Source organism: Aphis gossypii, chromosome 2, assembly GCF_020184175.1.
Source record: "Aphis gossypii isolate Hap1 chromosome 2, ASM2018417v2, whole genome shotgun sequence".
Lineage (NCBI taxonomy): Eukaryota > Metazoa > Arthropoda > Insecta > Hemiptera > Aphididae > Aphis > Aphis gossypii.
Window position 1 is genome coordinate 81,395,455 of NC_065531.1, and position 72,089 is coordinate 81,467,543.

The window sequence follows — 72,089 nt, forward strand, 5'->3', positions numbered from 1 at the left end:
ATTCATAAAGTATCTTTTCAACTATTATTGATTATTGGTAGTCCGAAATAAGAAGTTATTTTTTTGGCGATCCTTCCAGAATCAGAGTAAAGCTGTTCAACACGATTGCAGTGTTTTATCGCCCACACTCGTTTATACTCGTACATTACGTACATCATCGATCTACTTACATTTTATCACGCGCTGCGTGCGGTCTCGCGAGAGATCGCCGGCGAACGCGATCGTTATATAAAATAATAAAGTAGTCCAATAAAAAATGATTTATGTGCGTAGACACCCGCCGTTTATAATACGCCGTACACGTTTTTATTAATATATTATAATGACTATGGCGGTCGATGTTTTTTTTTTAAATTACGCTTATTTAATCCCTTGTGGATTTAGCGCACAGAGAGAAAAAAAAGTGCTAGAATAACAACCGCTAATATGTAACATTATATAATGTTTGTGTACGGACACATGTGTCGCCGCTATTTGGGGGTACGTACGTATAATACAAAATCATATGATATCGGTATCGGGTGCGCAGCCGCGAGGGGGATGGGCCAAATAAAAACAAGAGTGCTTACGAGCGAACATAATAGGTAGTCCGTTTATTTTTCATAATTTATTACTGTACATGTGGTAGTAATTTACAACGAACATAATATAATAATATTACATATTATCATAGTTTATTTACACATATAGCAATACTTACGAGTACCGAACAAACAATAAAAACCAACCTAATCCTACGATGATAATCTATAGTACAATATAATATTATGTATGTGTACACGCCTATATATTAATATGTTACAATAATATATTTGTGGTACGTACGAGAAACAAAAAGAATACCGGTTCGACTATATGCAGCATGATAGTGTTTATAGTTCAAAAATCGAAGCTAAATCGATATTTTGACGATACAATAACGTAGGTAAAATAATATAATATAATATGGTTTAACTGCATCAAATGTTTGATGTTGTGTCTTTGGTTAAAAGCCAAAAATAATAATAGTAATAATAATAAAAAAAAAAAGAGAACACGATTAATGAACAATATAATATTATCTAACAATAATAATGAGTATAAAAATAGTAATATTTTGTATTAAATTGATATAATATTGCAAAATGTAATTGATGGGCGTTTGCAGATCGGATATGTAATAAAATTAAACGAAAAAACTGTTTCGATAATACCTTTGCCGAAATGGCCAAAGAGTGTGTAATAATAATAATAATATAAACAATAAACATAAAAACAGATTAACAAAACAACAATAGTATAAAATATACATATATTTCATGAGTTTACACGAGGTGTATTGACATGTATTATACTACAGAGTGATTCAGTTTATTCTGTATAAACTAATTACTAATGATTACATCATGTCAGTTGAGCTCAATCGAAAACCTTCGTGTTTTGTGAATAATGTTGTATTTTCGGTGATGGTATTTACCGAGTGTACTTTTTTATCTTATTGAATCTCAAACTAACTCGTCATGAAATATTTCATAATAATTATCGTAGCCAAAACGGTTATTTTGGATTGGTATTTATCATGAGATTTTCAAAAATATCAGATACTGGTACGACACTTGATGCTGTAATATCTCAACAATCGTGTTATAAAGGTATCACTTTTGTATTACGCCTAAAAATGTTTCGAATTCACTCGCTGACATGATGTCATACTCAAAGCTTTTACAGATCCACATACAGTTGAAACACCCTGTAAGGATAAAGGTAACCTCAAGGTTCGGCTCGAAAACCAACCGATACATTTTGTAAGGGTCGGCCGTATTTTATTACTACTTTACATGACATATACATAACATAACATATCGCTAGTACGGTAACAACATTTTTATACATACACAATATTAATATAGTATGTTTTATGTGTGTCGATCACTCGACTATTGCGGACACGGATCGGATCACTGCGAATGATCATTTCCGTTGTTCAATATACATTATTTATTAATATTATTATGTTATGATATTAACAAGAATAAGACGTAAAATTGTAATAGTTTACATAAGTACCTAATATACACATTATCGTATAGATTTAAAGGGAAGATGGGCGCAGTAGGGGTATACGGAAAACATAATATTAGCTATGTAATACCATAACATCACGACGACATAACGTTATAATTATACGCGAGTATACGACTCGCCTATATATATATATATATATAATATGTAATTTAACGTGGTGGGTTCTGTGGGTATTACGGCCTTACCGGTAGTTTCGGTATCCATAACGAATAGATACCGTAAATACCGGGTTACAGTCTGGATTTGGATACTTCGATCGGTAAACGATTTTGTCGAGTAACAAAAGTGTGTTTGGGACGACCATACCACCACGCATATAATGTTGTTTTAAACATTAGAATTAAGCAGTCGCCGCTTATTGGATTTACTTTGGAAATCGTAGTAGCAATTGAATCCATTTATCGAAACCGAACGAAAAAAAATAAAAAATAAATTTTGGTGTATACCAATGAGTATTCGTTGTTGTGTATTGTTTACGTTGTCGTATTTTATAAACATTTATTACGATAAAAATATAAAATATCGACTTCAAATCGTGTGAAAAATAAATGCCAAAAATGTAGGTACATAGACGAGACGCGAAAATAGCGACGTTATCGTTAAAGAAATGTGCGTTAAAATCGGAAAAACGGACTAAACTTTTTTGGAAATTCGCTTACGCGAGATGTACACGTTGACACTTCCCCCCGAATTCGGGTCAACCCGCAGCAAGTCCAATATAGGCGGCGGCTGCTCGTACATCGTTACTGTCGTCGCGGTGTCTCGTCCGTAAGTCGTCGTCGGGGCGGTTTTACCGCGACCTTTTTTGACGCCGTCATACACAATTATTATATAATTTTTTGAGATCTAACGCCGTCTCGCGCCGCCGTCGCTATAATTTTGTATTCGCGCGATTCACATAATAAATAGACATTATAATATTATACACAGGAACAGGAACGGGTTCATTACGACGGCGGATGGTGACCGCCGATCGTCGAGTGGTGAGCGCCCAGGTGATGGAAGTACGCGGCGGCCGCGGCGGCCGAGTAGCTCTGCGTCTGGTAGTGGTGCGCGGCCGAATAGGCGAGCGGGTGGAAGAACGGCGGACCGCCGGTGGCCGACGACCCGGCCGGACCCGGCGGCGGCACCGTCGGGCTGTTCACGTCCAGCCCGGGGTTCTGCTTCTTCCACTTGGTCCGCCTGTTCTGGAACCATATCTTCACCTGGGTCTCGGTGAGCGACAGCGACAGCGCCAGGTTGAGCCGCTCGCACACCGACAGGTACCGCGTCGTCTTGAACTTGTTCTCCAGCGCCACCAGCTGTTCGTACGTGAACGCCGTCCGGGCGCGACGCGGTTTGCCGCTGCCTCCGTTTTTCGAACCGCCGCCGCCGCCGCCTCCTCCTCCTCCTCCGCCGCAGTGGTCGGAAGGTTTGGACTTTTTCGCGCCACTGCCTCCGACGCCGCCTCCACCGCCGGTCGACGAACTACCGTCGCCGCTGACCTTGTCCCGGTCGTCGCTCATTTCGCTGCCGCAACCGTCGCCGCTCACGCTGATGTCCTCGTCGTCCTCGTCCATTATGTAGTTGCGCGAACATTCTTCGCCTGCGAACAACAAACAACGACCATTTATTATGAGAGTGTGTGTGAAATATAATATTATAATCTTGTGTAAAAGTAAATCGTAGGTATACGTAATATAAGTAATACGATGGTTATGACCCGACCGGGGGACGATATGATTTTGAAAAATTGTGTTATTAATAACTATTATCGATATTTTTTTTAATTTTTTTTTTGAACTAATCATAATAATTTCGACCAGTAAAGATAACTACAACGAGACATTTTACGTGAGAAGGCCCACGAGTGTGGAAAACCCTCGATATTAATATATTTAGTATATACACGATTCCTAGCAATCCTTTTATTGTACGTCGTTGCCATTACATTTGTTGGTTCTCACGGTTTTTATGCATTTTTTAATATTTAAAATACGTTTACGCGAATATAATATAAATGTAAAAGGACTATAAAAGTCGAGATCTAATGAGTAACGAGTATATTCATTGTCATGTAGAAGAATAGATTATTTAAAATAGACTAATCGATTATTATTATATCCATATTTTTAAGTCCATACACTTATTTGTTATTATCTTTATTATTGTACAAAAACATTAATTTGCTATAGTGTAATATTATTAGAATGTGTTGGTGTTTTTTTAAAAAAAAATATACAGTATAAACGTAAATTAATAAACTTTTGACGATTTATAATGTCGCTGTCATTCAAAAAAACACGATGTTTTAGTATCATTTTGTCAATCTCGCGACAACCGACTTGCCTGTATTATAATATAAGACTACGCTTACGACACGAATTTACACTTTTTTTCCGTTCCGGCGTGCAGGTTTAAATGTTTAATAAGACGTATCACCAGCAGTCTATTGGCTTTGTTTTTTCGATATATCAGAATGACGGGGATGGTAATAAAATACAATGAAAAAAGTCGTGATTTACAATAGGTGTGGCCCTGACACCTGAACCGACAAATATTCGAATCATCTTAAGTATACGCAGCTCGAGATTTAGTATTATTGTGCGTAAATTGTATGCCCTCATATAACTTGTTTTTTTTTTTTTTTTGGAACAATACTACTAAGTTCACACGGCGTTATGGATAGACTATTCAATTACAAGACAATTATTATATTTTTTGGTTTATTTTCCCAATTATATAATAATCGATATATTTCCGGTCAGAGAGTAGTGACAATTACGATAAACGGATCTAAATTCCGAATAAAATAGCTATTCGCGATTCGTATCCGATTATAGTAACGGTTACTAGTATTATATGCCAATTAATCGATAACTGTTGGTAATATTGTTTCGTATTTATTACCGCCCAATTATTATAAACAGTAATTATTTCAAATCGATAAAATATATAAAATAATGTTCAGATATTTATAATAACACTATAGGAGGTATAGCTGTGACTTGACTTTGGAAAACACAAACAATTATGAAATGGGCTGTTACATATAAGACAGTGTTACTCCTTGTGTACCTCAATTCCCGGAAAAATTAGCATCGGTGTGTCTCGATTTGTGAACTAATTGGAAAATTAAAACTGAAGTCTGTAACCACCTGTGGCTGATTGATTATAGCATTTGGTATATTTTAAAATACGTTTCAAGTTATTTTTTTAAGTATTTCCGATGTAAATAAAAACAATCTTTGGAATTTTTGTCAAATAATTTTCGAGTGTATAAACTACAGACTATAGTTTAAAGTCAGGAGAGCAAAGTGTGATTTACGAACGGGGATTTTATTTTTGCACTCACAACGTCATTCGCCACAAAACACCGCGTTTCCGTGGTCCATGTATACAAGTGTATCGTACAACATTATAAACATTTTATACGGCGTGTTTATACGAAGTCGGTCGCTTCTCCAGAGGGGTAACTTTTTGTTTTCAAAGAATCGCCGCGCAACGCGTATATAGGTACTATATTATTATTGTAACGCAGTTGTCGCTGTCGCCGTTTTAAGGGTTGTGTTTGAATGAATCTTAAAAGAGACGTCGAAACGTTGTGTTCTGTCGACGACAATGACTAATTTATCGAGTTGCCTTTATTTTTTTTTTCATACACATTTATATATACGAATACTTTCGCAATTCCAAACAACCGATAAAGTTTACGTGTTTTCGACGAAATTAGCTACATGTCGTGCATACCGTTTTTTTTTTTTTTTTAATGATCACCGAATAATGGAATACCTCGCAGTGTGAAACTGTTTTTCAGTTTCTCCGTCTGATTTTCTTTTATGCAGAAAGTCATAAAATATTCCATTAAAAATTCAAACGACTCAACTAGATTATTATTTGTACTTACACAATCCAATTTCGTTTTCCCGGAAAACAAATGGCATTCGTTATTTGTACAAGTTAAAACGCAAACCGTACCTAATGTAGATATATAATAGGTAGGTACATAATAATATTTATTTTGAGAAATTAACTTTATTGCAGTGAATTGTGTTCAGTATTTTACTTCCATTTTCAGCGTAAAAGTCTATAATGCTATATAATTTGAAACTGTAAGAAGTGTCCGCAAATGCGATAGCGAATTACAACCATTGCAGCTAAACGCCGTTCTCGTGACAGACGACCGTACTATTATAAAATACACGTAAATTAGTAAATTATATCGTTTTGTGTATATGGTTCTTTTTTATTAAATTTTCCGGACGTCCGTATAATGCGAATAATAGTCGCACGCCATGTCTAACTGTTGAATATAATCAATTATTATTAGTTCTCGTTCCGTCGATTTTATAACGAAATCAAACATTTGTTTACCAGGCTCGTATCAATTAATAACAGTTTGGTGCGCTGTATATTATACTACGTATTATGTACGTCATAATATTGAATTAAATACGCCGCAGAAATGTCAGACGAGATTGCGCGTTATTCGTTGGTATAATATCTGCGTACACAAAGGACCGTACCGAAAATATAATGACGTGACGTAACAATAATATGACAATAAAACACAGTAAACAGTTGTTGCGATTAAATTGATGAAAACCGAAATATTTCTGACCGAATGCGTGCACAACGGTTAAATTAATAATATATTGACTCGTTGTATATAGCTTGGAAACGCGATGAGAGATTACTGCGCAAAAACGGATCATAAATATTTATGGAAACGGTATAAATAACCGTTAGGGTATATATATAGGTACTTCCCCTAATAATGTTATAATAGTTACGCGTATTTTACAGGCGTAGTTAAATACCTCGTGCGGTGTATTGCACACAGATTTAACGACGACGGATATCCAAAATGACGTAGAGAAAAGGACTCTGTGAAGGTATGATATTAAAACTATAATATGTATTATATAATATAACTGAACAATACTCCTTTACTCTCACTACGCCCACACGCCGTAATGGCAGTGCGCCTATATAAAATATAAACGATTATAATAATATATTATAATATTGACACGTCGCGGCGATACGGTCGGATGGAAACGGTCGCTAAGGTAACGTCGTCGTCTCACATAATAATGTATATAACTTAGGGTAATCGCATATACAGGGCGATTCACCGAGCACGCTGAGTGCTCACCCTCTTTTTTTTTAATAATGCATTTTTTCAAACTCTGATTTTTAGTACACTTAATAAGGATAATAATTATTACTTTCTTACTATACTTAAATTTTTTAATAAAAGATTGTCCCGCGTTTTTTTCTTCAAATGAAAACTTTTTTTTTATAAATAAATTGCTTACCTAGCAGATAATTATTTTTGAAAATGTTTGTGTATTTAAATCGAAATTTAAACGAGTAATTTCTGAGTTATTAGAAAGTATGTACCAAGAATAATAATATTAAAAAAAATATTTTAGTTTTACATAAAATATAAAATTAATATAATTGATAATTATATTCGTAGTGTTTAGAGTAGTGTTTCTAAAACTGTGGGTCACGACCCACTGGGGTGTATCTCAAGCTTATTATTTATATTAATTGCTATAATATTTCCAAATGGTCGTTTGATAAATTACCTCAATATTTTCCAAGAACCTGTTATAGTATGCTCCTATATTACCTTAAGTAAGTATATAATTAACAAGGATCACCAACTATTTATTTAATTTCAACTAACATTTTGATTTAGATAAATATATCAATACATTTTCAAAAACTCATCTACTCAATAATTTACACTATAAACTAGCGAGGCTTTCCATTTGGAAAAAAACATAAGTTTTTATCGTCACGGGACACTTCATAAATGATACAAACGATTCAAATATTTGAAAATTAAGCACACTTAAGTAAGATAATATGTATTTAATATTATAGTTAAAAAATATTTTCAAAAAAACAAAGCTTTAATATACTCGTCATTACAAAATTAAACCGCCCTGTATGTACGAGTACCCGTAGTGTCGATTAAGTGCACACGAATATTATGCTTGTGCTCGTGAAATAGTTAAGGGATGGTGCAGAAGGGTTGTTATTGTATATTAAGACGGATTCCCGTCGTCTGGCGTCGGGTCAACAGCACGCTCGCACACGTCGAGATTGAATATACTCGTATACAACACCACGGCCGTCAAGTTTGCGTTGCCAACACGTCGTATTTTATTATTATTATCATTATTATCGTCACTGTTGTAATATTATACGACGTATTGTGATACAGTTTACGCACTTGACGATATTTTGTATTATATGTTATATGACGTAGGTATAATGTGGACGGAATTTGGGCTGCCGTAGTATACTTGATATTTACTACAGCCTCGACAGGATTCTACTTTACTCGTCCCAATAAGAAAGTACTGTAAAAAAACCTCAATTCATTTCGGAAATATATTGTTTTACCCGTGGTCACCCGGTGACGACGTTAGGGGCGCGCTAGGGCGTTGATTATAATACATTTATATTATATAAAATATTATACATTTATAGAAACCGGCAAGTGAACAGTCAAATTATAATAATATTTTGAATATTTTAGTTTGTTACCTACTATTATTATTATTATTATTATTGTTATTGTTTATATTATTATGTATATAATGTATATATATATACATAGGTAAACACAATTATTTACCGCTTATAATAGGGTCCGCCGCAGCCGCCACCGCCTCCATGGTAACCATGGTAACGTTATCGTATGTTTACACAGTCTCTATTGTTTTTCCGGAGGCTTCTGTCGCCCACCCCTTCATCGTTAGAACCACCCCCACCTCATTTTCGTGTAGCTCTCCCGCTTTCTCACCCTACCGATCAGTCACTCCTGATTTGTCGGGAAACGATTCGCACGCCGTTCGTGCCACCGCCCTCGACGAGTACTTTTCGAAAGCCTTCCAAACGGTGTAACGATAATAACAATAATAATAACAACGGAAATAACAACCGAATACTCCGAGCTTGACACAGCGTTTAAAAATGCGTTTGACCAAAGCTCGCAATATTTTCTGCCAGACAACGATGTCGTTCTATTTGCTACATACCAATCGACTGTTCGTTATAAACATTAAAAAAATATCTAACACTATCGTTGTTTATTAAATATTATGTATTTATTCATTCAACTTCTAAAACAATAGTTTCACAAAGTAAGACTCAAATAATTTCTTAGATTTTTGAGAGGTATTGATTATCTTGTATCAAAATTATCTATAATTATAATACCTAAAAAACTATCCGTTAAGTTTGGTTTAACAAACTATTCCGTGTTAATAGTTACTCGTTCGGTGAATTTGGTTTCCCCGCCAGAACTTGTGACATAAGTTTAATTGGTATAATATAATATTATTATTTATGACGTTCAATCCAAAATCCTTACACTTTAGATAAAATACGCGACAAAACCATTTACAATTAACTTTTTAAGGTTGTTGTATCCTAAAACCAAAATATGTAATGACTGAAAAGTGTTTTTGTTTTTAATGACTGGCCAATGGCTATGTAAAATATATTGTTTATTATTATATTATTAATATACTTATCTGAGTAAAAATGTAAAATAATTTTCGAAAAAATGTTATACATTGTTTTTACATTCACAATAAAATATATATACATATATATACATAGGTAGGTACATGTAAGTTCAAGTAGTTAGTTTTTCAGTTCTAAAATCTCAGAGTATTAATTTTTAAAACAAAATGTAGTGTTTCTACTAAATCGCGTTTCGAAAAATTTGGAAAAAGTTATCAACACATGGGATAGATTTCGACTATAGATTAAAAATTACCTGTGGTATTTTGACGAACCAATAAAATGTGTGGTTTTTATCAATCGACCTTTTTAGTGTCTAAATGTTCACAACCAATTACCATATACCTCTGCTAGAGCATGTGATAATTGCATGTAGTGTATGACCAATAGACGACTTTATGCCGCTAAACAATCGTCAGTGTATCTCTGTGACACTGTAAATACACGTCGTCACTGAGACTTGCGCAGTTTTTCAAATGAAAAACTAAACTGTCAACCTCTGTGCACCTTTTACACCGATAAACACGATGGATTGATTAAAGATCGTTACGATTTTCAATTTCATTCCGTAGTGTTTAGACTGGGTAAACAAACGCTCAAACGCCGTCGGACTTGTCAGTCGCTGTGTTCCGGGAATCCAGAATAATATGATATTGTCGAAATCCAGTGAGAATATTATACACAGAGAAAACAAAAAAAATAAAATACGTCTAGAAATGTGACGTAGGTGTATCGATCAATATTGTTCGGACCGCGCCCGTCAATATTTATTCAATCGATTTGTTACCTATTTATTATGTCAACTCGGGGGTCTTGTGTGGTATATATATATATATGTATGTTTTTTTATCCCCTTACATTGTTTTCGAGTAGTTGCGTTGACTGTTACATAATTTATAACGCGCACATACAAAATACATATATATATATTTATAAGTATACAACAATGTAAATTAAGTTAACGACGACGTCTAATCTACATAATCGGCACACGGTTATCGCGTGGCGTTAGCGCTCCGCTGTACATATACATAATAATACGTTTTCCAAAGAAAATCTGCACGTGGCGCTGACGCGACTTATTTATAATATAATCATTAAGGCACATAAGTTTTAGGAGTTGTAGGTACATGTTCTCGATTTATATAGCAGACAGAACTGCAAACTCTTTGTAGTATGCAATGAAGAATTAAAAATTAAAAATGTGTTACCTATGTATGATACTTATGTATATTTTGTCGATTTTGGAAATAACGTTTATTCGTATTTAGTATTTTCTAAATAAACATAATTTAATTATCGTTTATCACCTTTACGATATCTTTTATGCTCGATTATGTCTTAACGCGATTAAACTATTTTTTCAGAGGCTTATGCAAAATAGAAAACGGCCAATATTACAAAACATTTATTAACGAATTATATTTTTGTCATGACATAATCGGTACATTTACGACGATGATAAAGTATTAATTTTGTCCAACTAGTTTTTCACCATATTTCATTGATATAATTATGTTAGTTATTTTAAATTTTTAAAAAACGATGAATGTATCGATTTCATAATGATAAGTATATTTTTTGGTTTATCATTAACTTAAAGAATAATTTCAATTGATTTGAAACTTTTAAAGTGATTTCTGGTAGCGGTTTGGATATTTGGATTTATTTATAAATTTTCTAAGACTTTTCTTTATATTTAAGAAAAAAAAAATAATTAAGTAAAATTGGGAATCGGTGTACAACAATATTGATTTATTTATTTTGTTATAGACTCACAACAAATATATTGTCAACTCCTTAGGTGAAACTTAACTACTCGAGTTCTTGAGCTTTTATTGTAAATACGATTGCGAGTCATATATAGATACCGGCGTTCCTCTGAGCAATGCGGAAAAATAACTCGACCAATAACGGCCACGATGTATGTCAGTTAAAGGATGAGCGTATTTTAAAAACGCGCGTCATGGAAAACTGCGCAAAAGTCAACAAAATACGCCAAACCCTTCGGCGTGTAGTCCGATCATTATAATATTTTGTGTTTCTGTGCTCGTATTACCGTCCCACTTGCCCCACACAATACGACGGTGTAAACGCAGTGCGGTACAATATAGTGAAACTGTGTTATATAAAATATTATGTCATGATAATCGTGTTTTAGTGTTTACCGCCGAGGAAACTTTCGGTCCGCCGTCTTCGTCGCCCGACGAATATTTCCCGCGCGCCGTTCCACCGCGCCCGCGAGATACCGCACCCTTATGTTGTTATTATGTACTTTTTGCGGTATACGATCCGCCTATCTGTACGCGTTATTGTCCACCCTCGACCGCCTCTCAACCCTCCCACGTGCGAAAAACCGTCGCGAAGTCGTTCTTTACGACGGTAATAATTATTAATATTATTATCGTTGTCATCATTATTTCATTGTACGCACTCGTATTAATGTTGCGATTAAAACATGTATAATTTCGCATTAAAACTACTTCGGTCGCGGTGGCTATCGATCGGTTGGTTACGTGTACACACACACATATATATATATATATATATTACGGTTTTGGAAATATTATTGTTTACGTTTTACCTCACGTGTATACAATAATAATAATAATAATGTATTGTGTACGACGCAGTACACTGTTAGGTAACAACTTAAGCACTCGAGTCGTTTTCGTTCATATTATAAATTGTCTGCACGCTCTACCTATATTATATCTACCCTGCGCCGGTGTAAGACTCGAACTGCTGCGTGGAAAACGAAATATTAATTCGAGTTGTTAAGAATGAAATAAGTTAACAATACATACTTTCTTGCATTACACTACTATAAATGATATTACAGAATATTATAATGTCATAGGTAACTATGGTTTGGATTTTATAGTATGTTATGCTTCATTTTTATATATGAGATAGAAAAATAATTTTTATTTATAAATAAAAATCGTTTCACGTCATTCTGATTCCAAATAAATCAATTTAATTTTGCTTTTTTCGGTGTTTTTTATGTAGGTAAACGCTTTTTTTGCTTTTTCAGTTATTTTAGCTAAAGAATTTTTTAATGTTTATTACATGCTACTATAGTAATAATATATAATTTAATTAATAAGAAACATAAAAACCCAGAACGCGTTATAGGTATTGAATTATTATTGTCTTCTTCGTTATCGGGTTGTTTATTATTTAACGTATTGATTACGTATTTTTCATGTAGCAAGCAGTACCTATACGGCCAGTATGCCTATAATATCGATATCGATCATTTCAAAATTTAAGATTTAACGTTGTGATTTGAAACCTTTTGTATGAAGTATGCACCGATCAATTCATTGAATTTAAAGAGTCATTTTCTATGTATACAATTAATATTCCGTCAGACAATATGGACTATAGAGTCAGTTTCACTTTTGTAAATCTAGAGAAATACATGGTATTTAATTCTTTTTTAATTTAAATTAATTTTTCAAATTTTTTTATTCATTTTTATAACTAGTTCGTGTTAATTTTTGGTCATGTTTTTTTTTTTGCTTTTTTTAAATTAATAATAGGTATACTTTTTTTAAATTTTTTAAAGCAATCGTGTCCTATTTTAATTGCCTATTATGCTTTAAAATCCGAACTCTAGTTATAACTAAAACTAAATACCTGTAGTACTAATTTGTATTTTGTAAAATTGCACCGAGACGATTATAAACGATATAATATAACGTAATTTGCAGTATTTTTAAGTGTATAAATATTTTTATGTTATTAGCTGTAGGTACGTGCATTACACTATACTCTACCGTTACGAATAATAACTAATAATAATAATAATATAATGTTATATGACTGTGGTAAACTAAAATAACTAAACACTGCATTAAATGTTTTTTAGCTTATTGATGTGCAGCCAATTTTACGTCCGGATAACTGCTGACGACAAATTAATGTGCTACGGTTGCTGCAGTATATATACTCACAAATTGCTCACGAGCGTTTTATTTTATTTTTTTCCACGTCTGAGAAGGCGGAATCATGTTTTTAACTGTATGGAACTTTGTGGACCGAAAGAAAAATATAAATCGTTATGTTTCTATGCTCTTTGCATATTATCACTGCAGATTATACGCTGGGACGCGAAAAAGATCATCACAAATTAGTAAGAATTCGGATGTTAAGTCTCATTTCAGAACATCTTAATTATCAATAATCTGTTTTCGAAGATTTTTACATATAGATATCTGGTATACGTTAATGATTGCAAATTTAACTACGACAAGTCGTTTTGAATGCTAGCAATAAATCTCTGTTTTGATTTAAAATTAATTATTTCACATGCACTTAATATCATAGAGAATGTGTCTTGACACGTTTGTCCAATCTAGTGCCTCATTTAAATTTTTGTTCACATACTTGTTATAAAATAATAACCTACAAATTAGCTTTGAAAATTATTTAAATTTCATATAATATATATAAATCTAAAAATGCTAAGCATATAGATACGCCACAATCAATTATATAAATTATAATTATTATATTATATAAAAATTATGACAGAAAAAATACTGATATAGATAAATTTGTGCTATGATCGAATGGGTGTGGGAGACAACGGTCATTAAGCTCCTCCCCTCCGAAATTTCACACAACTGTTTTAATTTTATATATAGGTAGTGAATTAAAAAATAAAATATTAAATTCAAACATTATTTTTGATTTTTTGAAGTCATTATTGTCATTATTAACGAGGTCAAATACGGTGTGATGTAGCTTGTATAATATTATACATATACGACCGCCAACGTACCGTTTGCGCCGCCGCGATGATGAAGAGAACAGCAGGACGACTGTTGGCGAAGCAGGATAAGGGAGGGACAGGATTGGCGGTGTGCGGTCTTTAAGTGCGCGGAGTGAGTGTGGGGGACGATTTTTATGGGACAATCGTATAACACGGTCCGGGGATCAGCGGGAGCTTAACTTTCAATTGTGCTTTGATAGCGCGCAAAGCTTATCTCGCAAACGAGCGAGCGCGCGCGCGCACGTACACTTTCCTCGCCCCCACACAATATACGCACACACGCACACAACGATTTCCGGGCCGGAACCAGAGGACAACAATTAATTTCATGCCCAGTAATTTGGATTGTATTGCACAACACGTCCCTACACGAGCGTGTAATAATATATATATATGTACAATCCACCCCCTCAAACCCCGATGACCACTGCAACCACACTATTTTTCTCTCTAACTGGACCGGAAGTCCGTCCATCCCCGACACTTTTTCGTAGCATATACAGGGCGACTCAAACTAAATATATATATATGATATATTAAATGCTCGTTTATATTAAAACAATAGTGTAAAAACTGCTATAAAAGTATAAACACTCATTTTGTAGTACTTAATCGTAAAGTTAGTTTTAATGTTTTTCAAAAATGTGGTTTTTTAATGTTTTTAAATTACATAAGAAAATGTTTTCAAAATCTTTGATATTAGTAGGTAATTTTGGACAAAACGAGTGCTTTACTTTAAAAATAATCCTCTTGTATATAAAAATATGGTGATGATGAGTTCAATTGCCAAGAAATTTAATGGGATTTACCTATTATATATTATAATAGGTACCTATACTAAATGTCTCACTGGGTCTGTCAATTGTTTTGGAAATAAAATTTCAAAAATGTTAACCTAACCTTACCATGGCTTATAGACTTGAGTAGGTACCATTGAAATTGGAATAAAAAAATAAAGAAAAATCATAGTTAGTGTATTGACACTCATTAAAAATTTGAAAACACGACCAATTTATATAAATTCTTTAAAGCGCCGAATTGATGATTTCAATTTGAGTTTATTCATTCGAACATGTTATTATAATGTATGAAAGTTTGTTCAGGCAGCTGATAGAGGGTAAGTACAGAACCCGCGATGGATAATAATGTAATCATCGATAATAACTAACACCATACATATTAATATAACGATACGTAAAACCTATAATTGCCATATTATCCTGGTTTATTTATCGAGAATATTCATCCCCGTTTTTTCTTCAATAATGCAGTTATTCAAAGTCTGATCTACCTATATTTTAAATGAGAGCCTTTATAACTTTTCTCTTTTTATTGTAAAATTATTAGTTTTTCAATCATAAAAATATTTATAAAAAGGATAATAATTGTCCTTAAAATGTGTAAATAGAATCTCGACAATTCGAAAATATAGATTAACTTTAGGTAGTTGTAGGTACTTAAAAAATTCGAAATTTTTCAAAAGGAAAAATGTGGGCAACGCCATGCTTTGTGAATCACCGTATATGACGTATAATAATATTAGATGTCACTGTGCAAACACAATGATATTATAGTAGGTACCTATGTATTTGTATTATAGGAATGACGATAAACGCGCGTGTCGCGCAGTTACCGAAAATCTCGCGGTCGGTGTTTAACGATCTGTCCACGGCGATATCCCGACGATATTATAATAGTATACAATATTATTGTTACATAATAATAGAGAACCGCTCGCGAAACGTTTTGATCGCAAAATTTATGCTAAACCGAACGAGGCAAAACGCCCCGCGCGCCAGAATTTCAACGAAAACCACGGCGGGTTTTAATCTAATCATCGTACGCATGATATAATAACAATAATAATAATAATCATATATATTTATAATACGTGGGCGTACTGTATATTATTAATGTTAGTATTATCATACATTTATATTATAGCACATATTATAATAGTATAATAATAACAACTCGGTATATTATCTTACCACGCCAAATTTGATCATTTCCGGGTATTTATTTTTATTTATTATCTATAATAAGATAATAATGATTCCCAGTGTTAGGGAGTGTACGTGTATAGATAGGAAGAGTTCTGAATAATATATCCCAATTTTTTAAAATAAAAATTGTTCCAAACGGTATTGCAAGATAGGTCTTATGATTTTTGACGACTTGAACCTTGAAATAATTAAGATCGTGAACTGGGTCGCAAATCAAAATAGATTGAACAACTGAAGACCACTCATGTAAATAATAAAATATAATAATACATCTGAATTTAAAATATGTTTAAATGTGTTATGTGAACGGACTTTAATAATTTTATAATATCATAAAAAATGAAAATGAATTACTTTATGTCTTAAATTGGATGAAATTATATTTGAGCATTTTCGTCGATGACGAATAGACACGTCGACGGCGGTGGCGGCGACCGATGATGGTGTGGCGGCGGTGGACGTATATTTATAGTCACGGCAAGTATATTACGTTTAAAATGATTTTATTTTCGACTACCAAGGTGAAAATAATGCACTGTTTTTTTTTTTTTTTGTACTGGCTTAACTATGCCAACCGTTGCCGCCCGATCCAATAACCGCCGTGTCTCGTCCAAAAATTAAATATTTTCATTCATTCTCAGAGCTTAGAAATCATAATGATGTATCAATAATAAATAAATGTATTATGTAATAATTTCAGCGTTTTCTCATTCACTCGTCAAAGTCGTGATTTCAATAACAGCCTACCGACAAATTGTATTTAAAGGTTAGAAGACGTATCTATAGAGCTGTAGTGTTTAAATATCCAGTTTAATCAAAGTTTTAACTTTAACTTTTGACTTTAAAAAGTCAGAAAATGGTACTATTTATTTTCAATGTGTAATTCCTGGGAGAACCATTTACGAGAAACAATGTATTCTATTTACCATAATTGAGTATTAATATTGAACATATTTTTAGATTGGTTTTTAACAACAAAGTAATTTGCAAATTTTCACCGTGATTAAATGTTTCAGGTATATTAACCCCCCCCCCTTCCTACACTCTTAAAAGTACAAAACCACAAAAACAACTTTCATATTTTATCACTATACAATTGTTATCATATAATTAAAATTTTAATATTCCGTTGAATCTAAAAGTTAAAATCCAATTATAGAAAGGGAAAATAATTAATGAATGAAGTATTTAAACGTTTTTTGAATTTTTTTTTCTTACATAATTTAAAGTCGTCTGATCAAAGAAAACCCGGTTACTCGATCACTGGTCATGACTTATGATATATCCATTGTATACAACAGTTTATAACGGAGAAGAAGACGTTACAATACGACACACACGTAATTATACATTAAAGTATAACAATGGTTATAATATAACAGATGCTGATGGTGTAAAAAAAAAAAATTTCGTAAAACTAATAAGATTGTTAATCTCGCGATCCGCCTCCAGACGTTTATGTTACACCGATAGTAGTTATCGTGTACTTATTAGTTAATAGTCTTAATCATAATATACAAGTTTTTATATTTATTTTTAATATGAGATCAACAATAAGAGAACTCACAACACACAAACACACACGTCCTTAAATACTTAATTCGGTTATTATTTTTTTTTGTATATTCTCTCCGACCGCACAATAATATTGCATATATATAAATCACGCAGGCGAGCGTGCGACCTCACCGTGTGACGTACAGATGTTTTAGAACGTTTTATTTTTTTATTCATTTTTTTTTAGTTCTCAGTAGTCGTGCGTACTTTACGGTATAATATGGACCGCCGAAACGCTTCGCGTGTACTATAATAACGTGATGGTATATACCGCATTATTATTACTATTATTGTTCAGTAAATTAAATACGACGACGGTGTTTAAATTAAACAGTTTTATTTTTAAATATACTCCCGAATATAATATAAAGGCCAAAAGTTTGATATTATGATGTTTTTATCGTTCGATCGAATTTAATTGGCTACCGTACACCTTTGCAGTGCGCCATCATACGAAGTGTCGCGTGTATAATATTATAGTCCACCGCTCGTGGTTTTTTTTTTTTATATATATATATACACATAGGTACGCGGTACGAGCGTTAAAAGACATTCCGGTGGCATTAATTACGTCCAACGCTGTCATTTCGGTTTACAAATATCCGTCTCGACGTGTTCATTAAAAACGTAGTTGAACAAATACAAGAGCTGTGTATTATGGCGATGATATTAAACAGAGCTCAAGCGGTTTCATTCATCGGCATCGACCAGGGCTACTTTGTACTATTTCGCTTCCCCGTTTCATATAACAATATCTTCTATTAGTTTTTATTAAAATAATGTATGCTTCGTCATATTTTATAATATCATAAGGCCCCCCCCCCCAAAAAAAAGGACAAATCCCTTGCTTGAACTTTATTTCTATGTATAACATGTTTTTAAATTGTACCCGGGTTACGCGATATCACCAACACTCATTATGTGTTTACTAAAATTAGTATAATATAATGTTATGTTGTTACACTTTATAATTTATTTATATCTACATTTTGTTATCAGCACTACCTATTTATTAGTCTAATGTTTTGAGTTTTTTTTTTTTTATCAAATCCTTTTTATACACTGCCTAATAAGTGTTATTTTTATTCCATTCACCAAATAAATTAACGATTATTTAAAAAAAAAAACAGAATTAAAGCTCTCTTTTGACTTTTAAGCATTAAATAAGTACGATAAATTTGTAAATTTCAATTATAAGCATATGTGTATATTTTTTAAACGTTTGAAGTAGGTTCAATATATATATTTATCTAGTGATGACCACGACCCCCGCACATGGTTGTTTTGATACATATATATATATATATATATATATGGATCGATGGATCAACGACTTAGTCAAACTATATTAACAAAGGAGTCTCACTATATAGGAGGGATGTTATAGAAATTGTTTGGACACAATCTGACCAACAATCGAAAAACGGTCTTGGCAGTCGGAACGTTTAACCGGGAGAGTGCAAGCTTATTATTAATGCCGTAGTTTATATATTATATTATCGCAGGAAATTCGATAAGAACTCTAAAGGCGTCGCATAAAGTTTTACGGAGCGGAACCCATCTCTGAAAAAGGTCGATTCAATGGCCGGCGTATACGCGACAATGGAAAGACAAGGATCGAACATTACTGCACACTTTATACTCTTTTAAACATAGTGGACGTGGACTAGATCGTTTAATAGCCTATCGCCATTTAACATAATAATCTCGAATCCGCCTATCGCAAATACTCGCTACCTAAATTACGTTTATAATAATATTTAGCTACAAATATTGAGTCCGTCGATCAAGTTAGTCGTATTTTTGGCTATAAACGAAAGAAAGAAATATTTAAAATTGTCTGTTTTAGTAATAATCGTATAAAACTCAAAAGAATTTTTTCGTGAGAGACGTCGAAGACGACATTTTTTCACCATTATTTCTATCCATCTATGCTCGCATACACCGACACTTGTGTAATCTTTACTTGTGTTATTATTACATGCGAGCGCGTTCAATGGCATTTATATTATATACATATGTATATAATTGCAGTGTGTACTCAAACGAGACGCGTACGCTGCACGGACGCATAATTAACTCGGATGTTGACGTAAACGTGTCGCTAGAGATCTTAAACTATGTGTAATTTGCGAGGACAGCGCTAGGTTCACTGACAGATTACTGGCCGACAGAAAATTTAAGCGGTCTAAGTGTATAGGCCAATAAAGCAGTAACATATGTATTTAAAATAATATTTTTTTAGATAAAAAAAAAAAAAACATAGAAATGACAAAATATCAAAAAACAAATTAATCTACATTTTTATAAAAGCCGGGTATTATGCAAACAACGGTTCATTTAAATTAACATTAAATATAGATCATAATATATATATATATATATAACCATTATATCAACTATTTAAAATTAAATGTTTATGTTCTAGAATAGTGTATAACTATAGAATTTTCTGTAATTATTTGCGCTCACATATAATATATAAGTATAATATAAATCGTGTATTGTTTAATAGTCGATTGAAAATTGATTTAAAAGTTCGTTTAGGTAGTGCAGAGAACGTTTAAAACCATGTGCAATTAAGTGCAACTGACTGTAGATTTGAATTTCCTTCTCGTTTAGTTTACATAAGTAATAGCTATTATTAATTAAATACCTATATACATATAGTGCACCTATATTAGCTATTAGTAATTTTAATAATTAATGATGTAACATTGGTTGTCCCTTTGTAAATAAGACCATTTTAAATTAAAAAGTTATGTTATATACTCAATTGGACATTATATATACATGTAATACATTTTCCAAACATTGTAAACGTACTTTGCCAGTATATATTAAACATTGTTATTTTTATAAATTTTCAGAGTAAAAAATGAGCACAGTATATATAATATAGTAGTCTTAAACATCAAGAAATAAATTCGTTCCCACATATAGGTATACGCTTTATCAACGATTATATTTACACTATCATAATATTATATCATACCATACACATTTAATTTCTAATATTATTATTTATACATACATATGTATATATTTAATGACTGTATGTAGAGAGAACGCTGAATTTAATTATAGGTCTTTGATATTGCAGTGCTATGATTAAAACACATTATTATTTTAATAATATTTACACACTTATCGTATACATTCATACTCTGATATTATATGATATGTATTATACATACTATATTCTAAGCCTTTATAATATTCCACATACTTATCATATCATTATATATATGTATCTGGTGTGTGGGTGTATGTATATTATATACAGTAAGCATAATGTACCATTTCGAGCAGTAGATACATTAACGTAATTTCAAACACTATATATAGTTAGTAATGTTAATTAATATAATATTTCAGAAGAAAATAATATATTGATTAATGGTAAATATTATAGTGTTTTAATTATATAATGATGGGATTACCTATATATTATTGTAAGTATTGGTATATATATATACACGAATACAGTTGTTACAGTAGAGGCGAAAAGCGTAGGCGTAGATTATAATAACAACAATACGTTGTGTATTTCATTAAAAGTACAATATAATACATTTATTTTATGATTAACAACTGTTATAGGTATATACCATCTATTAATAATGCATTTATACAGTCGAGACTTTTTTTAAACGATCCAATTATCATATTAGGTGGTCCGGTTACGGCGGCGATCCGATTAAGTAATCTATCGCGTTCTATAAAATACCACGTATATTTATCACATATAATATAATATTATGATACATATATAAATATATTATAATATGCATAATGTGTGACTGTTAAACCAAGGCGAGAAAATCCGAAATCGGTCGGTAAACGCGAACAATGCGTCGCGGGGCTAAATGATGGGATTTTAAATCATCTAAATCCTTCCTCTGACGTATTTTGTACGGTATGTGGAGGGCGACAGGGAGGGCAAAATGTTAACCGGCGTTTAAAATCCGTCGATATAAGATGGTAAGGATTTTAAACCACTGTTATCAAAACAGTGAGGTGCTTAAGCGAATTTAAATGGAAAATTAAAAACGCATTACCGCGATAATTTTATTAATCCATTTACATATTTATTTTTTATCCATTTATATTATATTGTCAGACATACAACCAGAGAAAGACCATAATTGGAGCTATTTATTATGAATAAAAGAAACGATAGAAATACGTTTTTTTCTTCAGATATTTCAATTATTTCGTGTTTACGTTGTTAATATTTATACACACTGCTTCAATAGCTGTGCTCCTAAATAATATTTCGCATAATGAATAAAAATATATATATATAGCCGTAAATAAGCTGTAGCCGTCAAGATATTTTATGAGGTTTGATTTTTGAATTAACAATATTAACAATTAACACTAGGTACATTGTCAATTTTTAACTTTTTTATTGTGAATATATCAAACATTGTAACAACAGTTTTGTACATTATAATAGTAAATTTAAATTTTGATATAATATCATGACATGTGAAACTTGTGTTGCGCTAAATTCAATTCATCTAATCTTTTTTTTTTTCAAAAATATTTCTTTATACTTAAGTTGATATTTGAACATTTGCCAAAACACAACAATTTATTCGATAAACTACCCGATAACGAGCAATGAGTAATCACCGTTTAATGAAGAACCCGCTGTATCTATATAGCTTTTGAAAACTTTAAGTACAAAATTGTTTACATAGAATTAATTTTATGGGCGTTGCGCGTTACGTGCATGCGATTTCGGTGTATATTTTATAGACTCTTACTATTATACCTATTTATGTTTTAGGTGTATATATTTTAACGAAATCGCATATCCGGTCAGACGGCTGTCGTAGTCAGATGGGGGAAAAAGCAATTCTGAAAATTACCCTACTTGACCGGAGTGCGGAATACAATCGTTTTTTCGGTTCAACTATTTCAATTAATTTTACTGGCGGATCAGATTAAAAAGTTTTTTTACGCCTGGCTCAGATAAAGAAACCGTGGATTCTCCCCGCACCCTCTGTTTATTTAAATAGATATTATAGACGATGAGTAATATTTCACTTAGCCAAAAGTATTTAACTTCTGAGTTTTAAATTAAAGAAGTTTTGTATAAGTTTTCAACCACTTCGTTCGACACATGTCAAGTGTTTATTACAGCGTGGTAAAATAAACCTATATAATATCTGAGAGCACTTCAAATCTACGAACAGAACTATTGATATTATTTTATTGTTATGTATACTTATATCTTCTATGAGTTCTAATATTGCTTCCTCAAAGTGTTATAATGTATTATTATGTATTTATGTAGGAATTTAAAATAAAAATATAGTCTGAAATTCTGTTTAAAATTTCTTTAAATTATCATTTATTTTCAAATTTTAGTTTGAAATTACATATTTATATCCTCAACATTTTAAATCAGTATAATATATTTATAACTTACTATGACTCAAAAAAAAAAAAAATTACATTATTTTTCAAATTCTAAGTTCTATTCTCAGTAGTAAGAAGTAGTTATTAATGATTAGTTTCGCAATGCTCATTATTCGATTACCGTAATATAACTTTTCTACTATAATTTAATGTGTTTTTGTAATTATTCACGCCATGACATCATCATGGGATTAATCAGACACAATATCTATTAATATCGCCGAGATTGAATTAATGAACACACATATGGCATAGTAAGGTTTTACAAATTATTTACAACGTTTCCGGTGCTCAATTCTTTTTACAAGTACAATAAATACTTTTGGGACCTTAATTTTTGTGTAGGTACCTCCTATATATAAGTATTTCTAAAAAGAGTAAACTGACGTAATATTAGTTTTTATTGGAAAATATAACCATGTAGTGACAAAACATCAGTTCTGGAGTGGTATAGAAATTATAATTCGTAAATCTTATAAAATAAGATGTAATAAAAAATAATATAATATAATAAAATAATGTATAATAATTTAAAAGTTTAAACAAATAATTAAAATATAAATATTCGTATTTATAATAATTATTCTATAATATTATAATATACGGTTTAGATCACTTTATAAAAGTTAAAAAATTAACTCTTATGCCTTAATTGGATTTAATGGTTGCTTAACTGTTTTTTTTTATTATTATTTTAAATACGCTATTGATTTTTGTAACTATAGGTATTATGTACCTACTTTTTTTAAATAATGACGTTAAAGATTCTTTTTCAAACTCGAATAAAAGATTTGTATTAAAAGCTTTTGAAAAAAAAACGATTGTAACAAACAACTGACGTTTTGTTTACGTTTATACAGGCTTTTTTTTAACTTTCCACTACATTATTTTCAAGCCAACGGTTTACTGTGATGACAGGTGTATTATGCGCATTTTGTTTAAAAATATTACACACGCAGGTAGATTTTATAATATTCAGAATCCACAAAAACAAAACTGCTCAAAATAATCACATTTTTTGTTTTTACCTTTTTTTATATACTACTATATAGGTGTATGATTTATTTTTAGTGCTTATTTACATCTGCGAAAAAGATTATGATTTCTATACCCCTTTTACAGGTATAGGTACGAACAATAAGTAAATGTCATGTATATTATTTAATAGGAAAAATAAGTGTAATATTATATTGCATTCATCAATAAATTAATAAACGTGTTAGTATTGTTATTTGTTATGTAAATTTAAAAATTATAAGTTAAAATTACTATATATGTAATTGAATCAATGAATATGTGGGTCGAATTAAAAATAAACAAAAGAGTATCATTTTTTCAATAAAAAGTTAAATTTATTATTTTTAAATCGATTTGTCTGGGAGTAAAACTGTACAAAAGTATCGATAACGTCTGAATATTAATTTATGGAGGTAATATTAGTATTATTGCATCAGATTGTACGTATTAACCTTCATTAATACAATATAACTATAATACTATATTATATATTTAAAATACATATATAGAAATAAAAGAAGCCATATGATTAAATTAATATCAACAAGTAGTATAACTATTCCCTTATAAAATATACATAAAATAAATTAACTTCAATGCACATTAATGTGTGATTAATTGTTCATCATTACTCAAACTACTTTTTATCATTAACAACTATTGTTGATTAGTAAATCAATTAAAGTTGTATATCTAATTTATTAAATCATTATATACTTGTCTATATTTTAAACATTTATTTGAAGCATACAATCAGATATATATATAAGAGTTGATGATTTATTTAGACACGAAAGTCTGCCATAATATAATTAACATAATATTTTATTTTTTTGACGTGATAACTATATACAGTTTAAAATAGAAAAAATACACCTTACTGTTTATAGAATAACAAATTTAAGAAGGAAAATAAATAAACAAACTTGTTATTTTGTAATAATATTATTCTAAAGACCGAGTCAATGAATAACGCATATTTTACATTTGTATCGATTTGTTTTTCCTAATACACATTTTGTAAATATATATCTATTGTTTAGTGTTTACCGTTGCAGCTTTACTCACATATTATCAGCAATAAATTATAATATTTAATGAGTGATGATGAATAAAAGAAGCAAAGAAACAATTAAATTCCAAATAGCTATACTTTTTACAGGATTTTGTGTAAACACTTAATTATATAAAAAAAAAAAACATAAAAAGATATTCATAGCCAAAACTATCACTTAAAATAAAAACTTTTCCATTTTCTTTCAATTTTGAAAAAACACCGAAATACAAGTTTCTTCAATATTGTATCGAAGAGCGTATTATTGATACAGTTCCAAGTTTAGCCTAACCTTCTTCCATCCCCCATATTGCGGTCAATTTAAAAACTGTCATCAAAATCAGTTCAGTGCGGTTTTACCTTTAAAATAACGTATAATATACAGCTGACCAACAGAGTTGCTTTTGCATATTATTATTAGGTATATAAAATTATATCGTATGATGGATAATGTCATATACCTATATATACGAAATAATATATTTTTATATTGTTTAAGGTATAAAAATAGATTGTCTATGCCTTTGAGTGAAAGAAACTATCAGACTATTGGCCGATCTGCAGCCGTGTGAATGGTGGTGCCGTGGTGGTAGTTACTATATGTGGAGGGCGCGTGTCGATATTTCCTGCAGCGGTGAAGGGTAAAAAACGGTTCCGGATATCATACCGGAAATACACATATAAATCTGTTTCCGTGTCATAAAAAAGTGGAAAACTAACAACGTGACATATATATAATACGCTTATTATAGATCGCAATAATCGTAAAATATAACTTTCGGAAGTGATGATGTCGTCTACATAGTATAGGTATTACACGCAATATAAGTAAAGTGTAGTGAAACAAAACTCACCGGTGCCGGGAGGATCGGCGACGAAGTCGACTCGCGGCCTCCACCTGGGCAAAACGGCGGAGGGCGCCATGAGTTTCCTGGTGAACTTGTTCGGGTCTAGGATGTTCTCGACGGAAAACGCGAGCCGGCCTTTGCTGTTGGCGCCTCCGCCGGTGCCGGCGCCGCCACCGCTCGTCTCGTAATCGTTGGCCGCGGCCGCTGTGTCCATCGGGACGACGGCGGCCGCGCTTCCGGCCTGCTGGTGCTGCAGCAGTCCGTGGCCGACTCGATGACCGCCGCCGTGCAACCGGTTGTTGGTCAGGTCCACCGGGTCCTCGTCCGCGTTCAGCTCGTCCACGTTCAGCTCGTCGTCCTCGTCCGACGTCAACCGGTCGTCCGCCGCGGCCACGGTCACCACCGTGGTGCACGTCGGTCCGGCCTGCACGGCGGCCGCCGCGGTGCCGCCGGTGCAGGCGAACTGCGGCGCGACGGGCTGTAGCTGCGGCGGTTCGTTGCGGCCGGTCAGCGCTTCCGGTTCGCCGCCGCCGCAGCCGTCGGGAGCCGCGGCCTGTACGGCGGCCGGTTTCGAAAACGGACTCGCCGAATGGTGACGTATGCCGTTAAGTCTCATCTCGTCTGCGTAACCGTTGTTGTTGTTATTGTTATTGTTGTTGTTGTTGTTGGGGTTGTTGGGGTTGTTGTTGTTGTTGTTGTTGTTGTTCTGGAGCAGACGTTGCATCATCATCATGGTCATCATTGCGGTTCGCTTATATTACTGCTGTCGCGGACCGCCGAAACGCATCACTGCGTATGCGGCGCAGTAACGCAGCGGTAGGTAGCACACGAAACGCACCTCTCGCAGTATATTATTACGACGTACCTATTTGTATATTTATACGAATATATAAAGTTATCGTGTCGTCGTGGAAAATTTTCCGAAAAAAAAAAAACGCGAAAAGCCAACGCGCGGATTTAAGCGGAACACGGTGGCGAAACAATAATATAACAATCTAACGTGACCACTATCGCGACGACCACGGCGGCGACGACGACGACGACGACGACGACGTTCGTGTACGGTACGGATCAACACGTGAGTAGCAATAATTGCGTCGCGCTCGCCCAGTCGATCCGTCGGCGGCGGCTTTGGCGGCGGTGCCTCACGGGGAGGGGATTGAGACGGCCGTAGCGTGCCGGTGACGGCGGCACCGCTCTGGGCGTGCACCCGTCCGATTGGCGGCCGGGCGATTTGTGGGCGCGGCCGGTCGTCGGCGATTTCCCCCCCCCCACCCATTTGCCCGGCCACCGGATGAGTTTTTACGTTTTCGTTTCCACTCGACGTTCGGCGCCGAGCCTAACACTATTACGCCGCGGCCGGGCGTCGATCAACAATCGCGGCCGTCCACTCCTACCCTCCCCCCCCCCGCCGCCGGCCATCACGCAGCACTTCCCGCCCGTCGACGGCACGTCCGTCTCGCCGACCGCACTTTACTCTTCCGGCCGCGGACGGGCGTATCTGTGCTGCCGCCGCCGCCGCCGCCGTCCGCTCGTTTAACCGCGCGCGAACACAACCCTCGAGCCCGCCACTTATTCGTCCGTCCGCCGCCGACGCCCCGGAAATTCGTGCACCGGATAAAGATAATCATTGAGCCCACCTTAATTTCACGCGTTTACTTAAGCCCGGCACCGCATATTATTACTACAGCAATAATAATAATAATAATAATAATATTATTATAATCGTTAACCAGGTAATTTCGACCATATAACGCGCAGGTAACCGCGTCAACGGGCCGGCCAATAAATCACTATAATATTGCGTATTGCGGTCCATTGTGCCGTATACGATATATAGCGACGGTTTTGTAGATAAACCTGCAGCTGGCTAATAAGATTTCAACGTCTTATGATGATAATATGTAGGTGTATGAGAATAAAATATATTAAAAATTATAAATCTTCATATAATATGTAGATTGAACAACCTATATGTGTATACAATAGTTCTTGCAAAAAGGACTCTTCGTTATTACATGCACCATGCGTATTGCATTTACAGTCTTATAATATATAGGTACAATCAGTGGAGCCCAAACGTTTTCCGCGCACTAAGCTGACCGGTTAATGGTTTAAAGTTTAAACCACCCTGCACTGTGTAGGCCTTACCAATGTTATTAGATGTCACCACTTAATCACTCAAATGATAATATAATAATAGTTTCACGCATACTAATACATTTTTTAAGCCATTTATAACTCGAGAGCATAATTATTTTTATAGAGTTGCTTAGAAACAGGGTGCACATAATAACTTTATATACGTAACTGCAGGACTAACCCACCACTATAATGAGCACCAGTGCAATTGCATTACTTGGAGACCGATTATGTGAGCCCCACTTAGGTATAACTGTAAAATAATAGGTATTTTATAGGTACTGCACCCATGTGAATTTAAATTTAAATTAAAATTATCAATATTTTTGAGTAAAAAAATAGTCATTATATACGTATTATTTATTACCGAAAAATATATAAAAAATGTTTAATCACAATAAATTATTCACAACATAATAATACATATAGGTACATACCTAATAATATAATATTAAAACAATAATTCCATGTTTTTGATAAATAATTAACTAATTAAAAAAATCGCATTGTCGTAATGAATAATACAATAATAATAATAATAATAAATAAATTACTTATACTATTATATGTATATCAAAATGTAGGTACTATAATAAATTCAAATTGAATACATATCGTATAGGTACACTATATCTACACTATACACCTATACCTATTATATAGTAGAGCGAACATATTGTATAGGTATCATCTACTGTTATTTTTTTAGTTCATATTCGATGTATATAATTATGTTGAAAACATTTCATTGTTCCTTCTCAGTTTACATCATTATATTTACAAAATAAAAACTAAACATGCATATAGTCATAACTATTGCACGTTTTAATTAATTAATTTTACAATAAAATTTTAAAATGAATTAATAATACATCAAATAAAAACCAATAATAAAATTACTGAACAAACAAAGTATTTAAATTTAATATCGATAATTAATACAATTAACAATAGGTAACAACCATTTTAAATAATATTAAAATAATAGCGAGCATATCAATACCTAATGTATATTTTCAGAAAGTGAGACCAGCGATATCCACATTGCTTATTATTATTATTACTTTGTGTTTGGTCAAGAAATTTGGCTCTATTAAAATCAATCTGGCTACTGTAGGGCAATTTTAAACTCGGCTTCAGATATCTTATTTCCTGCAGTGATATTTGTAATCGAAGTTTAATGTTTTTTTTTCAGCGGATCAGCTATAATAATCATGGACTGCCAACCTCGATTTCCACCAGTAGTTTTGACTTTGTTGGAACTATTGAAGAGCACGTCATCTTAAATTTTTGTAGAAAAAAAATAGATCGTGAAAATATTATCTGTACATGCTAGTCTAAAATATATACATTTTTACAATAAAGGTTTCCCAAAATCTAGAAACTACAATTTGTTGTGACAGAATATAGAATAAATTCCAGTAGACTTTACTTTACCTACTTCCGGTAAACGAACTTGCAGGTGGCAAATAGAAAAGTCGATATTTTGGTTGAAAATGGAGACGCCCGACTAATTACGAGACATAGATGGTCTGTTAGTTATATATAGCCTTATATCATCGGTTTATATTTATGATTAATTATGATTTTAATCTAGATTGTAGACAGATATTTTTTAAATATTTAATTTCAGTATTGGAAACTTCAATAAATAACAATATTATATGGTCGGTAACTGTGGGCATAGTTCAATGCGAAACAGCTGCATATCTAAGCATCGTGGTATAGGCGCTCCGGGGAATTATCTAAATTGTTAAAATATATAAAACCAAAAGGGATCATTCATTTATTATTTTCTCAAAGAATCGATCAAAGTTTTGCTATAACTAAGGCTTAGTAAAATCGTATACAACGTCACAACTCTACACATATTATATTAGAAAATCACAGTGCATAAACGATGAATCAATTTCGTTTACTACATTCTTATAGATTATCCTTTTCAAACGCAAATTAAATCGCTTATATTTTTTGATTTCCGTTTAAACGTTTTGACATATTATATTGTGACGTAGACAAAGATCAGAAACTAAAAATACATATTTATTTAGGTATATTGACAACGTCATTATCGTTTATTACATACATATAAGGTAGATAACATATTATATATTATATTATATTTATTATACTGGGGGGTGGGAGGGTCTAACATTTTTTACTTATCCATTAGCGTCAACACACATTTTTAGACGCCTAACGTCTAGTGTGGTTTGATAAAATTCTGGGAGTATTAAGCCCCCCCCCTAAGTTCCTCCACCCCAAAATATCTGTTCATTATTATATACCTTTGATATATGATTTCGATTATACGCGCTTATATGTTGGTAATTAGTATTAATATATTAATTGTTGTTTCCATGTCCCCATGTACCCTCAGGTAATCGATTAATTATTTCATACGCAGTAACTATGGTAGGTTATTTATTTTTACACAATATCAACTATGTCGATGATTTTAATAAATAACATTATACAAGGCATACAACTACAAAATCAGAAAATGTATTTAGGTATATAACTTTCATAATCAATGGGTGAATAGAACTAATGGGCGTTTAAAAATTATTTTGCCTAAAGATAGTTAATTATATACTATTATTAGTTATTAATTTTTACCCTATCATTTTTCATTTTATTTGAAATTTTAAAGACATTTTATCAAGCTGAATCTCATACTTATATAATATTAATTCAATAATACCTACCATTCTTATTGAATCCCTATATATTGTATAGCTTTTGGAGGTGTGTTCCTCTTCTTATATAGCAGTCATAATAAAAGTTTAATATTATTAGTATATAACACTGTTTGCATTATAAAATACAATTATCGCTCCGTTCAGAATCTAAAATACCATAGTATTATAATGTATATATTATTATTTGGGGGGCAGAGATTGGTATTATAGGGGATAGCTCCTGGTTCTATTCTTCCGTTTGTTTACCACGGTCAAGGCCCTAGATAAGAAAAAACACAATTAATTACGAGATTTTATTACTACCACTTTCAAAAAGAAAATGCCTTATTATAATACATCACCTACAATAACTCATAAATAAAGTGACTTTGGAAAATAAAACATTTTTAAAATTATTTGATTAACTATAATAGTAGTACTATTATCATAAATTTATAAATACATAGATTTTAACTTACCCGTCGTCAAAATCCAATCGAATCGTAATTGCATGCGTTTACTACAAATATTGTGCCTACCTACTCAGCTGTATAAACTGTAGGGGAAAAAAGTTAACAGTCAACTTTTCATTTACGATTAATGATTTTCTTTTATACACATATTCTAAAATCATATTATATGTGTAATCATCGATTTAATCATGCATATTTTATTTGTATACGATATGGACTGTAGAGGAACAATAATAGCATTTTATTTTTCGGGCTGGATATCAAACGTTTCGAATGCAGTAAAACGTATTATACGTATTCATTCTATGCATCTAAATAATAATATATATGCACGGTATAACATTATTTATATACTGCACTCATGCACCCTTGTCCCGAAAAACCAACTGAATCGGACTGCAATATGTCTTCGCGTGCTTCCGAATTTAAACGCCGAAAGAATATACAGCGGCAGATGGTTAATTTCGAATACAATTAAAACGATTTCCTACAAAGCTATCGCGTGTACAATATAATATATAATATCAACTTGAATAAAACATTTGATTCCGTATCATTAACGCTGTCCTTATAGCTGATGATTATGATTTCGTGATTTTTTTTCGTCCAACCCGACTATACGATCCTTTTCATATTATATATAATGCGCGCGTACCTCGACCTTCCACCGCGCGCGCACTGTACGAATCGTATATACATATATACACCGTAGTGTACATGTACTTATATTTATATATATATATATACGCGAAGAGCGAAATAGAGGGAAATTAGATTTATTTTTAAGTCAACACAAGGGACCTGTATTGTTTGATAATGGTTCGCTAGGGGATACTCTTTTATAACCGCAGTAAAACACCCCAAAGTGTTGACATAATGCGCATGTGCTGGCCGGCAGCGGTGCGGGAGTACAACGGGAACGATATGTGCGGATAGACGTCGCCGGTCGTCGGGCGGTGGGGTGGCAGTTTCGCATGCAATCGTCGGGGGTGGCGGCAGGGTGCAGTACGCATGATAGACTGCTTTTTAAAGTCATATAATGCGCGGATGCGAATGTTGTCGAACAAGTGTTCGTATAAATCCCGCGGGATATAATGTACAATAATCATGGGGGGAGTGAGAGGCGACCGGCGATAATATTGGGAAGAGAAAAAACAAAACGAGATATACGGTTAGATGATGATGACGACGGCGGCGGCGAGAGAGAGATAGAGAGCTGGACCGCCGCGGCGTGGAGAGATGATTTAATGCGAACCGTGAAATTAACGTTCGTCCGCTGGACGGGCAGCGGCGGTGGTGACTATAAATACTATTATAATATTGGCGACGATTCGATCGACGTATATGCACTTGCGCTGCGGAACAATGAGAGCTGATACGGTAATATAATATTATATTATCATATCGTAACACATAGGCCGATAAAAACGCTTCGGCAAAGGAGAAATTGCCGTTTCAATAGTTGTAGACGATTGGCGTGCGTATAATAATATAAAAGATAATAAGTCGTTATGTGTATATACGTATATTATAAGAATAATGTACTCTTCACGCGCATATGGACGGGCCTGAATAGTGACCAGTTGTTAGTGTTGAAGATAAGTGCACATTATTTTATACGATTGTATACGAACTAGAGAAACGTGAGAAAGACCAACACTCGATGGCCGCGATGTAAATTTAATTCGACTAGTACCTACACGCAACTATTCATTCAAACCGATTTGTTGGGATTTAAGAGTTTTTAACAAAATTAGGCGTATACGTATAAGATATATAAACATAATAGCTGCAATACATTTGATACCGTACCTACATTAAATGGTGTGTGATGATGTCTACTCGTCGATGCATATTTATATTTCAGATTTTGGATAAACACCACTGCGATTTACATCGAAACGTGAATAAGCATAACCGTCACAAAGAAAAGTCAGAACCGTCTTTTGAGTTAAGCGATCATAACTCAAAGAGATAACAAATTCTTAATAGTATAGCCACTTTTAAATTTAAGTACAACAAAACGTTACTGAGATATTATGATATAAAGTGTGCACTTATATAGTTATTTATTTCGATGCTTGAAATCTTATAAATTTTTTTGTCAGTTTATCTCGTTTCCGTGAATTTCGTAAGACAAAATATGTATTTAAGGAACCCCCATATGAACCATATTATGCTCAATACACATGAAAGAGATAGGTATTATTTGTTATTTATTTATTAAGTACGAATTAAACGCCAATTAGTTCGTCAGAGCAATAGTGTAACACACAGTACCTTTAATTTAATTTTAATATTAAGAATTAGTTGTGTTAGTGCGAAATAAAATAATACATATACCTATTACCTATCTATGTATTATGTTTATATAATTTTAAATTATACATATTATATTTGTATATAATATTCATATTTTGTTTACCGATTGTAAACTTATAAACTTTTAAAATATTGACTTTTGATTAATCTATATTGTCCAAATATTAAAACTATTTTAACTATTTGTTACATACATCCATTATCTGAACATAATATATATTAGCTGTGTCTGTGTGTAATATTGCAAGATTAGATACTAACCTAACTTTTGTAACAATAGAAAAATTGCTTTTTTATTTAGTGTGGTTTTTTTTTCACGGAGTTAATGAAATAGATCCGTCGGGATATAAATATAATATTATCTACAATAAAACTTTTACTATAAATTGAAATAATCTCCATATTTTAAAATGTATGAGTACATAACACTATGTATTTTAATTGTTTAATTTAAAATATTTATACCTAGTATCATTAATATCTCATTATTTTATGCTCTAAATTTCTCTCATATTTAGTTAGTGAAATATATTTTTTATAGAAATATTCAAAAATGAATTTAAAATAGAAATTTTACCTAAATTTACTCTTAACATAACTTTATCTTTTCAACTTTATCATGTTTTGAAAAACATTTATTAAACCTAATCAAGTTCTTCAGACGGTTAATATAATATAAGTTGTATGCAAAAATATATTATAATATATTTGATATTTTTATAAGTTATCTGTCGACTGAAGACTTAAATTGAGTGATTTTTTTTAATCTAACTAGATCGTTGAAAATTAGATAAAGATATGAAATTATACTAACCAAAATTTACCAAAAGCTTAATGTCACGTATATTAACTTTTAATTAGTTTTAAATTCCAACTTACTACTTCTTATTTTTCATAATGTATTTATCATTGTATATATATATATATATCATGTCGAATTTTATTGTAATAAATATTTATACGAGTTGTGAGATTATACTGTATTTATGACAATCCAGTAAACTTCAAACCTATTTTATGTTTTAATGAAATTATTTAACTGACGTTATTCTCGCTTACAATTGGAAATCTGACGTATTTGTTGATCCTGTGGGCGTTTTAATGCCTCGAGTAAATCATTTTAATTTAATATGCACCCAAAAAATGTTTTACAAAAAAATTTATTGTGTAGCAGTCAATTCCGTACGACTGCAGTAGAATCATAAACGCTATACTAACTACTAATTACAACGACTTGTAGACATCTATAGTATATCGTCCCGTACTCGATAAGTCTGTATAGTGTATGGTCGTATATATTTTTGTTAAAATATTCAGTCGTCTATCTCGGCTGGCACTCGTTACTACACGCGGTCAAGACGAATCATGTAGATATTTGCACCTCGTCATAGTGAATCTGCCGCAATTGAAAATATCATTTTATAGTGTAGTAGCTGGTGTATGATAGAGCTGCACAGCTGGGGCCCTGCAGAAAACGACTACGAGTGTCGCCGACGTATAGGTACGTGTTTTATCTACCGCGAAGATCGTCTCAAACCTCTTGTCCGGGGAAAAAAAATACCGAAAACAATCGCCACCGCGATTACGACGACGCGGTCGCAGAACGATGGAATAAGAAAAGCGTGCCTCTAATACGGTAGCAGATAATATATTATACTTGTATAAAACGTGTGAAAAACGTGCGAATAATACACTATATACATATATACAGGCGATGACCCGCGGAGTGGAGGCGCGCGGAAGGAATTTTAACGAACGACTTTGCAATACAGTCGAAATGCGGACCCGATACGCCGCCGCCGCCGCCGCGTATCTCGAGTTTATCTCGCGCGTTTCCGTCTTCGCGGTCCGCGGGTCGTACACGCGTAATGGACGAAAAGCAGTTAACGACAGCCTCGCTCGCTCGTTACGAGGGCGGTATACGTATTATATTATAGCCTCCACCGCCGCCGCCGCCGTTGTATTATTTATCGAAACCGGTGAGTTTAATATCTCTACCTCCATCGCCGTCGACTTCTACGCCCCCGCCCCCTCGTGTTTGTGTGTATAATGTGTTTAGTCGTCGCCTCTCTTTCTCCGATCCATAACTATATACGTATATATACGACAAACGCTCTGTCTGCCCCTCTCTCACTCTATTTCCGTACCCATATATATATTTATATATACGCCTGCGGTCCCCCGACGCCAATCTCATTCATATTTTAAACGGCTTGTACAACCTTAACGGTTTTCTCGTTATCATCACGCGCGCGCTTTGTGTAATACGTATATTATATACACAATAACACGCGTATATCTCCGCCATCCGACCGTATTCTTCGCTATATACACATTATATGTATATATATATACGCGCGGTACTCCAAAGTCAGGTACATACATATTATATATATATTTCGTGTGGGTGTGTGGGTGCGCTCGCCCGAGCGGAGAAGAGGGCCACGGTGGTAAGAGCCCGCGCGCGTAACAATGTGTCACAAAACGAACGCGCGCCCCAACCGAAATAGGAATATGAATAATAAATTTCGTCCGCTAACGTCGCAGCCTCCGCCGCCGCCGTTTGTATACTTATATATATGTTGCACTCTGCGGTGTTGTGTAAATGGATATTTAGAGCTATATATTTATATTCGTTTAGTGCGGCACAGTGCAGTTATGTGTACGCGTGTGGGTGTGCATTATATAATATATTATGGGCACCGCATACACTGCCGTTGCAGCAGTTTCGCGTATATATATATAATAATATTATTGTCGCTTAAGAACGCCGCGTGTGGGACTATATAGGTACAGCTGTCGGCGTAAACATTCGCTACGCGGATACGTATTATCATCGCGACTTTTTCGTTTTCGCATTATTTACGAGCACGTCACATTAAAATATTTATGTAATTTTCTTTTTTTTTTTGTTTTATACATCATTATCGCCGTCGTCGTCGTTTGCCGAGGGTTATTACACGCCGAAAAACGGCTTTGGCACAGCACCGTGGTATCATTGTACAACACTAATACCTATACGCTTACATAATATATAAATATATATATTATGGAACAATAATAATATATGACGTTATCATATTATTGCGTTTATACTCGAGAGTCATATATATATATATGTAATATATAAGTGTGTATGTGTATATTTACATCGCACTCCCGAAAATGTATTTCCTTAGTGGTTCACACCACCCGTTGCGGTTTATTTATTTATTTATTTATTTTTTTTTTTTTTGGGGAGGATGTCAGATATGGCGGAGATGTTTCACGATAATATTTAGACGACGATAGTATATTTCAAATATATATTTTATTTCTGCAAAGGTGATGCGAAACAGTATACATTTTTATATCTGCAAACGCGGCGTCTATAATACACTATAATATTACATTCTATACATAGTTATATTTATAGTCCAACAGACTTTTAAACCGTTTTTGATCCTCAGAGAAGACAGCGGCGAAATATGGTTTTACAATGACATTGCGTTATCGTGAGCGTTTTTTTATTGCGTTTTGTCCCATCGTGCTTTTTGGACCAGAATTATTGCTTCAATGACCCTCGACACCGACGATGGTTTTTTGACAATAAACTGTATCTATAACTTAAGTACTTACTTCGTTGATTATAGCCTTTGTGCTGAGGGACGAGAGATAATGAAATGACCTTTATACAAAAGCTTTGCATACGACTGTGCGAATGAAAAATGCTACGAAACATTGTCTATAATATATTAGTCCATATTTTCCGGGGAGCGTATGAGTAGTGCACCTGTAAATTCTTTACCGGCTTCAACCGTACTTTATTATTAGATTCTATCTGCACACGTCGACGTCGTACATTTTTTACTATTATTGTATTTTTTTATACTTTGTTTTATTATTTAACTCACATATTATTATAATACTCTGATTTTTCTGACTAAATAAAGCCATACGCGAGTAACTATTATTGTATATAATATTAAAGAGGGTATCTTAAGTGAAAAGCAAAGAACCCCACATCTTTACTTCCATAGACTCTAACTATTTTTGTTTGGTGGCGGTGAAGCGTATGGCCTTTCATGCATTTAACTTGGATTTATTATTAATGACCAGAGGAAGACGTATACTTGGCTCTTAGGTCGGCATAAAGCTTTGTTCGTCGTACAGTCAATCATTCGGAGTTATTATAGACTCTGGTATAGCAACACTCAAACAATGAAATACTTTTATCAATACGTGAAGGTTAAATTTATTATTAAAACAGTGAATACGGTCTATTACCAAATACCAATATTAAAAAGACAGCTTCAGAAATAATAATTGTGAAGTTGATAAAGATACAACACTTTTTACGATTATTGAAGACAAATTAAAGAACCTAGTGAAGTCGTTCAATTTAAAAATAAAAAAAAACCTATTCGATAAAATATAAATAAAATAAAATGAAACTTGAATTAAAGGGCATTATATAAATGTATAGTGTAGTTTACTAGTTTACCTATTGGTATAGGTCGTATATTTAATCACTATCTATATGTACCGTCATTGATTAAATTAAACTTTGACAGACTTAAATTACAATAAATGTATATAGACTGTTGTGGTTGTTATCAAATCGTCGAGTATATTATGCATGATTGGTTGTCGTATATTATTATAATATTATATATTATATAATACGCGCGTTTGAATAATAGAATCGTAAAAGATAATATTAATCAAATCGCGTAGTTGTAAACCGCACGCATAATATTAAATAATAATATACACTTATACAGATAGCTCAGTATATAATATAATATGGTGACTAAAATAAACCCACAAACAATGTTATGTGTTATTAATTATTATGTACACAATTCAAGTTGTTTTTCCTGTGTAGGATTTGACGTGATTTTCGAGCAGGATTATTGACTTCAATATAATATAATATTGTGAACATTGTATTTTTTGCACACCACACACGCTTAGCACTCGTTATAGCAAACATAAGTATATTATATATTATAATATATTATTATTATTATTATATTATTATTTTATAAATTATCATATACCTACTACCGTTTAAATCAAACGGAACGACAACTTCGTAAAAAATATAATAACAATAATAATAATTGTTTTAACGATGTAAACTATAACGAATATCTACCGTCAAACCTTTATACCGCCATGCAATTATTAATGATTTTCTTTCACAGCAGGTTTGTAAGAATGTATTAAACTCGCGATATTTTATCTTTGAAGAATTTAACGAGGCTTTTTCCTCGTTATAATGTATATATTGACAACACTATTATCTCCTACGGCCTACGAGTGACTACAAGGATCCATTAACTTTTCTGTTAGTATAATTTACAAAACATTAGAAATTTCCAACTTTTGTGTTGAAAAATCAAACTCAAAATACGATGTTAGTATTTCGTTCAAATATTACGAAAACAAACAAACTTTAACTCGAAATGGTTTTTATATTCTCACAAGTAATAATCTTTTAAAACGCTGTACGAACGCATAAGTAGGTACGATAATAATAATTTAACCAAAACCTACGAGTACCTATTATGTTGTTGCGTATGATATTATAATTGCATAATATTACCAGCGGGAGAAAAGCGTGACTCTCCTTTAAAATTCATCATCGGCTAAAGCGAAATCAGAAACATTCATAATTAAAAAAGATCACCAGCAGACTCGTGTTCATAAAAGATAATGGTCATTGCATAATGCATTTAGTTTGAATGACAAATTATTTTAAACAAGTGAAGACCGTGTTGAAACTTTTGAAACTCAACGGAAAATATCTAAGTGCATATAATATCCACCGTCAACACTTATAACGACATTTCAGTAGTAATAATAAACAAACTTTTGAAAGTCTGGTACTTGTGTAATTGTGCTCGGAAAATTAAACTTTATACAGAGATTATGTATAGGACAACGCTTTCGTGCAGCTGACCACATTATTATAATATTGTCGCTAGCAGCTATGATAGCTATCTACATGCAATTAAAATAAGTACCAGCAATAAAATAAATACTACATATTTTATAAAATATTGAATTTATATGATTTTTTATGAGTCTTTCTTCTTTTATAAATTATAATTTTACAATACCTTTTATACTAATTAATATAGGTATTTTATAATTATTTTTTATATTTTAAAAAAATATAATAGGTCTTGACATTCGCAGTTACTATTAAAATATATACTGGAGATAATACTGTCAATTTTTCCATCACAATTTAATTGCAATTTTTACATCTTAAAATTAAAAAAAAAAATACTTTTGTAACAAATTTGATAAATTGATTTGAGTCAAAAAAAAAAAAAAAACTAAAATATGTTATAGCTACTTGTGCACGTTAACTACACGCATGTAGTTAATTACGATCATTTTAAAGTGTACAACTATTTAAAATTTTAATATGCTTACAGTTTTTATTCCAATTAAAATATAAAAAAAAATCTTATGAGATTCACTAGATAATATTTTAACTTTTTATGAGTAGAACGTTGGGACCCATTTCAGGAGTGTTCAGAAGAAGACTAACTTCTGCTTTCAACTGTTACCTCTTCCCACTGCTTGTCTCGTTCAAAACTCATATCCGTTCAACCAAAACGCAAGTTTGTACCAAACTACAGTGCTATTAACCGTGTCACTTACTTTTGCCTTTCGCACGGAACGTTATTTGTCGTTGCCGCAAGTAATAAATCTTCACCACCCTACTATCGAAAAAAATTTAATTTATATATATATTAAGTATACGACTAAAAAAAATGAACCCATACAAAACCACACAAGGTTACGTCTAAACGCGTAAATTAGTTTTTAAGTTGACATTAATAAATCGGTTCGTGCGTGCGTGTGCGTGCGCGTGTATTATTAGTATGGGTCCACTGCCACCGTCGGTTGTCTGTCAGCGGTGCCTGTGTCGTCGTTCGACTAATTGGAATCAGAACATCGTATTATATTATTATTATTTTTATGAGCTGCCAAATATCCGCCAGCAGCACCAGTTTACGCACACAAAGAAAATGACACACCGAACATAATTTTGACATATTAATATATAATATTAAGCGAGTTCCTTTTTATAGACGAAAAAGAAATATTTCAAGACTACAGAAATAAAAAAAAAGAACGCCCGAACGATAAATAATCCTTAATTGATCTTATTAAAAATAAAACGTTTTCGAAGTGTTTCTTGAACGTTATTGCTTACTGGCTTCACTGCTACACAATTATTGTGTTGTTTACATATTTATAGTGTACCTTTTTTTGAAACGCGAGGTCGACCATTTCAGATATATTATAGAATTATATAAAAAATGTATACAAAAAATATAATTTTCTATAGTTGTGGTTTTGATGATGTTAAATATTAAACTATTTTCTCAAACAATATTTTATTATTTTTGCATATAATTACATTTTTAGAGAGTTATGGGTTTAAAATAAATTAGATCTTTTTTTGTAAATTGCATAAGCTATATGTTGTATAAAGATACTTTTAGTAAAAAATTATATTATTTATAACTATTTTTTATTTATTATATTTTGATACATATTAAAGAAAGGAGTAATTTTTGTTTCAATGATTTTTACGAATTTCAAACAAATTACTTTTCCGAGAAATAAATACGTAGAATTCATAATTTTATGCTCGACTAGTTTTTATATACGTTTTATTGCCATGTGTTTGACGAAATATTTTATTATACAATGTTTTGTATACTCAAACTAATAATAAGTTTTATATAATTTTGTAAATAGGGGAGAACTATAATAAAACTCTAAAGCATACAATTATACTTGTGTTATTTACATAATGATTAAGTGATTTTAACTAGTTTAAGAAAAATATAATATATATTTATATGCTATGTGGTGGAGTCATTTATAAATTATAATACGTTTTTTTATAAACTGTATAAGCTACTTCACTCGACATAAAAAAACTATATAGTAAACACAATAATTAAATGATTGATGGCGATCAAAATTATAAATAAGGTTTAAAAATAGTAAAATATTGGATTAATTAAATCAGCAATAATGTTTTAATATACCTTTTCTAGTACAAACAAAATCATTAATATACTATGTATATATATGGGTAAAAGTGACTCGCAAAATTTTATACCATTTTGATATTAATATGTGCGTGGACCAAGTTCATGTAGATCAATATAATAGATCTTATAAAACTATAAACATGTTATTAACTAAACCTTTCAGCTTCACGCTATATCGTATATATTATTATAGTTATATTATACTATATAGATTAATTAAATTCTCCTCGACAAACAACTGTGCGATTCCACATTATGTATACATATATAATTAAAATACAATAACAGTAATAATAGTAATAATAATTAGATCACATCGTGTGATGATATTATACGATCCGTTACAGACTCCACCGTGACGGTCCGCAGGGTGTTAACATCAGTTTTATTTCCCCGCGGGACTATATTATGTGTTATTGTTCACGGTACGCGTTTTGTATATAATATCATAATAATAATAATAATATGTATTTTCGGAAAATGATCGTTTTTCTAACCTTACCGCTATATATTATATTTATCCGCCTGCTACAACGACGCTATAACACTATATACACACACACCCACACACACGCAATATTGTACGTCGTGTATTATACGCGCGCGGTATGCCCGCCATCGCGATGATGATGATGACGACGACGATGATGACGATGACGACGATGCCGAGCCCATAAATATGGCATGAAAAATATATAATATACTTACATCGAGCGGGAACGGTCGCGTAAACGTGATTACGGTGAGAATTGCACTTGTTTAAAAACTAATGTCCCCCGGGGTGCGATAAACCGCGCGGGTCGAATGAAAAAAAAAACCCCGACTCGGATGTATTATGCATGATGGACCGCCGCCGCTCGCGACGATATATTATTGTACGCGTACCTATATATATATATATATATATATATGCACATAAAGTAGTCGACCAAGCTTATATTATATGTATATATATGCAATAATAATGATAATAAAAATAACAAAAATATTATCATCATTGGAGAATGAATGAACTACACTAAGCACCTATGTATATATATATAGGTAATAAAAAATAAAATAATAATTATTATTATTTATTTATAAAATATTACATAATAATATAACCTAACGCGCTGTATAATGGTCTCCACCGAGAGAGTTCGTGTAATATATACGTTTAGTATATTATGTTTGTACGTTGTACCTATATAATATATATACTGCATAATATAATAATAATAATAATAATATGACATTATACGATATTCAATGAACGGCGGCGTGCTAAAACTGAAGACCGGATGCGATTAAAATCGATTAATAATTATTACATTAAACATTTTTCTTCGATATTTTTTTTACGTACTAAGCCTATAAATATTATATTCGTAATGCGCGGTCTACCAATCATCATACTATAATAATGATGTTTATGAGCCAATATAGCTGCAAGACGAACTGAGTCAAAATTAAAGCTTTTTGACCTCGAATTTATTACCCTACTGCTTTTGGTGCAGCATATACTATAATAGAGTCATGATGTGAAATTCAGATCATTATACGAACCGAGTCCGTAAATAATCACTTATTATGACCGAATCTCGTCAAACTAAAAATTAACTTCCTCATTTCTATTTTCATAGACACGAGACTGTTTATAACTAAAAATTATATGCAAGTCTTATAGTTCAAAATGATAATTTTTGAAATATTTGATTTGTGTGTGTAATATATTATATTTCAATTCTTTAAATCGTGGTTGGTATTTATAATATAATTTTCTCGAATGCGAACTCGATTAGCATATTTTCCGTTTTCCAATAAATTTTTAATGCAACAGTCGCTTGTATGAAAAACATACAACGACGTCGACCAAACGTGTATTAAGTACATAATATCGTCATAGCCGCTTTATATTGTATTGTTAGTTAACTTATAGTTTTAGGTATATACGCCTACCTTTCATACTCAAACTTTTATAATAACGCGCGACCGACCTTATTAATGCTTAAACGCCGGGCGGCACGATTCCAATTTTTCACATACCTACTCGACGCGAAGTCGGCTCAGTGCTCACGTGTGGGTCTGACTGTGAAACCTGTGACAAATTGCAGCTCATCGCGCCATGCTGCGACGTCGTATTATTATTATGGTGTTATAGAGCATTGTCGCTGGTACGAGTTGTACTTACATTTTTGATGATAATCATCGCGTAAACTTCACTATTATAGTGTAATATATGTGCATTACGTCCTCAAGAAAATTTAGAAAATGCTTAAAGATAGGCGATTCACGGTGCATGAATACTATTTATTATATAATGCACGTATAGTGCATACTTACATCAATTTATTTTAGAGGTAGATGTAAGGTTAACGAGGGATAAGGCTGATATTGAATTATTTACTGAGTTCCTACATCTCACTATAGCCAAATTGGTTCACGTCTGAAAAAGATTTATCAAGGTATTGGTTTCCGTTTCTGTTACGTTTTGTATCAAACTAAAATAAATAATAATAGTTTAAATTTTAAATTTTAAACATTTGTTTTTTCGTTATAAAATCATACTTGAAAAACTGTATGGTGGACTGCATTGGGATACTTTTGCCTGTTTGCGATTAAAATATTTAAAGAAAGTTTGCTTTCAGTTATTACCTTAATAACCTTAGATTTTAAATTCAGTTTATTCATTACTATTATTATTACCTGTTCTAAATAGCGAACTTAAGTAAAAATTAAGAGTTACAAACTATTTAGATATGAACCAACTCAGCTACAGCGAACCATACAGTTGATATTTAGATAAGTATTTGTACATATTGTTGGACGGGAAATACACTTCGGGTTTTAAGAAGTACTCAACGCTGCTAGAAAAATTATTATTAAATACTGACCAGCACTTAGCAGGTACGCGATATTAAACATCATTAATATAGTTAATATGTTTTGTTACCTTTCAGTTAATCTACATAATCAGTTTATTGTATTGTAATAATTACAATAATGGATGGTTTGTTTTTCGCTAATTATCTTAATATTTTTCCGTTGTAGCGTTTACAACATTTTAAGCCCTACAACGATCGTTTTAAGTACACATTATTTCATATGTATACTAAAATTGAGCGGCAGCGTTATTGCAGGCTATATCATTTAAAAGAAAAAATATCCTGAATTTCTGGTAGGTACCTATATAAATAATATCTAAGATGTAACAGGGTCGAATGCGGAGTTGAAGAAAAACGACTCAAAAATGAGAGAAAAACTGAAACGGTGAGACAGAGGGTGACGAGCATGAAGAGAGATGAAGGACAGGGCGGGATCGCGATATGTGATGTTGGCATGGTGGGGGTGGCGGTTGAGAAATGTAAAGCTCTACGCGAATCAGTGCCGGGAAATGTTTTACGGGATGGCAGATAGTAATAAAAAATGCAAAGGTCCCCGCGGGTTCGGTTACCACCAACGGCTGCAACGGCAATTTTTATTATATATTATATAATCTCTCCGGCATTCGCATATTTACCACGCCGCGGCCAGTTCCTCGTCGTCGTCATCATTTTCGCACAACGATAAACACTCGCTTTGTATATATGTATAATATAATTTATAAAAACATGATATACATGCGTAACCGACGACGACGGTTTTTGAGGTTTATTTTTTTTTTACGCGCGCTCCTTTCCCTCAGAAGCCGTTGTCTTTGTTTCACATTGTCCCCGTTTGCATATTATAGTGCTAGTATGTTATTTTATCACAGAATCCCGAATGTTGTGCAGTGATTAATTACGCATTCGGTCCACTGTGGTTTAAGTGGCGATCCGAGTCATTTCATTACAACGTGGGCGACTTTTTAATCAAACGTTCTACTAATCACACGCGTTTTGCCATATAGTAGCTGCAAATCCGCGATCTATCGCATAGATGGTCTCACACGATTTTTCGGTCTTAAACTTTACTATACACACTTTTAATAATACTACTCTATAATCGAATAGCACTCGTGTTTTTAATACAATGATGTTCTCCCCTTGTATTCACGTAGTAGAAATAATATGATTTGCAGAATATATGCCTGTACAAATTCGTTTTATTTAATTCCGCATATTAATCTACCCAAAAAATTTCAATTTGTTATGCTTACTTATATCATACTTACTTCAGTGTTTTTTTTTTCTTTTAATAGATACGATAATTATTTCCAATTAAATTGTATAGATACTAATATACTATAATATACTGTACTATATTATATTAATTAATTTTATTCATCGATAGACGAAATAATATCTTCGTAAATAATATACAGGACATAGGATTATGTAACACGTATGGTTTAAAATATTATCTAAATTTGAAATAATAGTTATATATAAATTAAAATTAAAATGCAATAAAATAATGAATAGGAAGTTACATACCTATTTTTTTTAAAAAAAAAAAAAAAAAAGGCTTGTATTAATATAAATGAACTTATTTTTATTTTTAAATAAATGTAACTTAAATTAACATGCATAGAATCCGTCTGTTATTAACCGTTAATATGTAATAAATAATGTTTATAATGTTTTTTATGTATTACATATTATATAATAGTTGTTTTCGATAAATGTTTTTGTATTCAACAAACTGTGAAAAATTCGTTTTCATTTCATTAAATTAACAACATTATATTATGAAAAGATCGATATCACTTGTCACTTGGTAGCTACGGACTATAACACGTATAATACACAGGTAGACTACTGATCATTAATAATTATTGTTTTTATGATGACAACAATAATTATATCGTTATTATTATTAGTTTTCTGTTGGAGAAATTTCAAGACTTATTTTACCTGCACCGTCAAGTCATCAATTACAAAAAATATAATACTAGGTACGACGAACAAACAGACCATAACGCCACAAGAACAACACGCAGCGACCTTATAATATAATATATATTATAGGTAATAACATTATCATAATATTATACTATTATGATACTATATTAATACCTTATGTATACCATATAACTTTCGTATAGCATAATATTATAATGTACGATAGTAATACTAGAAACAGCGTGTGTAGAAAGGGCCCGTGCTTGTTATTAATATTTTACTTTTACCGAGCTCTACGTGCTCGCGCCTTTAAGTCTTCGATGGAATAAAATTTAAAAATAATAAAACGTACGTTATCATCATAATGTATGGTGAGCGACATAAATGGACGTCTTGAGTACGACAAGTTATTAGGTGCGTGAGAATGTTTATGGGCCGATCGTAAATATCGCACCGGTCGGGGCGGGACGGGTGGGATAAAAATTGAGACGTTTGGACACAATACAAATCCTCTTCGCCGTGCGATAAAATGCTGGCTGAATAAACAGTTACGGATTGAAATGTGGCGTCCATTTGTTCGTCAACATAATGTTCGCGGTGTATTAAATTATTTTGTTTGTTTTTTTTTTCCCCCCCCGTCGGATGGACGAAGCAAGGCTCTATTTATAATAATGCGGCCCATGTGTTGTTCATATCGCGTTTCATTAGCGTTTAAGTAGCGACGAGTGATTAGTTTTTCCGGGCCACCCGTGGCAACTTTTCAAAACGTATAGTAGTTGCAACGTTTATCTGAGACGGGAGGATAACCGCCAATTACGCAGATAGATCCATTCTCCCGCCGCAGCACGCATTTAATGTGTGTCGTCCTCGTTTCGCACAACATAGACCTTGCAAGGTTTACCTACCGCTTTTACTTAAATATACACGCGTATATTTATATGGTACACTATATAATATGAGAACACTATAGTTTAAACTCTAAAACACTAATAGGCCAAACGCCATTAAAACGTCGCTCTTTTCTATTTCTACAAACGGTTTTTAACATTTTACTCATTTATTTTGCTGATGGGCTTGTCAACTTTGATGATATAATGCTCAAAAGGTAGCCGCCAAACAATCCGAAAATATTTAAATTGCTAGTAAAGTAGTTCTATTAATAAAATAATAGTAAAACTAAAAAAATATTAATCTTAATAATTAATGTTCAAGAAATTTTCAACTTTTTTTGGAAGTTGTAACGAATGGAAACGGAAAATAAATTTAAATCATTTACATTTACAGCAGTCCATAGTAGTATTTATACTTTTGTTTTTTATACGATATAAAATATAATTAAAATCTAAATAGATGCTCAATAAAAGATTACAGTAATGCATTATTAGTATTATACTCGTAATATTCTTGCACGGTGTAGAGTTGTTTTGAATTATTATAATATTGTCTTCATGTAATACTACTACATGCCTTTTTGCGTTGAGGAGAGAAATTTAATACACATGGAAAATGAGTTTATTTTCTTCGTGTTCATTTCTGTCATCTCGTCTTATTATATATCTGAACCTAATCCATACGACGACTCGTGAATGGTAGTTACGCTCCGTCAAACATTTTATGACAAGTGGGTATTCCTTCGGTCCATGACGAGTTCAAATGTTAGACATGCGATTTATTTTAAAATTGTATATTATATTATTATGTGTTTTAATAAACACATTTAATGAAACACTACACGCGCGCCAAACGACAATATCACTTTTCGTTCAAACCCACTTACGCTCCGACTGTAGAAAGTGTCAAATGACTGTCATAATTATTCCTACACAGCTATACGACGTACAAAACTTTATTTTTATTAAATAACTGTATAATAGATATGCTAAAACTTAAAACCATCACAATTTTTTTAACTTGTTCCTGATTTATAATCTTACACACGCACAGCTATATAAATTATGAATAATTATATTACTTTGAATAAAACTATTATAAAATTGTATATTTATTCAACTGCACCTACTATTAAAATATTATATATATATAATAACAACTACATAGGTACGTAGTGGTTACTAACAGACAAAGCAACGAAGATATTTTTAAGGTGATCTAAACTTACATTTAAAATAAACTCATTAGAAGTCATTAAAACGGTATTAATTGACTTTTACAATTTATAATAACAAGTATGTATTAGGTATATAGGTATCTAAACATAATAATGTTGATCAGGATTTCAATGCAAAGCAGGTATATTATTGTATAGCCATCTCAGGCAATGCATTATTTTATTCCACGTACATGATTCATTTCATGTAACCGATACTTTAAAAGTGAAACTTTTATTTTTGAAATCATTCCTTTTTTGGCATTTTTGAGTAAATTAAAAAATTAAAATTATCATAACAAGAATTATAATTGTTAAAATATTTGCTTATTTAATATAATTTTTAGGTATTTTTCATCCGTTTCTAATATCGATCGTTCTATAATTATTTACAGCATTAGGTATATGAAGTCATTAATCTTTATCCATCTCCAGTGGTTATTGGATATAGTCTTAACGGGGCTCGATCAAATAACAAATAATTGGTAAGTTGGATATACATTAACGCCATCACATTTACGAGCCCGCTATATGTATATATTATACTGTTGTTAATTTTGTTATTAAATATGCGGACATTTAAATCAGAGTTCCAATTAATAATATCATACATGTACCTTCTGAAATTTAAACAGCGCGTCGTATGTGCTTTCACCTTTTCCGCGATGCACAAAACTATCAATTATGATAATGTAGAAATTTCACTTGAACATAGCACTGCACTTATTATTGCAGACCATACCGATATATCGCCGGAAGTCACGGCGCAGTTCGATTCGGTCCGATTCTTGTATTATTATTGTTATTATACGTTATGGGTGCGCGTGGATATATTAGCTTATGAGTATAATATGCAATATAATGATATATATTTTACTGCAAAAATCTATGCGCAATAGCCCATGCACTTAATAACAGAGATGATAATAAAAATATTCTATGTCTCGTATAATATTATAAATTATTATTGAGGACGCGAGCGGCTCTTATAACTGTCGGGCGCACTCCGCGATCGCGTCACTCGATCGACAGTCGGCGTGAACGAACCATGGATCATCATGGCCGTTGTCGTAGGCGTGCAACCGTTTGCAGATGGACGGCGCTGGTGGCGTTGTACTGGGCCATCGTCTCGTCGTCCGCCGAAGGGTCGGCGATCCGCGTGCTGGCGTTTCCCAAATCGCCGTCGACGAGGTCTGCGCCGGAACCGGAACCCGAAGCACCGGACATGATCGCATGTCTGCGGGCCATGAGCTACACTTGCGTGCAGCGCAAGACGGCTGTGTACCTGGACGCCTTGAACCGCTTGGACCGGATACGACTACTCGGTGACTTCGTGACCGCGGTCCGGACTCGGCCCGTCCGATCCCAGTCGCCGGCTATCAGCGAACAGCTGTTGCAGGCCCGCGGACTTAACAATGTCGTATCGCTATCGGTACTCGTCAACGCCGTGGTAGGCGACATCGTTCAAGACCACGTGCTCAAGATTAGCTTTCCACGAATCGTCGACTTAGGACTACCGTACGGTCTATCCGCCGCTGTCGCAGGAGACAACGACGAAATCGAAGCTCCGACCACCGAAAGTGACTCTAACGCCGACGAGTGACCAGCCACAGTCCACGACGGCTTGTACTCTGCCCTTCTTAGCCAAAAGGCAGTAAGTGACTATATATGAAAAATGAGTTTTTTTATCAAAATATTTGTTTTTCCAATACTCGTTTTTTTTTTTTATCCTTAGCAAAAATGCCGTATTTCTAACAGATTTTATTATAAAGTGATTTATGCGTATACGTATTTTTAAAATATACCATGGATACTAAGCAAAAATGCAGTATAACTGATCACATTATACAGTAATTTATTTTGCTTAGTATGAATTAAAAACAATAATAAAAACATGGAAACATAATTACTCTTAACTCTTAAGCAAAAAATACGTAAATGCATTTTTAAGTGTTTAATGGTACAGTACAGTTTTGTTATGTGTTCTTTTAGATTCTACAGCAAAAATTATTTAACAATTATTATTAATTTATTACTTAATTTTGATAATGTGATAAAAATATAAAGATAATTCAGAAAAAGTCATTTTTGTCACTATCACATTGTCACTTACTGCCTTTCGGCTAAAGAGAACTCTTATATTATGTACCTACTACTGTTTTGTATATAGTTGATAATTGATATTACGTTGTTTTTATTTAAATAAATTGATTTATATAATATAATAAGTACTGATATATTCTTTCTACAATGTATATACTGTAAGCGTCCCATAATTATACACTCCGATTTATCTTCATATATAGTTGGAACACTGGTAAGATGTTTTTGGGTGAAGAGGAGGAAATGAGATAACATTTTAAAATGTGTAAGCCCCATAAAAATGTGTTACAATTTCTAACAAATAATATTACAAAAATGTATTGGTATAGTTAGGCACATTGTAGCTCTATATATATCCGCATAGATATATCATCATGTACCAATGTTATATTTTTCTATGTAATTTTTATAATTTGTTTGAAACTATAATAGCATGCTAGATATAGTAACGGAAAAACGAGTAATTTTTCAGTAAAAACTTTTTACCACTTTTACGATGAAAATGTTCTAACTGTGCTAAGTACTTCTATAATATGGACGATGTTCATAAAGCATATTATATAATAGTTAAGTTTTCAATCGTTTCGCCTACTCGTCTCATCCCATACCAAAAAAAAAAAAACTTCACTAGTTTTCCGCCAATTACTTTTGTCGGCATATTATTGTGAATATTGATATATATTTTGTAGATAGAAATTAAAAGATTTTAAATTGTGTATGGGTCTACCGTATTATAATGAATGATGTAACGCTAATAACATTAAAATATATATCACGTGAAAGAAAATCACTGTTTATTATTTTTATGATTATTATTCATATACGAAGGGTTAACGGTTTTGTTTGCTTATAATTTGCATATTTTAAATAAAGACTGCGAAAATTGTAGCACTTAATGATTTTTAAGAGCGTTTTAGTAATAATTATCTAAATTTAAATTCCTACTACAAGTTCATAATAGCTTTCGCTTACAGGGTTATGTTCAACCCTAAATTCTCTAATGGATATAAAATGTATGAGACGTTTGTAGTTACATGGTCAATTTACATTCATGAGTTGTTATAATATGGTTTAACTTAAACTAGATTAGACTTAACAGTATTGTAAATATTAAATAATTTAATTTTCTCTTAAAACATGCAACATCATTAATAATTTATATTATAATTATGTTGAGTAATCAGATTGCTGTAACTCAACTTATGGTCATTACGGTTTAGTCATAAATGATTCATCTCGCTGTTGGGTTACCCAAGCAACCAGCAGGTAAACCACGTAAATTAACATACAACGTTTGAAAATTGTATTATTATACGAAATCCAACACAAACATATGGCAATTACTAATTAGTATCAACAACTGTATTAAAAAAAAGTTAATTCGTACGTTCAACAATATAATATTATGATGTATACCAGTGATCACCAATTAATATTTTTAGAGGGTCGGGCCTCTTTTGGAGTTCAGTAAGTTTTCGAGAGCAATAAAATTATTTAATTTACATGTTTATTCAAAAAAAAAAAAAAAAATCAAATTAACAAAAATCACATTTAATTTAATACTAAAAAAATTTGTTGTTTGCGGGCCAACTAAAGTTCATCAATCGACAGTCATTTGAATTTATGTTCGTTTATTATATTATTATATTAGCATTGTGTATAAATAAAAAATGTTCCTTCTTGTTTTAAAAAACAACAGCCAAAACATAACAAAATACAAATTAAGAGCTTTTAAAAATGACAAATGGAGTAGAACGTTAAATTATATTTTATGTGAATGCGTTTTTAATGTAGATGCTAAAATACATTTATTTTTCTCTTTTTTCATGTATTTTTTTATGTGTAACTATAAATTATAGAGATAAAAATTAAACTTTTAACTCTAGACCTTTAATTTAATAATAATAAAAAAAATAGTATATTTTAAAATATAGTCATTACTCATTAATATAGTTTTGTTGTAAATGTTTATTTTGAACATTTTCATTTGTTATTAATTCAATTTACATTTATAATACATCTACGTATGCGCCTATTTTCATCATAAATTCATCTATTATAGTAGTTAAATTATTATTGTTTATTATCATTAGCATAGGTTAGGTAATTAAAAGCTATTATTCGTACTATTCAACTTAAAATTAAATTAAACTTATTTTCATACAGAAAAACAAGAATAGCGCGATCAAAACATAACTCAATTTTGATATATTTTTTTATTTCATTTTATTTCATTAATTGTATTCTTTTTGTATTCGAGTGTTCGAGTGGAGTATTGTGGACTCTGTTTACGCGCCAGTTTTCTTTTCTTTAAATTTTGTTTTTTTTCCTCTGTTTCATTTACTCGCTCCTAATAAATACCGTTTAGCCCTACCGTTATATATCTTTGATGTCGTCCAATTATTAAAATTGGCAACTCCGTAGTCAGACGTTTTTTTCTCTTTGCTCATTAAACAAGAATTTTCCGCATCACAAAAAACGTTCGGCCGCCATTTATTATTATATTAATAATAGTTATTCCCACCCGCCGCGCGGAACCGGGCACCGTCTTTTGCCGCGACCTGGGGTTTTTTAAACCAATGGTTGTAAGGGGAAAACTTTGTACATCATTAATTAGATCGTAATGGATGTCGCAGCCAATTTGCGTGGCGTCTAAAAATAAACCCCGGCGTACCGGAAACATCGCGTTACTGGCATTTGTATAGGTAGGTATCTACAAATGAACACGGAACGCGTACTCGGAACTGAGTAATTATTACTACCTGTATCACAAACCGGGTTAACCTAACCTATTATATTAGGTATGTAGATATAATACCGCATAAAAATGTAAAATAATTATAAACTTAAATCCACATCGCGATCATTATTTGGCCATCAACAATATATATAACATTTCTGCGCAAAACAGTCAATCATTATAATAATATTATTGTAGATATATTTATAACCATATTTCCCTGGAATACACGATTGTTTTTTTTTTATTGTTTTTGTTCAATATCATATAATTGTCGGCGAGTCGTAACAGATTTTGTTATTGGCTCATCTCATGCGACATTTAATACATTATTTATTTGTTTTATATATTTTTTTGTTTTTTATTTCAACTTCTCCGGTCCCAGGATCAGTGTGTCATTTATCATCGAGGAACGTGAGACACGTAATTTGTCAAGCGTTTCTAATTACCGGTCTCTGACCGTAATTGGTTCCCTAGCTCAGTCACAAATTGGATCCAACATCCTATGCACGCACGCGCTACACTATGTATGTATATATACGTTGAACGTAAGAGAAGAAAAAAAAATTAAAATTAAAACTTTCATTTAATACACCTCTCTCGAAAATATAGTGATTTATTTTTTTTTATTTTTTTTTTTTTTTAATGGCTATTAAAATCAACGAAAAATCATAATTGATTGCCTCTCTGGAACAATTCCAGACGACACGATATAGGTTTATTGAATAATCGTTACTTCATATTATTATGATATAAAACGCAAATAGTCCAAAAGGGTGTAAAAAATATGTATTTAATTTATGTAAAAGCTAATTTTCTTTTTGTCTTGACCGGTTAATTAATTTTGAAGTAACATTATAACTTAACTACACATCTTTATTATTATATAATAATTTCAATTGTTCAGTTACTTAGAAAAATAATACTTTATGTTAAAATTATGTTTACAAATTCATAATATAGGTACATACCTTCTATAATTGTATAGTTAAAACTAATTAATTTATTATTAGTTTGATCATGCTGTAGACAATGATTTCAAATAAAAGTAAACATATTTTTTGGTCAATAAACTGTTCGATACAAAAATAAATTTACATAAATCACTTTATTATTATACAATAAGAAGGATTAAAATGAAGCATTTTTAATAAAATGGTTAATTGCTTAAAAAATTAAAAGTTACACAATCACTTTAATATGCATCACTAAAAATTATCTTTTTTTAATCGAGTTAAGTTAATCTTCCATATAAAGAGTTAATATATGATTTAATAACTATGATTTTATAACTTAATGTTTTGGACGTTGACTTAACTTACTTAAGTTATAAAAAAAAATTTTATGATTTGACTTGTCTTCATTTAAATACACAATTTTTAATATATTTTTCTAAATTAGACCCAGATTTATAGCACTGGTAAATTTTAAATACGAAAATAGCATAGTTAGTGCTGGGATTTATAAGCAACTTAAATTGTTCATTTTATTTAATTATAATAAGCAATAAATATATGATTAAATTAAAAATTAAATTACCAATAGTTTCCAAACCATCATTATCTGAATGTGAAGCATATTCTAATTTTGAAATATGCTTAATGATAAAACCAAAGTTACTTTACCTAAACAAAATCATATTAAATTTGTTAGTTTTAATTCTAAAGTATGGCATTTTTAATAAAATTTTAAATTGTTTTTTTAAAAAAATCGCTAATTTTTTTAAATTTAAAATAGCAGCATAATACTATACTAATAAGTATATTTTACCTTTAATACTATAATTTCCTTTAATATTTACCATAAAACATACATTTTTCGTATCTCTATGTAGTTAATATAATATATAATAACATGACTGGTATCTATTTAAAGTCAACAAAAACATGCATTTTTTTTATATACAATTGTTCCTGTATGAGTCATCTGAAGTGAAAATTCGCAAACATTAAAACAATTAAACTTATTACAGTTAATCAGTAATCATCAATCAATATAAAGCTATAAATAAAAAATCATACCAACGCATATAAATCCTAGCTCTAGTATTAATAATAATGCTAATAATATTAGATATAAATATAAGTATTAGATAATATTATGATGTACGAGTATAACAATGATTAATGAACTTCTTTTTTCAGCGCATTAATTAATCGATGTTCAGTAAAATTAGGCATTGTAAATATTCTTAAAATTACGAACTTTAGGTTATGTTGTTTTGATGTATAATCTATTGGTGAAAATATTCATATCTCCTCTATACTAAATGTTTACTCGATAATCTTATTATTTATTCTTAGTAACATTCATACACATAAATAAAACAAAATACGTTAGCTCAAATGATAAATTAAAATTATTATGGTTTAAAATGTTGTCACAACTAAATTTATGCTGCAGCAGCTGAAGAAATATCTATGTTATTTAAAAAGTTTAAAATGTTTGTTAGTCCTTAGTCAAATAAACACGCAACTAATGTGCTTTATTATTTATAATGATTTATGATTAAGACGTAAAAAATTATCATCACATCAGCAAGTACAAATTATTATTTTTTATTTTATACACATAATAATGTACGATATTAAAGTATACAATTTGTCACTCATTTCACTATAATAAAATTGGTGTTAAAAATTATTTTTAATGATTATGCTCATGATATCAATTAAGTTTTATTACAATGATTGTATAAAACAATTTTTTGTACTGATTTATATTATTAATGTGTATTCTAATAGTGATTCGTATCATTAATATTTGTATTATCATTATTCATTATTCTGTTCATATATTATAACATTAAACGAAAAGTATAGGCATGTAATATAACTTATTATTGATATCACACTTCTCACATGATAAAAACATAATATTAGTATAATCACAGAATAGATTTAATCTATTATGTGGTATAGAACCAAATAGTACCTATTAGCATTTGCACATGATCGAATAGGTGTATAAATAATATAGTCAACTAATACGTATTACTTATAGTATTGTCCTATTTTATATACCATTACCATAGAATCTTCGTTATTTTATAAGTGAAGAGTTCAGATAAAATTGTATTGTATTATAGTTGTATTACATTACATAATAATTGGTGAATCTTGCGGTCGGGCTGGAATAAATCGTTAGTTTTTGTACATAGTTATTATATACATTATATTATTTAATACAATAGCTATATAATAATATTATAATAGTCTGTGCGTGACGAGATTCCGTCGAAAAGTTAATTGAAACAAAACGTGGCGCACCTGGCCGTCGTCCTAGACGTTTTCACGCTGCAGACAGGCAGCCAAAAAAAAAAAAAAGTCAGAGAGAAAAATGTCGACAAGGTCCCCAGCAGCATATAGAGAGACAAGTCGATTTGTACGCGGACGCCACGGCGAGTGTGTGTTTCTTTTCCTAAACGAATAAAGTAACACGTGACGAGAAACCGTTTTTCCCGTTTTGTTCGAGTTCGACGTGTCCCCGGAGACGGTGGAAAATGACGGCGCGGTGCCGGGGAGGATCTATATACGACGGGACGGCAGCGGACTCGCGATCGGCGGGAATATAGTATAATGATATATAGCGCGCAGCGATAGTGACGTGTGGCGGGGAGGTGTTCCGAATTTATATAGTCGTTCAGGTGGCGGCGGCGGCGGATGAAGGATTGTGCCGGGATACTCGTTAATGGATGGAAAGCTACAGCCGGCAATTCGATTGCAGCCGACCGGAAAATCACTTTGGGGTGTTAGCGACATGGCCCCTTGTCGCGCTTATCAATCCGCCGGTATACAAACTACTTCATTAACATTTTTATTAGAACCCCATTGAACTCGGCCTCCTCCACACCCCGTCCGTAACGCCCGTCGGTCGTATACTCGTATATACATATATTATATAGATACCCACGACTATATACGACGGATTTTATACAGGATGATTCTGCAACGAGCATGCTTAACTCCGTTTTATCATTTAATGATGAATATTTATTTGAACTCTGATTTTTGATATTTTAAGATACACTTTTAACCTCCATATTTTCAAATTCTTGAGAATTTCTACAGTACTAAGGGAGTGATGTCCTTTGGCTGTACAAACTTCTGTTTTTAAAATGAGATTTCCCCATTTTCAATGTGTATTATTTTTCAGATAATTTTTTGAAAATGTTTATGTACCTAATTCGAGTAAATTGTTTTTCAGTTGTAAAAATTTTTTACATGTTATGAATAATATTTTTTAAATAAATGGTTTTACAATAATATAAATTAAACGTAGGTAATAATATATTGAATCTAATACTTATTATCCTTGAATCATCTTTACGAATAATAAATGCTGATGGATTGTAAACACTTACTAACATGTTTAAATTTTTAAATTATCTTCCAAATCAATTAAATCGCAGACCTATTAACCTATTAGTTCATACAGTTAAATAACTAAACAACTACTCGTTTAATTTTGATTTTAATAAATCAAAAGTATTCAAATAAATTACTGATAAAGAATTTGTAGTGGAAAGAGGCTTTAATTTTAATAAACGTAATTTTGTATCTCTACAGATCACTGCAGTTCTTCATAGGAGTATACGAAAAATGTATTTAAAATAAGATCTTTAAGTAGGTAATAGGTATATTATTTAAAAATTCCAAAATTAAGATTTTGAACAAATATAATATTATATCGATGAATAAAAATAGGATAAGTGTGCGATTGCAGATGAATCACCCTGTATAATAAAAACGATTGCGGCGAGGTCCCGCGACGTATCTAAAAAAAAGTAAATCGTTTAATACTACAAGCATTTTATTCGCGCCAGACGTGCAAGCGGATATAATATCATATTATATGATTATCGAGTCGACGGTGGGCGGGTGACACCCGTGCACAGTGATCGGTCGTTTTTTGAACGATGTTCGCGCATAGGATATACGCGTGCGAGTGCGTTTGGCTGCATCGAGCGAAAAAAAAATCCGAAGAAATCATGAAATAAAACACTTGGTGTGTATAATATAATAAACGAGCAATTATTTTTGAGACGACCGAAACGAATAGCGCGCCACGTGTCTGGCGTTTAATGCGTTTTGTCTAATACTTTAATAACAATAGTCATTGTACCGAGTTATAATATACGCATCGTTCGAATTTCGAAATCGTTTGTACAATAATATATGTCGATGCATTATGGGAATTTATATATATATATACCTATATACATATAAATTCAAATCAAAAGTAAAAAATTGTACACTCACATCACACATTATTATCTATTGTTTATACTTTATATAGGTATACCATAACCGTGAGCAACGACTTAATGCGCGTATTTTGGATTACTGACATATATAGTATTGATTTTATTCCGATGATCTAGGAAATCGCATTACCGCGCAGAGTAAGTTGTTGTTTTTCCCTCATAACGACTATAAAACACTAGGTAGGTACTCAATACTCGTCGTCGTCGCGGACAGGTATTTATGTTGTGATTATACTGAATCGTCAATCGTGTAAAAGTATTTGTACACAAAATATGTTTTACTGTAATAAATTACAGTTTTTTCGTCGGTAATAATAATCATCTATATAAATGACTAATAACTCGTTTGCGAGTTTGATCAAAAGCAATTATACTCGTCTGGGGAAAAAAAAAAAAGCTAAGTACCTAAATCGATTAAATTCAGTCTTTAATTACAATATTATATATTAATCGGATGTATATTTTATACTTTCAGAGAGAGAGAGAGAGAGAAAGCGTTCAGAGAATTTCGCTTTGGCGCGGCGGCGGCGTGCGTATATACGATTTGCACATCAATTAGTTAATCATTGAGACAAATTACGCCGGTGCGGCGGGCGAAGTCGCGTGCGCCGCAGTGGCGGAGTTCAGTGGCGGCGGCGGCGGCGGGTGCAATCTCTCGGAACGGCTCACGGAAAATGATTAAATGGAAACCGATGATGACGATGACGATGACGATGATGATTAGTCAGGCGTGTGACTCGCGGTTCGACTGCGACCGCGGCGGCGGCGGCGAGGACGAGGAGAAGTCGTTGCCGCGGGCGAGCGCGCGACGGAGGCAAACAACACACTCATACCCGCCCCACACGCGAGCGTATTATATTATGTACGTGTGTACCCACTCACTCGGTCGGTGGGTGCAGGAAAGGCATTTATTAAAATCGTACCTATATACATATATGTATATATATTTACATGGTATTATATACGCACACGCGAGAGCGCGTTATATACCATAATAATATTATATACTGCCACCGCACTATTACTGCACTGCAAACCAACCAGCTTTGTATATATACCTATTACGGTATATAATATATATTATATATGTGTGTGTGTGTACACCGTACATTATACTTGTATATTATACGCTTGTGCGTACACTACACCGGTGCGGGGCCCGACGCAGAAGAGAATGTTGTGTAAACAACGCGCGCGCACGACGAGCTTCCGCCGGAACGGTGTGGGTATGGCGGGGCGGCGGTAGGGGAACGCGCTTGCGCTTCCTCCTCGTCGTTCGCCGCCGCCGCCATTTTTGTTGGCTTTTAATTACGGCCGGCATTACGTTTTAATTGAAACGAAATTAAACCGCTGAGATTACCGCCGCAGCGTTCACCCACAACACCCGCCACCACCCATCCGCCGACGTTGCCGGGGCGGCGTATAGTCGTGCGGTGAACGCACGGACGTTGTAAACATACCGGCGAACACTCGGCGCGAAACGACTTTGTGGTGTCCGGTCGTCGACCGCCGTCGCGTTTCCTGCCGCCCGCCGTCTCCGCGATACTTGGGGCCGTTTGGGGCGGCGTTTTTAATTTTTTACTTAAATATAACTCGCGGTGATCGTATTAATCAATCTCACGTACACACACATATATATATATGTATACAATAACTATGACATCACGTGAATAATTATATAACCGTATAATGCCGTGACAAGTACCTATATTATTTTGTAAAAATCTGATAAATGTATTTAGATGCTTATTGGGATATGCGATGGCGTTTATCACCGCGACGAAATATGTGTGACAGAATTTAGACTGGACGGAAAAAAAAAATATATATAGTATTCGATAATACTTACTGCAGTTGACTAGCCCTCTCCGTTGATTCGATACAATTTAAAATTTAATAAAACTTGGAATCATTTTTTGAACAAGACAGTAGATGTAATTTTAGACGGTCTTATATTATCCATCTAGTATTTGTAATTATAGATATCACGTGCCATTAAAACTCAATACAATATTTAGTTGCTAAATATTCAATAAGATTGTACTAAATTTTAGAATAATAAATAGTGCACTCAATCGTATTTTATAATATCAGAACAATAATTTATTTAAATGTATGTAGCTACACTAATTACACGCGTAGGTAATCAGAGAAGCTCCTTTATTCTCTATTACTTCCGGTCTGTGATTTGACACAAATAAAATAATGTAAACAATAATAATATAATAATAAAAACAATCAAAATAAAATTTAGCGGTTATATTTTATACAAGGTTCACATAATTTATGTACCGCAGTCCGCTGTGTTATAGTTATATGATAAAATACAATATTTGTTTATAATTTTGATATTGACCATAATAATCATATTATAAAAATGTAATCCTGTATATTATATTATTATTACATTATGTACATTACAAATATTAAACTAATATTAAACTTACTAAAACTTAACTCGAATACAATGAAATTTATTATTAAAATATTTTATTTATTTTAAGTTGAACAATCGAGTACTTGTGTATATATTATAAATTATAATGGTACAGCCAGATAAAGTCTTTATACACCGTTTGTCTTTGTCAATATGTTTTTTTTTCAAATCAATATTTTTAAAAACAATTTTAATTTTTAAAATATTTAAAAACAATATAATATTGTACAGTATTTTTTCGGTTATCTAAAGTTAAAATTAAAAACATTATATTTTCTATTTTATATGTTTCTGAGATCCTTAATCGGAATAAACGATTTACAAATCATTAGGTATACGTATGTACATATTCTTATCATATATAAATGAAACATTTTTTTGTGAAACAAATTTTTAGTTAATTATATTTTATATTTTAAAGTAGGTATAATATACTACATGCCTAACCTACGTGTTGAAATATTAGGTTCCGAATATAAATTAATTCGATTAATATAAACTCGTTGAATGCACACTCGACCTTGTGTATGTATATATATTACTATATTAGTAAATTAAACGTCATGGCATTTCATACAAAGTAGGAGGTAACCGGCTATAATATAGTACGAATATATGTATAACATCTATCTACCCCGTGCTTCAGAGTGGAGGGGGGGGGTGGAGTTGAGCGTCTGTGATGCTTAAATATTTACCACGGTCGCGGTAGCAGCAGCCGCCGGTCGACCCGTAGGAATTAGTTTGTCATTACAACAGAGCGCTAGCCCTATTATTTGGCATCGGTTTTCTGTTTGTGCGCCAACCGACAAATTAACCAACATTTTGTTTGCATTCACTGAAATAAATTATCATTGAAACGAGGGCATCTGTTCAAACGGTATAATATGACCACATCTCGACTGACTGATGCACTCCACAGGAGAAAAAAAATGCATATGTATAGTGTATTAATTAGTATAATGTTGTAATGATTTTTCAATTTTCTATGCTTTAATCCTGCAGCGTACAGAAAATAAAACTAATATTAGATTACGTGTCGACACGCGCAGCTCGCGTGAGTTGTGGTGGAAAATATAGCAATATAAATACTTCTTAAAGTTTTTATGCTTTATTCTATTGTGGAATATCCGTAGTTTGTTCTATAAAAACTATTATAATTTAAAAAATAACTATAAAACGTAAGTACCTACGGCTTTTGAGTAATTTCGTCTATGGTCCATTATGCATAATGCGATTATATTCTATACTTAAGACAAGGAAATTGTTACGTCTATAAAGAAACTAAATATTTTTATTTTTATTTTCAATACAATTATTAAATTTCTGTCACTTATTAAGTTCAAAGAACAATTTACAGTTCGGTGATGAACAAGAAATACAGATTAGGTTCACGCCACATACCCCACGGAACTCACCCACATGGATTTTAATTTAATTTAAATATTTTTTCATACTATATAATAATATATATAATAACTATTTTACCTTAGGATTATGTGCGATTTATAGGGGCTGGTCCATTTTCCTCCAAATTCGAATAAATTAAATAATAAAATAGTGTATAATATAATGTGAAATAAAGTAAAATATAATACGACGTTTGTTTGCTCGATAGTCTTTCTATTTTTTTGGAGTATGGAATACTTCTTATTTAACGATAAATATAATTTTGAATTTATTTCATAATATTGAGCCACATAAATATGTTTGGTTTTTTTTTATAAAAATTTTCTTTAAAATTTAAATGGATGACTCACATGCACTGGTAGTTTGTAATAATGTAGATGATGATTTTTCCCAATTAAGGGGTGGAAGTGTAGTATTTTCTGTAATGTGTGTATCTGTTCACATTTATACATTTTTCACATTTGGTTCTTTAACTAAATCAAGACTTTGAATTTTTTAAAACCGTGATTGTGTCAGATTGATCTTTACTCTATCTTTATAATACGGAACTCAACACTGGCTAAAATATTGGAAGAAAATAGACATTAATTTAGTCAAAAATCATGTGGAGAAAAATGGACAGTGGAAGAAAACATGTCATTTTTGGAGGAAAATGGCTACGGCCATTTATAGACGTTTTAAAAACCCATTTTAACATAATAAAAAATGTATAAGATTAATGTGTTCATTTTAATATAGTCTATAGTACCATTTTCTTTAAGAATTAATAATCGATATGAACAATTAATTCTAATTTTATAATATGAAATAAAATAATTTAAGTATGTGAAAACAAAGGGTTTTAAACTATAGCTGTTGTCGACTAAAAATGTGGCACTGAAAAATAGAAAAAACAATTTTTGTTAAATTTTGACGTTGAAAATAAATAAAAATAATACAAAATATACATTGAACTCTATTCCCAGATACAGTAAATATTTCCTTCTTTATTAATCAGCAACAATTTATATTTTTAATAATTAAATACTTAAAAACAACCATAAAGCACTAATGGGATTTATATATTACATCAAATAAGTATGTAATAAATATGATCACCATTCACCTTAAGTCTACATAAGTAATTATTTGAGTTAAAGTATTAAACATAGGTAGGTACATATGTTTAAATTGTTTCTTTTCATCATCCGTACATTACGCTCGTATATATAGATCTTAAACTTATTTTTTATTTTATTTAACGTCTAAAAGATGAATATTATACAGGTAAGTACAACAAAAATTTTAAAATTTACTCTTAAGAATAATATGTAGTATTTATTTATTTGATTGTATAGGCATTTTCAGCCATTGACCAATATTTTATGTGTTTCATGTAGTAACATATCGATAATACTGTATCTATCATATTGAAATAACTGTTGTTAATAATTTAAAAGTAATTTTCTTGTTCAATATTGTTTTTTTCTAAAAATGCACTTTGTTGAATTTTTAAAAATAATTTATAACTTAATATCGATTTTGTGAAGTTCGGCGCATATAGTAGCTTACACTCGTTAATCTAAATTTAAACACTATTCTCTCTATCGTCTGTTATACTTTTTCATATTATATATAAAGCGATATACAGTAGAAAAATCGTTAGGATCCGATGAAATAACAATGATGATTGATGAGGTTTTTGCGGGTCCCTTACACGTGTTTTTCCCCTCCACTTATTTCTTCTTTTTTGGGATATTGCTTATCTAATTGGTGCAGCACAGGCGGCATATTCTGTATGTCCTATAATATTATACCTTCGGCGGTCACTTCTAACGATATTCACTTAATTAACAATCATTACAAAACGTTTTACATTGGACCGTGAGTGTGAAACCGACAAACGGTTCTAATCGGTTTGTAGAAGATTCGTCTATAATAAAAAAAGAGGGAAAAAATCAATACCCGGCCGTGCGGAAAATTGTTTTTTAACCATGTTATAGCGGACAATAGAGTGATTGTGCTCGGGTTTATTTTCCGAGGATTTAATTGTCTGTCGTCGACATCACTACAATATATTATGTATATACATATTATGTTCTATAGGGTGACACATTATTAGTGCTAAAAACTACCGGCCTAGAGCATGCAGTTTAATAAACGTGTATAATCTCAGCAAGCACATATATATAATATCTATACATATAGATGTAGTCACTAATTGGAAACGCATCTTTTGTGACTAATGTTGGAATTATGTTGCTCTATTGTTTTTTTATCGATTAGTTTGCAAAAATATTGTTGTTTTGAAAAGAAAAAAAATCAATTACTGCACGAAATTGTTTTTAATACTTTTGTAATCTCAGCATAGTTTGAAGTAACCCACATATCCTTTTGTAATTAAATATAGGAACAATATATTATATCATAAAGCTCACATACAATGTTAAGGTATATAAATATATTATAATATATATTCTAGTACGATGAATTTACGCAATTTACGCTTTTAGCTGAATGTTTTTTTTTGGCTTTACTTGATCAAACTCTGATAAATAAATATTTTTAACAACCATTATATTGTTAATTAACTGGTAATCGTTTAAGATTTAAGTTACTTAATCGCTCTAATAGTCGTTGGAAATTACACTAACGCTGTGTTATAGGTAAACTATCAAACATAAATGAATGTATTTATCTAAAAGTATTGTCACTCACATAAAAATAATATGTTGAACGGCTTAAAAAAAAAAAATTGAAAAATGTATAACAATACTTTGTCTATGCCTGTATAAATGTAAATATATCATATTAGGTAATAATATGCTTTATGACTATTTTATTGTAGAATAACATTTACCTTATAACTATTTATTAAATTGTATTTCTATTTTATGAATAGGACCAAATTCATTTTCTTTACGAAAACAAAACATTGTATACCATCGTTTATCCGATTACATACTATAGTTAATCATATAGCTTAAGAGATGCACCGCTTAAGTATAATATTTCACATAGGTAGTAAATACAGTATCCATAAGGTATATAATTGTTTTAATTGTTTTACTTTGTATTTAAATAGTTGTATATTTTATTTTGACTCATCTGCGCAGGTCTCTTAGTAAATTTGAATAAATAATATTTTCGTAATTCGTATAACGATATAAAAACAGTAACAAAAATAACTTAAAAATTCATTATATTATGTAAATTGTAAATGCCGTTTCATCTGTTTTAAAAGTTTTCTTCGTTTTATTATCTGCGACGAATGAAATTGAATATTCTAATTCCTTGCTCTATTTATAACTTGTTGTGTTGACCGTTAATATTTAATATTTATTACTTCTTTTGATTATATTTCCAACGATTAAATCGTCTTGTGCGTCCATTGCACACGGAACTGCCAGCGTATCGAATGTAGATTTATTAGATTCGTATATAATACGTGAGTAAGTATAAACTATATAATATATTATGTATATTGCGATTTATGAAATATTTTAGTATGATATATTATATCTAAAAAAAAAAATTCAAATCCCAACAATAAATTCGAGCAGCATATAATAAGTTAGTGGTATACTTGGAAAAATACTTTTGAAAAAAATTTGAAATAAATATTGGAATACCCTCGAAAAATAGTATTTAGAAGAAAGTATTGAAAATACTACAAAAGTATTGTATTCCAATGAGTATTATTATAATATTCTTTACTTTGTATAATAAATAAATAAAACATTTTCCTTTAAGAAAATTTGAAATTGTATAATGTATATTTGTATACCTATTAAATAACTTACTCGTACTGTAAAAATTTATAATTTAAAACATCGTAGTAATAAATATTAAATTAAATTTTAATTTTAAATATGCACTATACTATACAAATATTCGAATATTTTATTCGGAATACTACCAAAGTCTGCTTAATAGTATATTTATAGTTACTATAATTACAACTATACTATTATATTGCCTATTCATATTTAATGTCAAAGTATAATATAATTTATTTATTTTTATTTTTAGCCAATTTATTACATTTTTCGTTTTAATAATCACAATAAAACTAATGTACATAACCTCCATGTATAATAATTATATATATAACCTGGTCGATTTATATTATATCGACCAATATGTATAAGCTTTTAATTTTTAACATACCTATCACTTTATATTATTAATAATAAAATTAATAATAATTAATAACAAACTACTTTTGTTTTTAAGTGATAAAGTATAAAAAAATAGATTTCTAGTTTATTAATTCTATCACTGAATTTTTCTGACGACTTATAACTAAACTTAAATAATATGGCACATACATATTTAAAGGGGTTTTATATAGGCAATTTTAATGACTTCTTAAAGATAATATTACAATATCAAAAACAAAAATATGTGTAAAATTTCTTTTTAAAGTAACACGTTACCAGAGATGCCATAGTATTTCTATAACATCATAACGTAATTATATAAAAATTAATTTTTTCATTATTTTATAATTTTTATGAACTACAAAATGTCTAAATTCATTAACTACCTAAAAAAATTGCGTTTGAAATACGAAAAAGATGATTTTCATATTAAAAAAAAAAATTCGAATATAAAAAGTATACACTCCACGGTTTTTCACATTATTAAAATTGTCTTTTTTCATATTCTACATTAGTTTTGTTTCTATAATAATTATTATTATTATACATATACGATGAAGATTTATGCACATATACCACATGCAAACAAGTTTTACATAATATCATTAAGTTACCTTTATCCAATAATCATAACTAGACTGTATAAATTAAAGTTTAGCTTTCTCTTGACTCTAGTTAAGATATTTTCAATACTTTATGAGCCATATCACTGTAGCGTGTAACTTAATAAACGTAAGCTGATTGGTTATATTATTTTCAGTAACCATATTATATTTTAATGTAATATAATAAATATAATGTAACATAAACGCTCTTCAAACTACATCTTAATTCCCAATGCCATAGTAGAGATCCATATCATCAAAGAATTACTACCTACTTTAATATACATAGTCCTATATTTCCGTTATCGTCACTGCATGAAGCATTTTTAACTTGCTGAAAGATTCAACAATGGAAGAAGCACTGGGGGATCAAATCCATGGATTTTACAAAACCATCGGTATCGATAGCAAAATTGGATAAATAAGATAAAACTCCATTGAAAACACTTTAGAAAAATGTTTATTTATGTAAACACTGTATATCATTTCTACAACTATATAATATAATATATATTCGTAATCAAACAAATAATCGTTACAAATAAATCAATGTAAATGTAAATGCAACTAGAGACGTAGTTTTTAAAGCATATTTTTTCGATGATATAATAATAATATAATGTTTTGTCCGTAATTTATAGGTAGTTAATGGTGTATAGCAATACTAAACTGGTCAATGTCGTGACAAACAAATGTAATGCGCATAATATAATACAAAAAAGTCGATAGCTTGTGCAGATTTTTTTCTTTAAAACACAATTTATATAACAAAACAACGAGTATAATAATTTTATATAATATATAAATATATATATATATATGCATATATTACACTCTATTTCATTACGACACCTACTTCAGTCAGTCGTAAACGACTTTTTGTCCGTAATCCGCACTATGGAGATATATAATATTATGCTGTAATAATAACAATAACAATATAGGTATGCTTAAAAGTTGTATAATATTACATCGTATGCTCGCATCACGAACAGCCGAAATCGTATGTGTTGGATTTAGATTTTATACCGTCGGTCATCTCCAGTCAACCGCTCGCATAAGTCTTGTCGCTCGGTCTCGGCCACCGCACATTGCAGCCGGTATATACCGGATATATTGTACCTACACCGCGGTATAAACTTGTATCGTGTACGAGCGCGCCCCATGACCTGCAGCCACCTGACGGTATATAGTTTTGGGTATACGCGCTTTTCGCGGAGAACAGTGCGGCAGCGGTTAAGAGGCGGAAGACATTAAATTTACAATCGGCGGCCCGGCGCGAACCGGCAATAAACAAAACCGTCAAGTCGGCTAATTTGTCTTTAAAAGTAATTAAGACCCGAGCGACTTCCGGTGCGGGGCGACTATAATATATACATATACTACTGCTGTTTCTGCTGCTGCTGCTGCTACTGCTGCACTGCTGCGTGTGGATGTCGACTCCGGCCGAGATTAACTTTCTTCCGGGAGCACCGCTAATAGCGCGTTTATCTTAATGTCCGTTAGCCGCTCATTACAATTTCGCCCTGTCTCCGCGAACACCTGAGCGCATAACTTTCAGCCAGCGCCGCGCGAGATAAAACCCGTTGGACCAAACGACAACTGCTCTCTGCCGTTTGCGTACATCTATATACACACACACTTTGCAGTATAACTGCCTATGTATAATACATTATACAACGTACACCGTCATCCTTCCACCAAAACGAATCCTTATCGGCCGCCGCGTCCTGCACCGCCGACTCTCCTTTCCGCCCGATTTCTTATTTTATGCCCTCCCTCGAGCGGTATTATAGGTATACCACACGCACGCTTACTTATATATAGTTTGTGTAATCCTTGGGCAATTCGACCATAGTTTCCTCCAACTCACGACCCTCAAGTACATCGCTAAATATGTATACCTATGTATACGCAAACCATCTTTCGCATAATACACTTATACACCGTCAATTGATCACAAGTCAATTGCTCGTAAAACTAAAACCGCTAGAAAATGTATACCTATTATTGTTTGAATTATAATAAAAAATGTGTATATTATATGTCAAATAAACAAAATATATAAGTACAAGCTATAAGAAATTAAATTTGTAGTTGAAAATTATAGGCTATATTTTAAGTATCTAAGAAGATAATTTACAATGTTCCGAGATTTCATGATCCAGAGTAAGTAAATTGTTCTAGCTCTTTTAATTCTCAATCGTGGTAAAAACAAAAAAGATGTTTTGTGGATTCGTTGCCATGGTGGCAGGGTATATTGCTTATAGTGTTAAGTAAATTTATACTGTTTTATTTCTTAATAAAACGTCATATTGATAGATGTATCCCTCTTAAAATGGACTTAAAACAATTGTGCCAAGTTGTCATCTTTTTCTGTTCTATTTTACTATATAATTTACTTAAACACGTATTTTTTAAATAATCTATAAAAGGTTCTAATGTGTTTTTATTCCTTGCATAATAATTATAATTTTTTTAAATCACTTTAAATATATGAACTTATTACTAAGACACATCCTTAGGTACCTGCGAATGCTAAATTAGTCAAACATATCGAATCGTTTATTGTCTAAAAAATGCGTATATTAAGTTAAAAAACACTATATTCCTAGTACAATAAGTTACGTTTTCTAGTAAGTTATAACTTAAATAACTTACACATATCTATGTATGATTAATGATTACACAAAAATTATATTACATTTTGTAAAAAATATGAAAGTAAAAACTTAATTGAAATTGAAAAAAGGCCAGAACTGTATGATGAAAAAATTACTTTATAGATAAAAATCGAGGGAACACAATTTTTTTTATTTATTTATAGTAGATATGGCTAATATAAATATGTACACAACTTCATGAATCAGATTGGATAATGATACTAAGAGCTAAAATTATAATAAATACATTTTATATAATATTTTAATACATTTTTATAAATGTATATATATAAAAAAAAAATTAAAACCACGATCTGCAAGTTTTCCACCCCGCCTGATTTATAGATAGAATTTTAAATAATATTTTTTAGTCGATTACAAGCAATTAATGTTTTTCGTACAATTTTCGTTTACAAACAATTATCGTGCGATCGATTGTTTTTGACCAATTAACATTATTCTTTTAGCATCTGTATTTTATAAACAAATATAAAAAGCAGTAAATGTGTGTTTTGTGTAAAAATCAGTGTCTATCTTAAGATAGAATCTATAAAGATTTAAAAGTAATAGATAGTTTTTAAATTAAATCCATTTTTGTTAAAACTGATTTCTGTAGTTTGTTATAATTTAAAAATGCGCCAGTTATCATAAAAACTTGAAATTTTCTCCAAAAGATTTTATTATAATTGTCTATATACGATATAATTTCCGCAATATTTTGACTTTATTTGAATAATTAATAGTTTTGACTGTTTTGAGAAATGTTTTTTTTTCTATAAACGTCAAAAATTATTCACTGGATTAAAGTGAATCGAATAAAACATTCCACATGTTAAGTTAATATTATATCTATATAAAAATCATAAAAACACAATATTTTTCCTTCTTCTTTTTTTTTACTTAAATAAGATGGTGAAGCTGATTTAACCACTAAAAAAATTAAACGATTCATAGTCATAAACACATATATATATATATAAATATAATAAATTGTCTGGGGGGCACAGGCACAACTATACCTAGTATTTTTATAATTCACCTTTAATACCCTAGTAAGAATATTATATTATAATATAATTCAACATATAATACGACAGAATTGTTATGATATTATACAATAAGAATATATGCAACCCATCATAAAACGTTTGGTCGTGTGTTCACTCGTTCACTGTTAAGGTTTATTCTCGTGCAGTATCTATGTACGCGTTTTGACGGGTAATACAACACCGTCGTTAAATCGGGCGACGCTCCCCGCGCCTAATCATTCTGTTTTAACCGCCACTCATCCACGCCCATCGGACCGGCCAGCTACCACCTCCGCCACCGGCACCCACCTTGGGTTCCAAGATGTCAATTAGGGAGATATCACGCAAACACATACAACAACTATGCGAGCACAAAACAGTGTCGGCGGCGGCTGCGGTGGCAGTGATTTATCATCGACGTTTTTCTTCCTCCCACCACCCTTTCCACCGACATGCCACAACGCGACCGTGACAGGCGGATCCGCCCCTTTTTGGCCGGGCGGTACGTTAGAGAGCTGAATCGGTCTAATTATTGTCATCGATATTCGGCGGCGTCGGGGAGTCTCTTTTTTGTCACCATCCTGCAGTCACTTTACCGGAGCTGCAGGGGTTTTTAATTAAAAATTAAACCTCACTTATGAATACAAATGAGCGACTTTTTTCCTTCCGGGGTGTCAGGTGTATCTCTCACCCCCGCCCCTTATTCGTCCATAACCCACACGAACACGCGCATATTATAATACATGGGCTAGTTTGTTTACAGATTTGTTTCCAATACACGCGCATTTGCCGGTCAATTCCCGA

The 72,089-nt window shown here is 31.9% G+C and overlaps 1 protein-coding gene and 1 long non-coding RNA gene across 2 annotated transcripts; one reads left to right on the forward strand and one right to left on the reverse strand.

Annotated features, from left to right (window-relative positions):
• Positions 1 to 565: 565 nt before the first annotated feature.
• On the reverse strand, positions 566 to 27,182 carry LOC114127773 (NK1 transcription factor-related protein 2). The gene is made up of 2 exons (XM_027992095.2): positions 26,299 to 27,182; positions 566 to 3,649 (listed from the first exon to the last, which is right to left on the reverse strand). The coding sequence occupies exons 1-2, from the start codon at positions 27,032 to 27,034 to the stop codon at positions 3,012 to 3,014; spliced, it is 1,374 nt and encodes a 457-aa protein (XP_027847896.2). The 5' UTR covers positions 27,035 to 27,182; the 3' UTR covers positions 566 to 3,011.
• Positions 6,691 to 13,560, forward strand: LOC126550100 (uncharacterized). Its single transcript, XR_007604145.1, has 3 exons — positions 6,691 to 6,775; positions 6,850 to 6,938; positions 13,472 to 13,560. It is a non-coding gene; the product is annotated as an uncharacterized LOC126550100 (long non-coding RNA).
• Positions 27,183 to 72,089: the final 44,907 nt, after the last annotated feature.

Bases quoted from the DNA above. Each gene is read 5' to 3' on its own strand.
- LOC114127773 (XM_027992095.2), bottom strand. From the start codon at position 27,034: ATGATGACCATGATGATGATGCAACGTCTGCTCCAGAACAACAACAAC. The intron at 3,650-26,298 runs GTGAGTTTTGTT...TGTTGTTCGCAG, and splicing joins CGCCGATCCTCCCGGCACCG to GCGAAGAATGTTCGCGCAAC.